Source organism: Pan paniscus, chromosome 8 (assembly GCF_029289425.2).
Source record: "Pan paniscus chromosome 8, NHGRI_mPanPan1-v2.0_pri, whole genome shotgun sequence".
Taxonomy (NCBI): domain Eukaryota; kingdom Metazoa; phylum Chordata; class Mammalia; order Primates; family Hominidae; genus Pan; species Pan paniscus.
Genome location: NC_073257.2, coordinates 73,692,787 through 73,764,875, shown reverse-complemented (window position 1 = coordinate 73,764,875; position 72,089 = coordinate 73,692,787). Strand labels below are relative to the sequence as shown.

The window sequence follows — 72,089 nt, the reverse complement described above, 5'->3', positions numbered from 1 at the left end:
TGATTTGTTAATCATCTATTTCAGGAGTCCTCAACCCCAGGCCGTGGACCAGTATGGGTTGGTTTGTGACCTGTTAGGAACCAGGCCACACAGCAGGAGGTGAGTGGTGGGCTAGTGAACATTACCACCTGAGCTCAGCCTTCTGTCAGATCAGTGAAGACATTAGATTCTCATAGGACCGCAAACCCTATTGCGAACTACACATGCAAGCAATCCAAGTTGCACACTCCTTATGAGAATCTAATGCCTGATGATCTGAGGTGAAGGAGTTTCATCCTGAAACCATCTGGCATCACCAAGTCTGTGGAAAAACTGTCTTCCGCAAAACTGGTTCCTGGTGCCAAAAAGACTGGGGGCCACTGATCTATATCTTCCTTTAAAAAAGATATTCTCCCATGCATTGTTTTCTCTACTGTTAATTTTTCTGGAATTTTAGTTCCAGTTTGTTTTTGATGTATTTTTATTTATGCTGTTCTTTGTTTGTTAGACAACAATACATTTTTAAAAGGGATTTGATGAAATTTATTGTCCAGATCTCTTCAATTATCCTCCTGAAATTAACCCTGTTTTTGTTTTAATATCTTGTCTAAGGAGGAATTTGAAGGTGGGAACTTGGCAAACTTTGTGATATCTTATAAGTCTGAGAATATTTTTTTCTCATCAGATTTAAATGACATATTGGCAAATATAAAATTCTACAATCACAGATATGTTCCTTCTACAGATTAGAAATAATACTGTATTGCCTTCTTGCTTCTTTCAAATGTAATTCTTGTTTTTTTTTCTCCAATATGTCTACTTTTTCATTTTGGAAGCTTTCAGAATTTTATCTTGTTTTTTATGTTATTACATTTTACTACAATATGCCTAGGGGTGAGGTTTTTTGTCTAGTGTTTTTTGCTCTGTATGGACCACTTTCAGCTTTCTTTAAATTGGGCGATTTTATTTTCCTTATTTTATCAAATATTTCTTCATTACTATTTTTAAAAATCTCCATCTATTCTTCTATTCTCTATATGTTTTCATTTTGATTTCTAATCTCCACAAATCTTATTTTCTTTTAGAAGTCTCATCATTATCTTTTCCTGCTGCATTTTGGGAAATTTCCTCAGTCTTGTATTCCAGCTCACTAATTTGTTTTACTAACTAGTGTTCTTTATTCACCTATCATGCTTTTCACATCTCACATTTGACCTTGTTCTTTTTCTTTCTTCTTAGCACTACTAACAGTAGTAATGTCTTCCATTCCCTGCTTGAGAATATTTATTATGCTTATTTGGATTACTTATGCCAACAGTTCTTCTTCATAGGGTTATTGTTGTTGATTTATTTTTAGAGTTGTAGCCCTCAGCTGTCTGTAAACTTGTATTTCACTAGGGATAACAAGGGATTTCAGACTTTATTGACTTTATTCTACAGTCAGAAATACATTTTACCTCTTGACTCACTTAATATATATTGATAAAATAATACTTTAAAATATATTTGATATATTTTACAAAATATTTGTCATCATGTTGAGCAATGCACTCTATTATTTCCTGGTCGGTTTGATTTTATTGAAAAATACCAGTGCTCTGTACTAAAGTGATTTAATCACTTGTTAATGGGTAAATACCTACAGTTTGAAAACTCTATGAGAATATATGTTAGGGAAGGGCTGAAGGTCAGCCATAGTTAAGAAGGAGGGGTTAAAGTGTTATGCCCTAGAGCCCAAGACATCACAGAATCCCTCAGATGAATCCAGTTTCCTTTATTTCATTAGGGAATAACTCTGTTTAGGCATTCATATGTAAATTCTTAGACAGGAACAGACTGTGAGATGTCAGTCTCTTTAGGTAATAAATTACCAGCTTTGTAATTTTTTTGAAGAAGGGGTTGAATTGATGACTATCCATGGGAGACTGGTCAGCTTACACCCACATCAGCTCCTCTCCCCCAAAGGCTGCTGTAAGAATATCCACAACCATGGAAATCAGTTACTGCTGATTCTGAAGCCAAGGAACAAGCAATGATTATTGCAAGGAAATACAGGCTGAGATAACAGCAGAATTTAAAAATATTTGCCCCAATCTATATTTACTGCTGCTGCCTGGCTGCTCTTGACCCTAGAGGAACACCCTGTCACTCCCAGAACAATTCACATGGCCTTTCATCTCTCCGGAGTTCCTTACAGCTTTTATGTTATTTTTTCAGATCAATGCTTCTTTTCCTTCCAGTTTTTCCAGAGGGCATCTAGTTTGGGAAAATCCAGTGGATTATGTTTAGGAAAAGACCTATGTTAAATCTTTTAGGAGCTCTTTAAAATTTGCAGGCTCAAAATCATACTTTTTCATGGTCAAGGAAGGACTCAGTGATCAATCTGAGATGAATCTATCTCAGAATAGAAATCAGGTTGATAGAAAGAACACATAGGTTTACTTATTTTTTCTTTAAGACTACTTTTGCATTTTATCTTCTTCTATGTTGCCCAGGTAGCCTTCATTCTTACAATTTCCAGGCTGTGTTTAAGTGATGCATTTTGGCCATATCTGCATAACCAAAACTACACAGGGGACTTCAGTCACAAATGCACTGGGAATGCAGTGAATCTGAATAGCTCAGGGAAAACACTCTTTGCATTTGTCTGATTTTTGTGGCTCATTTAAGATAATCCAGGTCACTGCTTTTGTGGGGGGTACATTATATCCCATATGTGGGAATAAGTATACACTGGGGTGATCCAAGAAGCAAAGGGATAGGCCTCTAACTCTATCACATGATATGAAGAGCTCCAAAAAGCACCTCTCCCCTAAAAATCACCTCCATACCTACTCTAACCTTTTCTTCAGGTTGGCCTTAAATTATCTATCCTTATTTGCAATTTCTGTTATTCGTAATTCCTTTGAGTTAAACAATAAGGACCACAGAACTGTTTCTAAATCTCACTGACAAAAGTCCTTCAGTATGCATTATAGTACAAGTGTTGATTAGTGATCACCCTCCATTCTAGTTAAGCAGGTAATCTCTTCCACCTGACCTCACCATCTTCCTTCACAAAGATGCCTTCTCCTCTTATGTTCTCCAGATCTGTGTCTGCCACTGCCATCCATGCAGTTGCACATAGTGATCCTCAGCTCTTTCCTCACTCTCGCTACCCCACAATCTACTGTTAGTTTTAACTTCTAAGTTTCTCTAGAATCCAGGCATTTCTGTTCATCCCTGCTGCCACCATCCTAGGCATTTCTCACTGGCTGTCTCTCATAGCTTCTTGACTATCTCCATATCTTCAGTCTTGTCTTCCTCTAATCCATTCTCAGCCAAATGTTTTGACCATGTCAGCACTTTGCTAAAATTCTTCAATGTCTCCCAATTGCCTTTAGAGCAGTTTGTGAATGTTCTTCACCACTAAAACATACCCAAGAAATATAATGCCCTTCCTTTAGTATCTGCAACAAAGGCCGTTGATCTCATAATTGCAGCGCATGCCAGAGTATATAGGGGGAGATATAGAGGGACATATCTGAAACTCCAGAATGAGAAGGACATTTCTGGAACATTGTAGATATTCAGTAAACCTTCCTTTAGTAAACGAATGATGAATGAGACATAGGAAAAACCACCATGTTTTTTATACAATGAGATGAAAATAGAAAAATGGAAGTGCTGATATTAGCAATAATACATTTGAGGTATAATTGGAAGTTATCAGATAAGCTAGAAGTGTTGCATGTGTTTTGCTTTTTAAAATAAATTTTGTTGTGTATATTTAAGGTATGCAACATGATGTTACAGAATATATATATATATATATATATATATATACAGTAAAATGGCTACTATAGTGGGACAAATTAACACACCTATCATCTTACATAGCTACCCGCTATCCCTCCCACCAAGAGCAGCTATACTCTACTCATTTAGCAAAAATCCTGAATACAATACACTATTATTAACTGTAATCTTTGTGTCATAAATTAGATTTTTTGACTTGTTTAACCTCCGTATTTGCTATTTTGTATTATTTTACCTGTATCTCCCCATTTTCTGTCCCCATCTCAACCTTGGCAACCACTGATTTATTCTCTCTCTCTCTCTCTATGATCATTTTAAAAATAAGATTCCATATATAAATGAGATCATGCAATATTTTTCTTTCCGTGTTTGACTTATTTCAGTTAGCATAATGTCCGCCAGGTCCATCAATGTTGTGACAAATGGCAGGATCTCCTCTTTTTTAAAGATTGAATAATACTTCATCATGTGTATACACACACACACGCACACACACACAGAGTTTCTTTATCCACTTGTCCATTGATGAACACCTAGATTGTTTCTACATCTCGGCTATTGTGAATAATGCAATAACGCTTTAATGAACATGGGAGTGTTTTTATGAGGTGGTGATTTCTTTCCCTTTGGGTATACACCCAGAAGATCAATTTCTGGGTCATATGGCACTCATATTTTTAATTTCTTCAGGAAAACCACCATATTTTTTTTAATGGCTGCACCGTCTACATTCCCATAGACATTGTACAAGTGGTCTCTTTTCCTACCCCCATGCTAATACCTGTTATCTCTTGTCTTTTAGACAACAGCCATCCTAACAGGTGTGAGGTGGTATGTCACAGTGGTTTCCATTTCTATTTCCCTGATGATTAGTGATGTTGAGTACCTTTTCATATATCTGCTGCCCATTTTTATGTCAACTTTGGAGAAATGTCTACTCAAGTATTTTGCCTATTTTAAAGTCAGGTTATATGTTTTCTTGCTGTTGAGTTTAATAAGTTTTTTTATAAATCTTGGATATTAGCCACCTGTCTGACATATGGCTTGCCCTACTTTTTTCCTATCGGTGGGTTGCCTTTCGATTTTGTTGATTGTTTTCTGTGTATAAGCTTTTTAGCTTGATGTATTCCTATTTATTTATTCCTGCTTTTTAAAACAAAGCTTTTGGTGTGATAGCCAAGAAATCATTGCTAAGACCAATGTCAAGGGGATTTTCCCCTATGTTTTCTTCTAGAATTTTTGTGGTTTCAGGTTTTACATTTAGGTCTTTTATCCATTTTAAGCTGATTTTTGTGCATAATGTAAGATAGGGTCAAATTTCATTATTTTGCATGTGGAAATCCAATTTTCCCAGCACCATTTATTGAAAAGACTATCCTTTCCCCATTGTGTCTTTTTGGTGCCCTTGTTGAAAATCAGTTGACCCTATATGATATGGTTAGGCTTTGTGTCCCCACCCAAATCTCATCTTGAATTGTAATCCCCATAATCTCTATAATCCCCACGTGTCAAGCGGGAGACCAGGTGGAGGTAATTGAATCATGGGGGCAGTTTCTCCCATAGTGTTCTCGTGATAGTGAGTGAGTTCTCATGAGATCTGATTTCATAAAGGGCTCTTCCCCCTTTGCTCAGCACTTCTCTGTTCTGCTGCCTTGTGAAGAAGGTGCCTGTTTCTCCTTTCCCTTCTGCCATGATTGTATGTTTCCTGAGGCCTCCCCAGCCATACAGAACTGTGAGTCAATTAAAACTCTTTCCTTTATAAATTACCCAGTCTTGGGTATTTCTTCACAGCAGTGTGAGAATGGACTAATACAGTATATGTTTGAATTTGGTTCTGGGCTCACTATTTTGTTCCACTTGCATCTTTATTTTCTATAGCATGTTTATTGGGCTTAAGAATGTCAACTGTCTGTTGTTGAGTTAATGTAATAAAATTAAAGGTAATACACTACATCATTGAATCATATTATATAACAAGTTGTTTTCTTCCTTCTCTACAAAAGAAAGGGTATAGTGGAGAAATAGAGAAAACAAAGAAATCTTTAAAATTGTAGGTTGGGTATGAAAAATGTTTTCACTTTCATCTTTTTCATTTGGCTTATTAAACCAAGACTTTAATTTTATATCACATTAATTTCCAAATGGATCACAGATACAAGTGGATAAATGTGGGGAACAAGAAAAAGAAAGAGAACTACGCCAAACTATAAGTACCAGGAGAAAACACGAGTGAATTTCTCTATATGAAATTTGGGAAAATGTTCCTAAATTTGACTCAATATCTGGAAGTGATAAAAGAAAAGCACAACAAATTTGATTCAACAAAACTAAAAAAGCTTACATGGCTAATTAAACACAGTAAAAAAAAAGTGGGAAAATATTTCCACTTTCTCATAGACAAGAGTTAACAATACCTAAAATATGAAAAGGGAGAAAAATTCCCTATAGGAAAATATGCTAGTGGTATGAAAAGACAGTTGACAGAAGTAGAAATTCAAATGGCTCTAAACCAAATGAAAAGATGCTTAACCTCATTTGCCACAAAAGTAATGCAAATTGAAAATACTGTAGGATGGCCTGGCGCAGTGGCTCACGCCTGTAATTCCAGCACTTTGGGAGTCTGAGGCAGCAGGATCACCTGAGGTCAGGAGTACGAGACCAGCCTGGCCAACATGGTGAACCCCTGTCTCTACTAAAAATACAAAAATAAGCTGGGCATGGTGGTGCCCACCTGAAGTCCCAGCTACCTGGAAGACTGAGGCAGGAGAATCATTTAAACCTGGGAGACAGAGATTGCAGTGAGCCGGGATCACGCAACTGCACTGCAGCCTGTGCAACAGAGCAAGAGTCTGTTTCAAAAAAAAAAAAAAAAAAGAAGAAGAAGAAGAAAAAGTACTGTAGGAAACATTTCTCCCCATCAAATGGGCAAAGCTCTAAAGCCTCACAGCATACTTCTTTGGAAAGGCTATGGGTAAGTAGACACTTATATATACTGCTGCTGATAATTAAAAAATACAACCTTTTCAGAGAGGGATTTTCCCATATCTAGCAAAATTGCATAGGTATTTACCTTTGGATCCAGCAATTACATTTGCAGAAATATATCATGAAGAAACACTGGCAAACATTTGAAAAGATGCACGAGACTATTATAGTATTAGGGATAATAGAAAAGACTAGGATCAATCCAAATATCCATCAACAGGTGATAAGTTGAATGGAGAATGTTGAATAAACTATTGTACATCTACACAATGGAGTACTGTAAAACAGTATAAGAAATCTCTCTGTATACTCTTATGGAACAATCTCCAGGATATATTGACAAGGGAAAAAACAAGGCAATAAAAGATGGCTAAAGTTCATCGAAACAAGTGGGGACATGGGATATGGATATGAATATTTACTAACAAAACCGTGAAAGACTACCATAAAATAAAAGCAAAAAACAAAAAGTTAAAAAGCTTACCTATAGAAGAAGAGAGGGACAGTGTGATAGAGACAGCTACACCTTTTCAAATATACCATGTTTTGAAGATTTGACTTTGAGGCCTTAAGTTTTTTTTTACATCATTATAAAATAAAATTAAGTAAAAAGCAATATCTTAAAACCAAAAACAAATAAACCTAACCCTATATCCAGTTGACCTAATCTCATAGCAAGAACTGTTTTAAATTACTTTAAAACTCAGTAATTTGATTATGTATTACTACTAGGATATACTCAAAGAAAAGAACTGTAAAAAGTGTAAACTATTTTTAATAATCACATTGTTGGTGGTGGTGCTGTAACTACTCTGAGAGGGCTTTACGTGTGGTGTGGGATAAAGCAAATGAGTGATTAGGTTGGTATCATTGAAAACCAAGCTTTTTCTTCTTTTGTTTTTTATTTTTTTATTTTACTGTAAGTTCTGGGATACATGTGCAGAACGTGCAGATTTGTTACATAGCTATATGTGTGCCCTGTGGTTTACTGCACCTGTTGACCCATCCTCTACATTCCTTCTCCTCACCCCCCACCTGTTTATGTGATGGATTACATTTATTGATTTGCATATGCTGAACCAGGCTTGCATCCCAGAGATAAAGCTGACTTGATCATGGTAGATAAGTTTTTTGATGTGCTGCCGGATTGGGTTTGCCAGTATTTTACTGAGGATTTTTGCATCTATGTTCATCAGGATATTGGCCTGAAGTTTTCTTTTTTGTTGTGTCTCTGCCAGGTTTTGGTATCAGGATGATCTTGGCTTCATAAAATGAGTTAGGAAGGTGCCCCTCCTTTTCAATTGTTTGGAATAGTTTCAGAAGGAATGGTACCAGCTCCTCTTTGTACCTCTGGTAGAATTCGGCTCTGAATCCTTCTGGTCCTGGGCTTTTTTTCGTTGGTCAGCTATTAATTACTACCTCAATTTCAGAACTTGTTATTGGTCTACTCAGGGATTCGACTTCTTCCTGGTTTAGTCTTGGGAGGGTGTATGTGTCCAGGAATTTATCCATTTCTTCTAGATTTTCTAGTTTATTTGCATAGAGGTGTTTATAGTATTCTCTGATAGTAGTTTGTATTTCTGTGGGGTCAGTGGTGATATCCCCTTTATCATTTTTTTATTGTGTCTATTGGATTCTTCTCTCTTTTCTTCTTTATTAGTCTAGCTAGTGGTCTATTTTGTTAATTTTTTTAAAAAACCAACTCCTGGATTCATTGATGTTTTGGAGGGTTTTTTGTGTCTCTATCTCCTTCAATTCTGCTCTGATGTTAGTTATTTCTTATCTTCTGCTAGCTTTTGGATTAGTTTGCTCTTGCTTCTCTAGCTTTTTTAACTCGATGTTAGAGTGTCAATTTGAGATCTCTCTAGCTTTCTGATGTGGAGATGTAGTGCTATAAATTTCCCTCTTAACACTGCTCTAGCTGTGTCCCAGAAATTCTGGTATGTCGTCTCTTTGTTCTCATTGGTTTCAAAGTACTTGTTGATTCCTGCCTTAATTTCATTATTTACCCAGGAGTCACTCAGGAGCAGGTTGTTCAATTTCCATGTAATTGTGCAGTTTTGATTGAGTTTCTTAATCCTGAGTTCTAATTTGATTGCACTGTGGTCTGAGAGACTGTTTGTTGTTATTTCAGATCTTTTGCATTTGCTGAGGAGGGTTTTACTTCCCATTATGTGGTCGATTTTAGAATAAGTGCCATGTGGCACTGAGAAGAATGTATATTCTGTTGATTTGGGGTAGACAGTTCTGTAGATGTCTATCAGGTCCACTTGGTCCAGAGCTGAGTTCAAATCCTGAATATCCTTGTTAATTTTCTATCTCATTGATCTGTCTAATATTGACAATGGGGTGTTGAAGTCTCTTACTATTATTGTGTGGGAGTCCAAGTCTCTTTGTAGGTCTCTAAGAACTTGCTTTATGAATTTGGGTGCTCCTGTATTGGGTGCATATATATTTAGGACAGTTAGTATTTCTTGCTGCATTGATCCCTTTATCATTATGTAATTCCTTCTTTGTCTGTTTTGATCTTTGTTGGTTTAAAGTCTGTTTTGTCAGAGACTAGGATTGCAACCCCTGCTTTTTTTTTTCTTTCTGCTTGGTTGATAAATTTTCCTCCACCCCTTTATTTTGAGCCTATGTATATCTTTGCACATGAGATGGGTCTCCTGAATACAGCACATCGATGGGTCTTGACTCTTTATTGAATTTGCCAGTCTGTATCTTTTAATTAGGGCATTTAGTCCATTTACATTTAAAGTTAGTATTGCTATGTGTGAATTTGATCCTGTCATGATGATGCTATCTGGTTATTTTGCATACTAGTTGATGCAGTTTCTTCATAAGGTCGTTGGTTTTTATATTTTGGTATGTTTTTGCAGTGGCTAGTACCAGTTTTTCCTTTCCATATTTAGTGCTTCCTTCAGGAGCTCTTGCAAGGCAGGCCTGGTAGTGATGAAATCCCTCAGCATTTGGAAAACCAAGCTTTTCACCATGAGGGAAAGGAGATACAGATGTAAACCTGCAGTCCTGAATTTGAACTGGAATATCAATTTGACCCATCAAAATATCTTTTAATAAAATAGATATTTCTTTGATTGGTTCACTCTGTAAAAATCAAGAAACAATGGTCAACTCAGCTGAGCCCCACTGACACCCAGATAGAGGTATTGAAATATTTTCTGCTAAAAGAAACTAGGACTTTTAGGGAAATGAATGAATTCTGGATCTGGTTTAGGAAATGTGGAACTACCCTCCGCCCCCCTCCACACACACACAAGAATCTGAATCTTATCGATGTATTATATTTCATCAAGGAGAGGCAATCAACAAAATTCAGACTGTGGAGAAATTCCATATGGCAGTAGAACCAATTTCTTCAACAACATCAACAACAAAAAATGCAAAGACAAAAACCCAGCATATTGAAGGAAAACCTATAAAGAGAAAAAAAATGTAACAGTGAACCACAATGTATTTACTTACTTGAATCACAAGTCAATCTAGGCAATGTTTTAAAAAGAGTGGAAAGAAGATAATTGGGATCTGTGAACACTGATGAATATTTTAGTGAAAATTTTAAGAAAATTTTTAGGTGAGGATGGTTTTGTGTTTTACGGTAAACACCAAATCCTATCCAGGAGTTTAAAAATTGTTGAAGATGGGTGGTGAGTATATCAGGCTTATTATTTTAGTCTCTCTACTTCTGTTTGTGCTTAAAATTTTCTGCAAGAATATGTTAAAAATGTTTCCATTAATTCAAATTTACATAGTTACTAATAGCAACAGTGAAAACTCTTTTATCAAGAGAAGATTTTTGATGTTCAACATTTCTTATTAATATTTCAAGGAAGTTAATAAGATACTATTTAAGTCAGAAACTCAATTACCTGTTCAAGCTTAACACTGGCAAATTTTCTTCCCAATCAGGTTCCTCTGCTTCATAAAAGTCATTTCAAGTAAACTGAGAGAACTAGAAACTAGAACTGAGTGATAACAAATAACTATGAAAATTTATTTTATGATTTAATTTCATTCTAATCTAGGCTTTTAGTAATTGTATATACATTGCCAAACTCTCAAAGTTTTAGAAAAACTAGATTATGTATCATATTTAGAGATATTTCTACTATTGTTAGCTTTCTATAAGGTATACTCCCCTTTTACTCAATCTTCTATTACTCCATTGAGTAGAACAAGTTTTATATAACAAAGTTGGAAAATCATGTCAGTGAACCAAAAACTGATTATATGTTTAGCATGTTGTTATTGGCTAACCATTTGGGGAAAGATTCACATCGTATCCTTATTTGATACTTTATACCAAAATTAACTCTATAATATATTAAATATTTAAAATTAAATAATAAAAGTAACATAATACGAATTATTGATAAATGCTTATATAACCTATGTTGAAGAGTAAATTTCTTTTGTGATATCGAGGCAAATGCTACATAAAAAGATTAATAGATTTGAGCACACAAAAACCTTAACCAAAATATCACAAAGTACTCCTCCCGGTTAGTGACCCACAGGTAAATGTTTAAAACATATGTAATTAAGGGTTAATATTAACATATTGAAGGTGTTTCACTTATGAATTCATGAGGAAAAGATAATCTCTAAGAAAAAATGGACTAAGGCCATGAATAAATGATGCAGAAATAAATAGAAATCACTCATACACATGTGAAAAAATGTTCATATATGCTTGCTAGTAAAAAATAAATGCAAACTAATATGAAGATGACAATTTCTCATCTACCAAAGTGGCAAAGACAAGGCGCCTGATTGGGCGGGTGTGTGATATTAGGGACTCAAGTACTGCACTGCTGGGAGAAGTAGCAATCAACACAAGTCTCTCTCGAGGCAATTTGGCAGTATTAAGACTCATAACATTTACATAACCTTTAACATGGAACTTTTTTTTCTGTAGAAATTTTTTCTTAAAAAAAAAAAACCAGAATGAGTGTGGAAACATTTAGCATAAATGTTTATGGCAGCATTATTTATAATAGTAAAATACTGTAAGCAACCTGAAATCCAATGATGAAAGATTTATACAAACCCTTGGTAGATATACACAGATGCTAAAGAGGTGCTTTATTAACAGAGAAAGATGTTATAGCTGTTGTTAAGTAGGAAAAGAAAGGTTCAAAGATATTTATATTGTGTTATTCCATATTATTATTTACGTATAGTCTATCTGCATTTTATATGAGAAACCTGTAATTTTGTGATAAATTTTAAAAAGATGCCTTATTTCCTATTTATATTTGAAAAGATTCTGATAAGAACCTATGTTGTAAAATGTAACTATAGGAAAGATCATTCAAGATATTGTAATGCTTGTTCTTTTTCTAATTTTTTTAATTTTTAATTTTTATGAGCTAATTGTAGTTGTACATATAATGGGGTACATGTGATATTTTGACACAAGCATACAATGTGTAATGATCACATCTGGGATATTCATAGCAACTAGGATATCCATGACCTCAAATATTTATCATTTCTTTGCGGTGGGAACATTCCAAATCTACTGCACCCACATATGAGTAAGAACATGTGACATTTTTCTTTCTGTGCCTGGCTTATTTCACTTAACATACGGTCCTCAAGTTCCATCCCTGTTGTTGCAAATACCAGGCTATCATTCTTTTTTATGGCAGAATAATATTCCATTATGTATATATGCCACATTTTCTTTATCAATTCGTCCATTGATGGGCACCTAGGATAATACCATATTTTGCCTATTGTTAATAGTGCTGCAAAAAAACATGGGAGTGCAGACATATCTTTGATATACTGATTTTCTTTCTTTTGGTTACTTACCCAGCAAGGGGATGCTGGATCATATCATCATTCCACTACGGAGAACCATATAGACATTCCTCAAAAATCTAAAAATAGAACTACTATAAACAACAATGCTCGTTCTTTTTGAGGCAGAGTACTGAAGAACTCCAGAGGAAAAGCCCAGAATGGTCAGGAACCTGCGTGATGTATACTCATATTGTGATCAAACCAAACTGAGTCCAATTGCCCATAAGCAACAGAAAACTAAACACCAAATCTCCGGGTTTTGCAGCGAGAAAGGTTTTTGTGAGTGGACTGACAAGGAGACGGGAGGAAACGCTCAAGTTGGTCTCCCCTTGCTGTCCTTGTCAACATAAATTTTAGGGAGACATTTTGAGGGTGGGGCTTTGGGTCTGGAAAGAAACGGCATTTGGAAAGTGACTTGGGCATGTGCTGTTGACCCTACATGCTTCTTTATGCCTTGCATGTTCAAAAAATGGCAGCCTTAGCATGATCTGGAGGTTGAGTTTTCAGCCCTCTGGTGTCAAAAGGTCCCTCATGGGGTGAGTAAATCTACTCTGTGCAGACTGTAGTCAGCCATGTTGGTTCCAACCGGTCTCAGCCTGCCAGCCAACTTTGTTGCAAATCCCGGGGATTTTAACAATCTGTTTTCTTCTCTGCTTGTTGTCTTCACTGTGTTGCAAAACAAGCTCGAGAAATTTTGCTAGTTAACAAATTCTCTAACCCTGGGGCATGTTTCAGTGCCCCCTGTCTTTTAATCATTCCTCAATCTTGTGATGATGACCATTCTAGGTACTTTCTGCTGACCAGGAGCATTGACCTTAGAGAAATGAAATTGTTTAGCACTTTGCTGTGGGAGTTCCCTGGTATTAAGCTTACATTTCAGAAGTTTCAACCCGGTTCTGGGAAAGAGACATTTTCAGCACCAGAGAGTTAAGAAATTGAACATTATTCTCATAACACACAGGAGGAAATGAATAATCAGGAAAAGTTGCAATACAGGTCAGAAGAAGGATCCAATATCTTGGGGAAGCCAACTGAAAAGATTATGAAGTAGAAGAACCTTGGTTCTTTGTTAGATACTTGGTTAAGGCAGGTGGCTTCTTGTCCGATTTTCTCCAAATGTATCTCAACTTCTGCAGCGGTATTAATGTAAACGCAACATGATGTGTTAACTACTACACAAACAACTCCTTACTCGGCCAGTATACAATCAAGAGCCACTCCATGATCTATACTATTTTAACCAAAGAATCTATACCCTCTGTTTTGCCACTGTGGGTAAGGTGGTCTCATTGGTAAGCCTTGCCAGGGTGTTGGAAAGATTTCTAATCATGTGTTCATGAACTGCACACCCCACCTAGTTAACAGAGTTCACCTGAAGAAATATCATGCCCCATGCGATAAGCTGCCTGGCAAATATTTACTGGGTAGGGTATCTAACATAAATCTTGGCTCTTGCATATAGTTTTATGGTACTAGTCCAATGCTTGGCATCGCTAACATTATTGATAAAGAAAGGAGTGACTAGGTGCCCTAGTAAACAGAAACCTCCTATATGACAGCTGTCAAGGTATTCATAGGTCCAAGACTGGCCATTTGTTCTGCAAGTAAAGATATATCCTGAAGGGGGCACACACAATACTAGACATGTTGTTAAAATTCAAGTTCTCATTTTTGGAAATTTCATCTAGGACTTGATCAAGCCAGGAGTCAGTTTATAGTGGTGTCCAGGAGGAGTCATCTGTCGTACAAACTGGTAGGGAAGTGGGTGGTCCTTGAAGGTATACTCAGTTCCTTCTTGACATAATGGTGTAGACCTATATTTTGACATAATGGTTTAGACATTCTCCACATAATGATGTAGACATGTACTTTAATATAATGGTGTAGACCTGTACTTTAATATAATGGTGTAGACATTCTTGAAATAATGGTGTAGACCTGTACTTTGAGGATGCATTGGTTCATCTCTTCTGGACTACAGGGTAGGATACAGTAAGCAAAAAGTAAGTGTTGTTATGTAAATGGATGATTTCAGTCCTTCCATTAGGCAATATCTGCTGTATGTGGGCATAGGCCTCTTTGTGCTTGCATTGTTTTTCAGCTCTTAGCATAGGTGTGTCTTTGTGGGAATTGTTAGTGGAAAACAGGGAACTGACAATTCTCCATCAGCCAATCTGACTCCATAGGTTATACCTATTTTGTTTTTGTTTTTGTTTTGTTTTTTTATCATAGGTCACCATGAAATTTGGCATGCTAGAGAAATTAGTCACAGGGATAATTAGGAGATCAGCATGATTAGGTACAGAGGAGGTTCCTGGATCACATATGCAACACTAAGTAAAATCCCCAAAGTGGCAAGAGATTGGGAAACCTGTATTAAGGAAAAATTCCCATGCTATGATTAAAGCAAGTGAATGGATATCGTTAAGAAGAAGGTGGCGGGGCGGTGGGGGAGCGGAAAATTTTAACAGAGGGAGTGAAGAACCTTAATGATCATGAAGAAATGATTTAATTTTTCAAGTAACACACACACAAATCACAAATTAATAGAAATTTAGGACAAAGCAAGCAACAAGTAAATCAAGAATCTAAGAAGCATCCATATCTTCTCTTGTGGCTTTCTTTTGAAAAGCAGCTAAGAGCAGCCAAAGCCTCACAAAAATAGGAGGCTGAGAGAAGTCTGTGTCAGGGGTATGCTTCCAATCGATGTTGGGGTGGCCTTAGCCCTTATGGAAATCCTCAGCACAGTTCCCATTCTAATGGCACGGCTGTGGGGAGAGGGTCAATCTGCTGAACTGGAACCATCTTGACATGAGAGTGGTGAATCCAAGGCGTGACTCCCTATAATTTAACAGAGAAATGAGTTACCAGGCGTACTTCATATGGCCCCACATACCTGGGATGCAATTGATCCTCAGAATGTTTGTTCTTCCAAGATTTAAGCAACACCCAGTCTCCTAGAGTCAAATGATGAAGCAGCACATCTATAAGAGACCTTAACCTGCGGGAGGCAAACTTATGAATAGCAGTTAAAGTGGCACCTGGGGATTGGACATATTTAATGAGGTCTAGTTCTCTTACCCTCCATCTCTCCGAGGCCCTAGATCAAGCTCATTTTGAAGGAAGGGTCTCTCATAAAGTATTTCATAAGGGCTCAGTTGGAGCTTACTTTGCGGGGGCTACCCTCACTCTAAGCAGTGCAACCAACAGTGGCTTATCCCAGGTCAAATTAGTTTCTTGACAAATTTTAGCCAGAGTTTTTTTTTCAGAGTGTATTTCATCTTTTCTATCTTTCTTGTGGAGTGGGGTCTCCTTGAAGAATGGTGTTTCCATTGTACTTTCAGAGCTCCAGAGATTTCCTGTGTCATTCTAGCAATGAAGACTGCTCCACTGTCACTTTGCATTGAGGATGGCAGTCCAAATCTAGAAATGATTTATTTTAATAAGGTTTTGACTACTTCAGAAGCTTTTTCTGTCCTAGTAGGAAGGACTTCTACCTATCTTGCGAAAGTATCCACACATAGTAGCAGATACCTCAAGTTTCTGGCAACCTTCAGCATCATGGTGACATCTGTTTGCCAGTCCTCACTGGTGGCTTTTTTTTTTTTTAACTTTTCTCTCTTCTCTTCCTTCTTCCTCCTTTTCTTCTTCTTCCTCCTCTTCCTCTCCTCCTCCTCCTTCCTCTCCTCCTCCTCCTTCCTCTCCTCCTCCTCCTTCTTCTTCTTCTTCTTGTTCTTCTTCCTTGTCCTCCTCCTCCTTCTCCTCTTCCTTCCCCTCCTCCTCCTCCTCTTCCTTCTCCTCCTCCTCCTCCTCCTCCTCCCCTTCCTCTTCTTCATCTGCTTCTGCTTCCTGATTTTCAGAGATGGGGTCTTGCTATGTTGCCCAGGCTGGTATTGAACTCCTGGGATCAAAAGATCCTCCTGCTTCAGCCACCCACAGTGTTGGGATTATAGGCTTGAGCCTCGGCCCCTGACCCCTCACCTGGTCTTAACCTCCTGGCTTGAACTCCTTTTATGACTGAGATGGACCAGTCTTTATGTTATGGAGTAACCCATTTTTCTAAAAGATGATTTAATTTGTTTCCCTGGTTCCCTACTTCCTACTTAGCCCTTTAGAAAAGCAAATATAGCCTTTTACCCTCTCCTTCATCAGACCCCCCCCCCCCCACAGGGCAAGTTCATCTGTCTCCTGGAGAGTTAATAATCAATTTACAGACCAAAGCATCCCCACTAAGGAACTCCCTCCATCAGGAGGTGGCCTCAAGAGATAAGAGTCTGTCCATGAAGGTGCCAGCAGTCACCAGCTTGACTGCCTACTGGATAAGGCACCAGAGCTTACGTGGACCCCTCACTTTGATTATTTCCTCCTTGCCTTTTAAAAGTGCCTGCTTTCTGCCCCAAAAGTGAAGCAGTATGGCAGGATGCCTGTGCCTCTTCCCCAAGCTAGCTTTGGAATAAACCACTTTCTTTATACCAGATCTCACTCTTGTTAATTGGACTCTGCATGTGGTGAATAAGTAACCTGATGTTCAGTTACATTTGGTTTATTCTTTGTACAGATCACACATTGGTGTATTACCTTTTGGATTGTTCTCCACAAGTTGGGTCCAATGATATATTTTTGTATCCATTGTAGTGTAGCATCCCTACCATAGTGAGTGCTCTTGTGGACATGACTAATTACTTCTTCCATTAAGTGCTGAAGAATCAGTACCTTTTCTTGTCTATTGCATATCCCTCTTTCCTTAGTATACTTTTATGTGGTGTCCTGAGAACACATCAGTCCCCAGCTAAATCCCCATTGATTGAATCTTTCCAAGTCCTTGGGGGAGTAGATGGGCTTACTTTTTGATGAGGGTGTATTTAGTTTGAGCTGGACATGTCCTGATGAGTGTCACTACAGCATTTTCAGCCATCCATATCCCTTGATTCATGAAACTACTTCCATCAGTGAATCAGATTTGGATCTTTTAGGGGTTGATTTACTGAGTTGAGCTGGCTAGAATAAACTTGACCGATAATTTGAATACAATAATGAATAGTTTCTTCCATGTTACTCAGGAGTAAGGTGGTGAGATTCAAGATGGAGACTACTTTTAGTTTCACATTCGAGTTGCCCAGCAGTAATGTTTGGTATTTTTCTAGCCTCCCAGGTATAAGCCAGTGTTCTCCTTTTTGCTCTAAAAGAGATAACGTGTAATGTGGGGTGTGAATTGTAGTAGGCTGTCCTGTGGTAAACTTGTCAGCCTCTAAGAAGAGCAAGTCACAAATGATTGCTACTGCCTGAAGTCAAACTGGCCATCTTTGTATGACAACATCTGGTTCTGAAAAATAAGCCACAGGTTTCTTATGGGCCCTAAATTCTGAGTTAACACCCCAGGGCTTACTTGCTGTCTTTCATGACAAAAAGGTCAGAAGATTTTCTTAGACCTGGAAGGCCTAGGGAAGGAGCAATCATCAATTTTTCTTTTATGTCCTGGAAAACTCTGTGACATTCTCCAGTCCATTTTAGGGGTTCCTTGTCCTCATCTTTCATGGCTTCCTAAAGGGGCTTAGCCATGAACTCAAAGTTGGGAATCCAAATTCAGAAAAATCCTACCATTCCCAAAAAAACCCTAGGGGAGTAGTGATCTGTCTGTCTGTCTATCTATCTATCTATCTATCTATCTATCTATCTATCTATCTATCTGTTGGTTTTCAGCCACAGTTCCATGCTCGCCACTCCCATAGCCTTACTTATAGTCTTTTGTTATAATGTTGAATGTGTCAGGTCTCAGGAAACAGAATCTCTCTGACAGTTTATCATGCCCACCTCTCACCTGCTCCGAGGCAGGACTCTAATCTTCCCCTGGCTTTCTGACTGTGGGTCATAAGACCTTCATTCCAGAGAGGGTCTCATTCCATACCCTGGGGGAAGGAATGCTGACATCCTGAAGCTTCCATAAAAACCCAAGAGGACAGGGTTCAGGGAGCATGTGGATAGCTGGACGTGTGGAGGCTCCTGGAGAGTGGCATGCCCAGGGAGAGCATGGAAGCTCTGCACCCCTTCCCCCATACCCTACCCTACACACCTCTTTATCCGTATTTATCCTTCCTTTCTAATATCCCTTATAATAAACTTGTAAACATAAGTTAGTGTTTCCTTGAGCTCTGTGAGCAGCTTGAGCAGCTCCTGCAAATTAACTGACCCTAAAGAGGGGATCTTGGGACCCCAGTCTTGAGGCTGGTAGGTCATAATTTCCAGAGGTCCAGAATTGCAACTGGTGTCTGGGGTTGAGGGGGCAGTCTTGTGGGATTGAGATCTCAATGTGTGGGGTCTAATGCTCCCTCTAGACAGATAGTGTTGGAATTGAATTGGAGGAAACCCAGCTGTTTGTCTGCTGCAGAATTGATTGCTTGCTTGCTGGTGGGGAGAAAGTCCCACATTATCTGGGGGTCAAAGGAGTCTTGTTAGTTGATTGCTGTTGTTGGTATTAGAACAGAGGAAAAACATGGCTTGAGGGTTTAATAACAATTGGTGTCAGATAAATAAGGTTTTCTAGAAAGGCCCTTACTCACAGAAATATGTGGTTTGGGAATAGAAAGGATGGAAATGTGGGGAATAAGGAACCTTTCCTTCCCTGAGTGACCACATGGTCACCCATGGCATTGGAGCTGCAGCTGTGCTGCACCCAGTTACTAAAGGCAAAAGTTATCAGTGGAATTTAGAGATGGGTCAAATTAACTCCTGCAGAGTTGGTTTACTGGCTGCACAAGGAAATGCAAACTAATAAGAAAAAAAAGGGAAATACTCAATACCTTGGTTATTGTTATCTATAATAGCTAAGATGGAAGTAAAAGAGAATGCTAGGCTGGGCCTTGAGCTGGACCAAGCTCAGATGTGGATGTGTCTGGGTTCAGGCACTAACCACAAAGTCATCCACAAAGGGGAAAGTTCTGTTCCTTGGGGACAGCAGAAAGTACCTCTGAGACCTGTGATTACCAAGAAGGTAGTTAATGTGGCGGAAGGGCAAAACCAAGTAACTTGAAACCAGAGGGTATCCTGTGTGACAGCACTGTCTCATTTTGAAGATTAGCATTATCAGCTTCTTGAGGAACTTTTACTAAAATGGATTATGAGATAAATTAATTTAGGGGCAGTATCTTTGGTTTTAAATGCTGCAGAGTGGAAGACCATGTTTGGGTTGATGCAGGACCCACAGGTCACTATTGAACAATTGCAGATACGTATATATGAACTAGAAACACAGGAGGTTATTCCTGAAGAAACAGCCCACCTGCCCACAAGCCACTGTAAGGTCTGTTTACCCTGAAAATGGGACCTGTCCAACTCCATCTATAAATACCGAGTGGAGCACCAGATGAAGTAGCTGATATGCTTCCTCCCAATAGTTCCTTGCTCAGGGCTTCAACCAGCAAGGTGGCCTGGTGTTTCATTTTGCACTGCTCATTATTTTCTTGGACCTCATCTCAGCCACCAAAAACCTTGAAAGCAATCTGAAACCACTGAGACATGGTCATTCCTAAAGCCCCTTCCACTATTTGTAATTTATTCTGAATGTTGGGGGCAGCTTGCCCAGTAAAGGTCATATTTCTCATTTTTAGATTTTTCAGTGCTTCCAGATCTATTTCTGTGTATTGTCAGTAAGCCCCCAAAATTCTAAGTATTCTGAGGGGTCTTTGTTAGGCTTTTGTTTGACCTACTGGGTGTAATTTAAACTCCTTTGTTTCAAAACTCCTTTCTTTAGCCCTTTAAGTATGCAATCTCTGTAATGTTCAAACTTATTTCTATGTTCCATGTCGCAAGGATTCCATCAAGGGTTCATGTTGGGATGGTCAAGTCAGTGCAGCCCTTAGCAAGTTATTAGGGGCTTCTTCATATATCTTAACCGCCTTGATACAGGCTCTTTTAAAGGAAAATTCTATGTTCTTCTGAAGTAAGGAGGGTTTTTAAGAGAGTTTGGATATCTGCCCGAGGATTGTGGGTGGCAAAAAGAGAAGCATTCTTTTCTTTCTTTGTTGCAGACAGAAGGGATTGTAACAAACTGTTTTCTTCTCCACTGTCCTGCGAAAGAAGCTCAAGAAATTTTGCTAGTTAACAAATTATTTACCACTGGGGCACAGTTACAGTATCTGATTTTGACATGTCATAAATTAAAGAAATGTAATACTTTGGGATTTTTGAGGCTTTAAAGGGTTAGAACATGGATAGATTTTTACCTCCAAGATATACACACACATACACATAAACACAGACATAAATATACAAGCTTGGGCAGTATGATGAGGAAAGACTACTAATGCAGTCATCCTGATAAATACTAAGAACTGATAAATAAGGGATTTAAACTCGATGATACATCAAGTCCTGTGCTACAGTTAGTTGTTACGATCAGATGTCTGTAAAATATTTAATATTTGAAAATGTTCCAAAAGAATGCCAGGGCTTAAATAAGCAGATTCACTCATTCAACAAATATTTATTAAGCACATGTTATGTGCCAGGAATCATTTTAGCCTCTGAGACTACTGCAGTAACCAAACAAATCTCTACCCTCATGTAGCTTTCAGTTGAGAAGTTAAATTTTTGTAGAACAAGTAATGGATAAATTTTTTTAAAAAAATCAAGCTCAGTCATCCACATTCACTAATTGTAGAATCACAGATCGTGTACACCATTTTTAAAAAGCTCTGATTTTAGTCCTCTTACAGTTAACTGAACTCTGACCTTAGGGGTTCTGAACACAGAGGAGTGGACTCTACTTATTTTGCAAGGGCAAAAAAGGAGACATACGCAGGTTCCCAGATAATTTCCATTTTATTCATCCACCCTCACCCCCACTCAATATCAAAAATCATAACTAGAATCTGTTAATTTTATTTTTAAATATTTCTTTAACATCGCTCATGTCTCTCCATGTACATTATCACCACGCACCACAAGTAACCATCATGTCTTGCTTGGGCCGTGACAATCTCTTCCTAACTGGTCTCACCACATTCACCTTTATTCTGCTCCAATTCATTCTCTACACATGGGCTGTCAGGTGTGCCTTTCTACCACTAGCCGCAGGGGCTATTGAGCAACACACAGCTAGTCTACATTGAAATGAGCTGTAAGTATAAAACACACACCTGATTTCAAGCACTTAGCATGAAAAAAGGATGTAAAACATCTCGTTTATAATGATAATAATTATTATTATTTTGAGACGAAGTTTCGTTCTTGTTGCCTAGGCTGGAGTGCAGTGGCGCAATCTTGGCTTACTGCAACCTCCGCCTCCCAGGTTCAAGCAATTCTCCTGTCTCAGCCTCCTGAGTAGCTGGGACTGCCACCATGCCCGGCTAATTTTTGTATTTTTGGTAGAGACACGGTTTCACAATGTTGGCCAGGCTGGTCCTGAACTCCTGACCTCAGGTGATCCACCCTCCTCGGCCTCCCAAAGTGCTGGGATTACAAGCGTGAGCCACTGCACCTGGCGTCGTTTATAATTTTTATATTGATTCCATGTTGAAATGATCCATCGAGTTAAGTAGAATATATTAAAATTAATTCCATCTGTTTCTTTTTACCTTTTTAAAAGCTATGGATGCTAGAATATTTATTATTCGATATGTAGCTTGCATTATATTTTTGTTGGACAGTACTGCTGTGTACTGTAAACAAATCTAGTTATGCCAGTCCTTGCTCACAATCTTTCAGGGTCTTTTTGTTACTCTTTAGATAAAGACCAAAATCTTTAACGTGGCCTCTAGGTCTGTGAAAGATCTCCCACCTGCCTCACTATTTCCATCACTTTTCAACCTTCCATCTTGATTTCTGAGCTCCAGTCAGCCACCTCTTTTTAGGTACTTCAGCACAGTGATTTTTTCTAACTACAGATTGAGACTTAATAATGAGACATGAAATAAATTCTGTGAATCGAGACCAGCGTTAAAATAATAGAAGAGAAAAGAAGGGAAGGGAAGGGAAAATAAAATAGGGTACATCACAAACAAAAGGGTAAATACTTCATGTAAATGCTTGTTATGTTTTGTGTTAGTTTACTGGATTATGTTGTAAAATATATTTTGTATTGAAAGGAAAATGTTTGAGAAGCAATACTTTAACCCAGGGTTTCTCAACCTTGGCACTATTGACATTTTGGTTGGATCACCCTTTGCTGTCGAGGGGCTGTCCTGTTCTGTGTAGGATGTTGAGCAGTGTCCCTAGCCTCTACCCACTAAATGTCAGTAGCACACCCTCTTCCATCACGACAACTAAAAATACTTCCAGATTTTGCCAGATGTCCCTGAGTAAGAACCCTTTCTCTAACCCATCAGGCTTGATCTCACGACACAGCTTTTTTCCTTAACTGAAAGACACATCTCACCTCTCAACTCCTGGGTAACTCTTACTCACTCTTTAGTTGTCAGTTTAATTGTACTGTCCTTGGGAAAGTCTGTCCTAACTCCTCCAGGAAGATCTTTTCCTTTTGTTACACATTCTCCTAAAATCAAGCTCTCTCTTTCAAGCACTTATCAGTTTTTAATTTTCCATTTATTTCTGTGATTATTAGGTGAATATCTACCTTTCTCACTAGATAAAAGCGGGGATCATTTTTGTTTTACTCACAATACAACATTAAATATATATTTATTCAGTGTCTACTATGCATTGCCTCCATTCTAGGTGGTAGATATACACCGCATACCTGAACAAGTAAAATTCCTGCCCTTGAGTAGCTGACAGCTTTGTTGGGGAGACATAAAATACAGAAACAGACCAATACTTAAGTACAAATTAAAAATGGAAATGGTGCTAAAATAAAGATGTGTTTGGGGGTTGGAAGACCTATTTAGACAGAGTTGTCAGGAGAAGAACTCACACAAGGAGTGAACTTTAAGTAAAATTTGAAGTATTAGAAAGATACTCCCATATACAGACAGGGAAAGAATATTCAAGGAGCAAGTACTATCTAACTCAAAGGCCTTATAACATGTTTCTACTAGGTTTTTAAAAGATCATCTGCTGTTAAGAAAATGCATCAAGGAGACTGAAAGTAAAGAAGGTGAAGCCACTTAGGAAGTCATTCAGTCAAGGCAAGAGGTCATTAGTGTCTTGGACTAGGGGATGTCATAGTGGTAATGACAAGAAGTGTATGAAATACAAAAATTTACTAGATAAATAATATGTCAATTCTGACAACTGACATACTAGGTACTTACTAAATATTTGCTAATTTAATATCAATGTGAATAATAAAATAATTTAAAAATGTGAATTCGTTCAACATTTGCTAACACAATGAGATCAAAGCTTTAAGAAATTAAGACAAATTTGGAGTAAGTTTGAGTATTTGCTTTTTATTTTTGTCATGATATCTGCCTCTTAAAGCTTAGTTTAAATTCTATATTGTCTAAGGAAAAATCTGTCTCCGTAGCTATATTCTCATGGCAAGTTTGCTCTAGCTCCATTGTAGCATTTATCATTGTCTACCTTAGACATTTATGTGTTCATCTGCCCAACTATATTATGGCTGGTAGTGAAAGCTGATTTTAAAAAAATCATTTGAATTCTGATACAATAAACTGTATATTGAAGACATTAAATAATGTTAAACAAAATGTTATATATTTCTCACAGAATATTACTTGGAAAAATTCAGTCTCTTAAGACTTTTATTTGATGACTCAGTCAGAAATAATCTTCCAATGGACAGGAAATTAATTGTTTACAGTTTTTATTTCAAGTTAAAGTTTATTTTAAAAAGTAGTGTTTTAAAACATGTTTCAATGCCAGACATAGCAAAGACTATTTCACTAATACAAACAGTTTTCGATGATGCATTTCATTATGGGAGCTGAGGGTATATATATTTCATTTCTATGTGATGAATCCTGAGGAGTAGAATTGCTGCATCATAGGGTAAGTGTGTATTTAACTCTATAAGAAACTACCTAATCTTTTTCCAAAGAGATTAACCATTTTATACGCAGCCACATATGAAAGTTCTTATTTTGCCACATCCTTATCAACTTTTGTTATGCCAGTCATTTTCATTTCAGCCATTTTAGTTGGTGTGAAATGATATGTCATGGAAGTTTTAATTTGAAGTTTCCTGATGACTAATGATGTTGAGCACTTCATCATATCTTTATTAGCCATTCATTTGTCTTTCATTTTGAAATGTCTCTTTTAGTCCTTTGCCCAATATTTAAAATTTGCTGCATTTTTGTTATTGAATTGTAGGTGTTCTTTACATATGGTGGATATATGTATTTTTCAGATGTATCTATTATGACTACTTTCCCCCAATGTGTGATTTGCCTGTTCATTTTCCTAATAGTGATATTTAAGGAACAGAAGTTTTTAATTTCAATGAAGTAATTTCTCATTTTTTAAAATGTTTTGTGGTTAATGTTTTCTACGGCCTAAGAAATCTTTGTTGGCTACAACTCATGGAGATATTATTCTATGTTTTCTTTTAAAAGCATTATAATTATAGCTTTTGAGTTTAAGTTTATGATCTTTTATTTTCTGTGTGTGATGTGTTGCAAGGATGGTAGTTTATTATTTTCCTTATGGATATCTAGGTTTCTTGGAACCATTTGCTGAGAAGACTTTTCTTTCCCTATTAAATTGCTGCTGTATTTTTGTAAAATTTTAATTGGCTGTATATATAAGTGAGTCAACTTCTGGATTCCAGATTGTTGTTGTTGTTGTTTTGATCTATTTTTTTCTATCCTTAAGTCAATATCACATTGACTTGATTGGTGTAACATAAGTGTTACAATCAAGTGTATGTAATTCCTTCAACTTGGATGTTCTTTTTCAGAATTGTTTTTGGCTATCCTAGGTTTTTATAAATTTCATATACATTTTAGCACTTGCTTGACAATATCTAAAAAAAACTGCTAGGATTTTGTATGGGATGATGTTGAAACTCTATATCAACTTCAGGAGAATTAACATCTTAATGGTAATTATGTCTTTTAATCCATGAACATGGAATATGTTACCATTTATTTAAGTCTCCTTTAATTTTTATTAACAATGTTATATAGTTTTTGCTGTGGAAGTCTTGCACAGCCATTGATATATTGTTAAATTTATGATTAAGCATTTTAATGCTTTGTTCAGAACATTTTCTATGATCTTATTTTTATCTCTGGGATATGTAGTGATGTCCCTTTTTCATTTCTGATATTGCTAATTTTTGTTCTCATTTTCTGTTTCTCTCCCCTGAGCATTTTAAAAGCCAATCAATTCTATTAATCTTTGCAGAATCAACTTTTGTGCAGAATCAACTTTCGATTATTGTTTATTATTTTAAATTTCATGTATCTGCTATTATCTGACTTACTTCCACTCTTTGGCTTACTTTGGGTTTAATTTTGAAAACGTCCAATTAAAAATTTTTACCAACCGTCTTCCATTAGGTAAGAAGCCCTTTGATAGCAAAGACAATATCTAATGCCGTGTATATAAAGCTTCAAAAATATTGGTTAAATCAATTGCCAGAGACAGAAATGGGAAAGTTCTAGTTGTCCAGCATGTAATTTGGTAAGCATTTGCATTAGTTATCTATTGATGAATAATATATTAACCCAAAGGTCCTTGCCTGATCGGGAAGGGGAAGAAATATAAGAAAATGACTAAAAATAAAAATCCCTTTAAAATGCAGAGGAGTGTAATAATATAGAAAGAGCAGAGATATGGAACAGAATGGGTCAAATTCCAGTCTCTAGATGTGGAATTTGGGGTAAATACTTCTCTGAACTTTAATTTCCTCATGAAAATTTGGTTATCACTAAATTGCCAGCCTCAGGTTTATGAACATATCAGTTGCTGAACTATTGATAATAAGTCTGATATTTTGGGTATCCTTTTTTCTGTAGTCAGTGTTTTGCTTCACCTTGCAAATCACATGCTCAAAGAAGGGCCCACTAAAAATATAGTGAACAGATGTCCTAGTCCCATTAGATCATCAAGGCTTACATTCATGATATAATTGATCCCATTATCAAGTGATTACCATAGTATTAAACTTTCTACTAAGCATCTCTGTTTTATGGTGCTTTGCCAAACACCAGTCCTATTTCTGTTTATTCCTGCTTTATGGTAGCTCACATAATACGGAGATAGAGTTTCATGCTATAGTCTAAATGAAATAAATGTTTAAATCACTGGTAATGAAAGGAGATATCAGAAATCCTTTTCTAAAATTTTTAATTTTTATGGGTACATAGTAAGTGTATGTATTTATGGGGTATGTTGTATATTTTCATAGAGTATTATCACATCAGGGTAAATGGAGTATCCATCACCTTAAGCATTTATCCTTTGTGTTACAACGCAATTATACACTTTTATTTTAAAATGCACTGTTAAATTATTGACTATAGTCACCCTATTTGCTACCAACTACTAGATATTATTTATTCTTTCTAACTATTCTTTGTACCCTTTAACCATCCCCACTCTCCTACTCCCTACACTTCCCAGCTTCTGGTAACTATCCTTCTACTCTCTATCTCCATGAGTTTAATTGTTTTGGTTTTTAGATCCCACAAATAAGTGAGAACATGCAATGTTTATCTTTCTGTGCCTGGCTTATTTTACTTAATGATTTCCAGTTACATCTATGTTATTGCAAATGACAGGATCTCATTCTTTTTTATGGCTGAATGGTACTCCATTGTGTATATGTACCATATTTTCTTTATCCATTCATCTATTGATGGACACTTACGTTGCTTCCAAATCTTGGCTATTGTGAATAGTGCTGCAATAAACATGGAAGTGGAGATATCTCTTTGATATAATGATTTCTTTTCCTTTGGGTATATGCCTAGCAGTGGGATTGCCAGATCATATGGCAGCTCTACTTTTAGTTTTTTGAGGAACCTCCAAACTATACTCCATAGTGGTTGTACTAATTTCCACTCCCACCAACAGTGTATGAGGGTTCCCTTTTCTCAACATCTTGCCAGCATTTGTTATTGCCTGTCTTTTGGATAAAAGCCATTTTAGCTGGGGTGAGTTGATATCTCATTATAGTTTTCCTTTGCATTTCTCTGATGATCAATGATGTTGAACATATTTTCATATACCTGTTTACCATTTGTGTGTCTTCTTTTGAGAAATGTCTATCTAGATATTTCACTCATTTTTTAGTCAGATTATTAGATTTTTACCTATAGAGTAGTTTGAGCTCCTTGTGTATTCTGGTTATTAATCTATTGTTAAATGGATAGTTTACGAATATTTTCTCCCATTCTGTGAGTTGTCTCTTCACTTTATTGATGTATCCTTTGCTGTGCAGAAGCTTTTTAACTTGATGTGATCCCATTTGTCCATTTTTGCCTGGTCTTGGGGGGTTATTACTCAAAAAAGTTTTGCCCAATCCAATGTCCTGGAGAGTTTCTGCAGTGTTTTCTTGTAGTAGTTTCATAGTTTGAGATCTTAGATTTAAATCTTTAATCCATTATTATTTGATTTTTGTATGTGGTGAGACATAGGGTCTAGTTTGATTCTGCATATGGATGTCCAGTTTTCCCAGCACCATTTATTGAAGAGACTGTGCTTTCCCTATTGTATGTTCTTGGCATCTTTGTCAAAAATGAGTTTATTGTAGATGTATAGATTTGCTTCTGGGTTCTCCATTTTGTTCCATTGGTTTATGTATCTGTTTTTATGACAGTAGCTTGCTGTTTTGGTTACTGTAGCTCTGTAGTATACTTTGAAGTCAGGTAATGTGATTCCTCCAGTTTTGTTCCTTTTGCTAAGGATATCTTTGGCTGTTCTGGGTCTTCTGTAGTTCCATGTAAATTTTAGAATTGTTTTTCTATTTCTGCGAAGAATGTCATTGGTATTTTGATAGGCATTGCATTGGATCTGTAGATTGCTTTGGGTGGTATGGACATTTTAACAATATTCATTCTTCAAATCCTTAAACATGGAATAATTTTCCATTTTTTGTGTTCTCTCCAATTTCTCTCATCAATGTTTTATAGTTTTCATCGTAGAAATCTTTCACTTCTTTGGTTAATTCCCGGGGATTCAATTTTATTTGTAGCTATTGTAAATGACATTACTTTCTTGATTTCTTTTTCAGATTGTTTACTGTTGGCATATAGAAATGCTACTGATTTTTGTATGTTGATTTCTTATCCTGCAACTTTGGTGAATTTGTTTATCAGTTCTAAGAATTTCTGTTAATTTAGATATTTTGAAATAGATTTACCCTGAAAATTTTAATGAGAAGTGCATAAGAAAGAATTGTAATGAAATTTGCTTATCAGAAAGTTGTGTCAAAAAATTTGCATTAAAAGATGTCCTGTTAAATTCATAGAGAGTAAAAGGAATGAACAATTTTAGGCATTCTTTTCTTAATAGTCATAAGCCAAGATTAAATAAAGAGACGAAATATGAGTTTGCAAAGGCAAACAGACCTGATGCCTAATGTGATCTTTCTGTTTTTTTTGGCTCTGAGTTCAACATTGTAGCTGACTTGCACTGTGGGTGATAAAGTTAAAACTGAATAAAAAACTTGAATCTTACTTATCTGGCTTTCACTTTCTTCTAATGTTGCACCAAATCAAAACTCTGCCATAATCTCTGCATAATAAATCAAGCAGATGTTTCTGTTTATTTAATGAATATTATTTTTTCCATATATGACCATTGCTGTGTCTTCAGCAAGTATAAGGGTAAATTAATGAAGCAAGTCACTAAAAATTGCATGTTCTATTAACTAATTAGATGACCACAAAGAGAAGAAAATTCAATAGCTAAGGTTGGTATGATATTATTTTAACCATTTGTCTGAAATGATCAATTTCTAATCAAGGTGATCCCATTGTCTAACAATGGGATTGAATTTTTTTTTCTGATTTTGTTATGAAAAATTTCAAACATGCAGAGTACTTGAACAAAATAAATATCTACCATCAATATTCAGCAATAGGTAATGACCATATTTACATTTGCTCATTTTATCTCTAGCATTTTTAAATCTAGAGTAGTCTTCCCAGCTTTTGGTGTATTTAACATATTTTTAAAATTATTTTAAAATTAAACTTATTTTGAGAGAATTATAGATTTACATACAGTTGTAAAAAATAATGCAGATAGGGCCTATGTATCTTTTATCCATTTACCCCCAATGATAGCATTTTGCAAAATGGTAGCATTAAAATATCACAATTAGGATATTGACATTGATACAATCAAAATACAGAAGACTTCCATCACCACAAGGATCCCTTGTATTCCCCTTTTATAGCCACAACGGCTTCCTCCTGTTTCCACCCTGTCCAATGCCCCTGGCAACTACTAATCTGTTCTCCATTATTATAATTTTTTATATTGACTTTTTAAAAAGACCAAATCCATTTTCTCACTGATTGTCCCACATCGTAAATGTATCTGATAGTTTCCTCTTGATGTTTATCTTTTTTCTTTATCCCCTATTTCTGGAAAACTGAAAGGTTGATCTAAAGACTTGACTAGATATACAGTAAACATTTTGGACAATATTTAATAAGTAATGCTTTGTATTTCATTTTACATCATATCAAGAGGTACACATGTTGGCATACCCCAATGTTAGTGAGGCTAAGTTTGATCACTATGTTGATGTGATGACCAGCAAACCTCTCCACTTAAAGGTATGTTTTCCTTTGGCAACTGTGTATATCTTATACTCTAGCAACATTTTACCTAATTGTTTTAATCTTTACAAATAATTTTGCCTGAATTACTTATTTCAATGTGGGGGGGTCAGAAAAACATGATTTTAAAATATTATTACTCTTTCTATGTTTATTAACTATCATTCTTTTGTAGAAAAAGTGTTTCTCCTCCAAAAATTTGCTCAGCTCCTTTCTTTTAATTACCAGCTGTCAGAGTAAGAAACTGGTATTATAATAATAAGATGACTAGCTATTCCAGTTTATCCATGACAGTCCTGGTTATATCTCTTTCCACAGAAAGTTATTGTGTTTCCATTCACAATAAAAATTTAACAATTGACAATAAGTTATAACATTATTCCATGTATCAGTCACCTCCAATTTCTCTCTCCCCCGGCTTTCACTTGCAGAATCACTACAGACTACTAAGTGTTTATTTATTCAATGTTTCACAATTAATTTTGCCTTTTGATAGGCAAATCTTTTATACTTGAACAATTAAAATAATTATCCCTATTGGTGCTCAAATTTCAATACTCAAATACTCAGAGCTCAAAATTGGCTAATGTAAATCCCTTAAAAATGCTTTTGTGGGAATGAGATCATGTCCTTTGCAGAGACATGGAAGGAGCTGGAAGCCATTATCCTCAGCAAATTAACGCAGGAACAGAAAACCAAACACCGCATGTTCTCTCTCGTAAGTGGGAGCTGAACAATGAGAACACATGGACACAGGGAGGGGAACAACACCCACTGGGGCCTGTCACAGGGTGGGATATGTGAAAAGAGCATCAGAAAAAATAGCTAATGCATGCCGGGCTTAATACTTAAGTGATGGGTTGATAGGTGCAGCAAACCATCATGGCACACGTTTACCTATGTAACAAACCTACACATCCTGCACATGTACTGCGAACTTACAAAATAAAGTAAAAAATCGCTTTGTGTATTTTTGACACAAATTTTTGCTTCAGTGGTCTTTGACTAAATTTTTGTTTTATGAGCTATTAAGATATTACAGTCTTACCCTGTGTTTTCTTTTTTCTTTTTCTTTTTTTTTTGAGAAAGGGTCTCACTCTGTCACCCAGGCTGCAATGCAGTGGTGCAATCATTGGTCACTGTAATCTTGAACACCTGGACTCAAGTGATCCTCTGACCTCAGCCACCAGAGTAGCTAAGACTATAGGCATGTGCCACAATATCTGGCTAATGTTTTATTTTTTGTAGAGACAGGGTCTCACTATGTTGCCCGGGTTCGTCTTACCTTGTATTTCCTATGCTCCAGATCAGAATTTAAACATTTCTTCAAAGATCTCTGAATTCATTTTTTAAACATTTATTTGTATAAATTTAAGGTATACAGTGCAATTTTGGTACATGGATATACTACTTAGTGGTGAAGTCTGGGATTTTAGTGTATCCACCACCTGAATAATGTTACATTGTACCCATTGAGTAATTTCTCATCATCCAACCCCCAACCTGCACCCTCCTGAGTCTCCAGTGTCTCCAATTCCACACTCTATGTCCATGTGTACACATTATTTAGCTCCCACTTATAAGTGAGAAGATGTGGTGTTTGTCTTTCTGCATCTCACTTCTATCCATGTTGCTGCAAAAGACATGATCTCATTCTGTTTTATGGATGAATACTATTCTATTGTGTATTTATATCACATTTTCTTTATCCAGTCATCTGATGATAGACACTTAGGTTGCTTCCATATCATTGCTAATATGAGTAGTGTTAGGATAAACGTAAGAGTGAAGGTATCTTTTTGATATAATATCTTCTTTTCCTTTGGGTAGATACCCAAACAAGGATGCTTACTTTGACCACTCCTATTCAGCATAGCACTGGAAGTCTTAGCCAGAGCAATCAGGCAAGACAAAGAAATAAAAGACGTCCAAATTGGAAAAGATAAAGTTAAATTATACCTGTTCATTAGTGATATGCTCTTACATGTACAAAACCCTAAAGACTCCACAAAAAATCTTTGAGTCATAAATGAATTCAATAGTTTCAAGATACAAAATTAATGTAAAAAATAGTACCGTGTGTATATTTTAGCTATCTAGCAGAGAACCAAGTCAAGAAGGTAATTCCATTTACAACAGCCACAAAAAAACAAAAAAACATAAAACCTAGGAAAACTTTTAACCAAGGAGGTGAAAGGTGTCTACAATGAAAACTACAAAACACTGATGAAATAAATTGTGGATGACACAAACAAGTGGGAAAATCATCCTATACTAATTGACTGGAAGAACTAATGCCATTAAAATGACCACAATGTTCAAAGTAAACTACAGATTTAATACAATCTTTATTGAAATACCAATGTCATTTGTTTTACAGAATTTGAAAAAACAATCCTAAAATTTGTATGAAATAAAAATAAGCCTGAATAGCCAAAGGAATTTTAAGCAAAAAGGAACAAAGCTGGAGGCATCAGATTACCTAACTTTATTTATTATTATTATTATTATTATTATTATTAGTAGTAGTAGTAGTAGTAGTTGTAGTATTTGAGACAGAATCTTGCTCTGTAGCCAGGCTGGAGTGCACTGGCAAGATCTTGGCTCACTGCAACCTCTGCCTCCCAGGTTCAAGCGATTCGCATGCCTTAGCCTCCCAAGTAGCTAGGATTACAGACATGTGCCACCACGCCCAGCTAATTTTTGTATTTTTATAGAGTTGGGTTTCTCCATGTTGGCCAGGCTGGTCTCAAACTCCTGGCCTCAAGTGATCTGCCCACCTTGGCTTCCCAAAGTGCTGGGATTACAGGCGTGAGCCACTGCACCCAGCCCACATTATCTAACTTTAATCATAGTACAAAGGTATAGTAACCATAACAGTATGATTCTGGTATAATAGACATATAGATCAACGGGAACAGAATAGACAACTCAGGAATAAAGCCATACACTGACAGCCAATTGATCATTGACAGTTGACAAAAACACACTGGGGAAAGGCCACCCCTTTAATAAATGGTTCTGGGAAAATTGGGTTCTCATTATGCTAAAGAATGAAATTAGACCTCTATCTCTCACTATATTAAAAAAATCAACTCGAGATGAATTAATGACTTAAAAGTAAACCTGAAACTATGAAAATACTAGAAGAAAACATAGGGAAAACTCTTCTGGATATTGTCCAGGCAAATAATTCATGACCTCAAAAGCAAAAATAACAAAAACAAAATGGTACTTAATTAAACTAAGAATCATATCTGATTTTTTTGGGGGGGAACTGATAATTAGAAACTAAAATATGAGTATCAGGAGTATTCATTTTCATTGGGGTGGTGTGGTTCCCAGACATTTCAATGGATAAAGCTAGGATATATATAAATATAAGTATATTTAAATATAGAGTATATGTTGTTTATTTCCAATTCAAATTTAACATTATAGTGCTTTTCTGATTTTTTTGATTTTGTATTGATAACCTATGTTTTATATTGAAAACCCTGGTTACTAATTAGCACATTTACTTTATTCTTTATTCTAGGACATGTATAGAATGACTACAATGTAAAAATTTCAATATGCTTACCAACTCTCAATAAGGTTTATAATTTTCTTTCGGATTTTTTTCCCTTTAGAATATGTTCTATTAAGGAAGTTCAGTCAGAATACTAGGCTAAAAGTCATTTGAACATTTGCCTGCAAAAATACCACAAGCAAAATAAAGATACACAATAATCTAAAAAAATAGCTTCCAGTTTTTAATCACAGGTGAAAGATTAATATTCCGAGCATAAAAGAGCTAAAAGAAACAGAATATATAAAATAGAACAAAAATGTAATAGAGATATAAATAGTTCATTGAAAAAAGAAATACAAATGACTTTTAACCTATGCAAAAAGGCTTAACTTGATCACAGTAAGTTACATGTAAAACTCTATTAATGTACAAATTTTGACCTATCACACTGACAAAAATCCAAAAGTCTTACAACATATTCTCTTGGCAAGGCTTCAGGGGTAGAGACAATGACATATTGCTGGTGACAATGCAAAATGTTATAATTCTTTATGGAAAGGAATAGACAATATCTAGCAAAATTTGTACATTGTTTTAGTCTTTGACACAGATAATACAAAATCTTTCCATCCCCAAATCATTAATTTAATAACATCTGAAAAATCCCTTTTGCCAGGTAAGGTAATATATTTTTAGGTTCTGTGGATTAGGACATGGATATCTTGGGGGGCTTTTTTTTTTTTTCTACCACAGAGAGTCACAGAAGACATAGATGAATTTACTAATAAATTTAAGAGGAGTGTAGTTGTGTAGAGTATTTTCCCTTATAATAAGAGAATTAAGTAAAAAAGTCATTGAGAGATAACAGCAATTTAGAAAGCAATCAACACACTTCCAAATTACCCTCAGATCAAAAAAGAAATCAGAAGGGAAATTAGAAAATATTTGAAATTAAATGTAAAGAAACCACCTATATTTCAAAATTTGTGGGATACAATTAAAGCAATGTAGACAGAGACATTTATTTATTTATTTATTTTTGAGACAGAGTCTCACCCTGCTGCCTAGGCTAAAGTGTGATGGCAATCTTGGCTCACTGCAACCTTCACCTCCTAGGTTCATGTGATTCTCCTGCCTCAGCCTCCTGAGTAGCTGGGATTACAGGAGCCCACCACCAAGCTTAGCTAATTTTTATATTTTTAATAGAGACAGGTTTCACCATTTTGGCCAGGCTGGTCTTGAACTCCTGACCTTAGGTGATCTGTCTGCCTCGACCTCCCAGACTGCTGGGATTACAGGCGTGGGCCACCACAGCCAATACAGACATTTATATCTTTTAATGCTTATATTAGTAAAGTGAAAGGGCATACAATCAACGAACTAAGCTTCAGTATAGAAAGCTAAAAAAGGAGAGTTAATAAAACCCAAGTAAGTGAAAGCAAGTAAATAAAGATGAGAGCCAACACAGTAAAAGAGAAAACAGACCCCCAAAATAGAGATGAATAAAATTCAAAGTTTGTTCTTTGGAAAGATAAAAAAATGATTGAATGTCTAGTAAATGAATTAAGAAAAAAGAGAAGGCACAAATTGTCATTATCAGAAGTGAAATAAGTGATGTCTCTACTGATCGAACAGTCATTGAAAAGATTATAAAAGAATATTATGAACAACTTTATTCCAATAAAATTGAGAACTAAAATGAATTGGGCAAATTGTTTGAAAGGTCTTAATTACAAAACTGACTTATTGAGAAATAGACACCTGAATAATTCTGTATCTATCAAATAAATTAATTACTTAAAGCCTTTCCCAAAAGAAACTGTAGGCACAGATGACTTCATAAAAGAATTGTATTGCATATGTAGGAAAATACAATACCAAGCCTAACAAACTCTGTAAGAAAGTAAAAGGAGACAACATTTTTCAGACCATGTTATGAGTCTAGCATTAGCTGAACACCATATCCAAATAAAGACTTCAAAAGAAAACAAAGCTAAAGAGCAATATCTCTTATAAAACAGGATGCAAGAATCCTGAACCAAATATTTAAAGATTAAATCAAGCAATATAAAACACAGATAGCCTGTAATCCCAGCTACTTGGGAGGCTGAGGCAGGAGAATTATTTGAACCGGGAGGCAGAGGTTGCAGTGAGCCAAGATCACACCACTGCACTACAGCCTGAGTGACAGAGTGAGAGTCCATCTCTAAAAACAATTTTATTTTATTATTATTTTAAGATGGAGTCTTGCTCTGTCACTTGGCTGGAGTGCAGTGGCAAGATCTTGGCTCACTGCCTCCCGGGTTCAAGCAATTCTCCTGCCTCACCCTCCCAAGTAGCTAGGACTGCAGGCACGTGCCACCACACCAGGCTAATTTTTGTGTTTTTAGTAGAGACAGGGTTTCACCATGTTAGCCACAATGGTCTCGATCTCCTGACCGTGTGATCTGCCTGCCTTGGCCTCCCAGTGTGAGGATTACAGGCATGAGCCACCACATTCAGCTGGTTTATCATTTTTAACTCAATTAATGTAATTCCCCATGTAGAAAATAATGAAGACAGCTATGCCACTGCTGCTGTCCTGAGTGCACTCTGCCCGTGAATGCCCTGTCATGCTAGCATTGCCAGCACAAGCACATGCATGGAGGCCAAAAGTCCCACCTCCTGCCCTGCACCGCTATTGCTCCTCTGGCATGAATACATACAGAGAAATTGCCAGCCCCACATCTACCAGCACCCTGCCCCTGCACAGACACCACTGTATCCACAGACGCCAGTAGCCCCAACACCTGCCCCCCGTATGCTGCCACTGCAAACACCTGCATGGACAAAGTCAGTCCTGCACTGGCCAGCATCCCTCACTAGCCAATGAGTGGAGACTCTGCTGCTATGCTGCTGTTGCTGCTACTGACAGGTATGAAAAAGCACAGATCCACAGATTCTGCTGTCACCTCCCAGTGAAGTGCTTTGGCTGGCACAACCCATCATAGTGTTGTGGCCAGCAGTCCAGGAATACCTCAACTCCCCAGTGCAGCAGGTTCCTAACCTGAAGGGGCCGGGGCCTGCTATCAGCCCCTGTGATTTAGAGCATACAGCCCAGGAGTGCTGAGTTGAGGCTTGGCCTCCTAAAATCTTCCCAAAATGAAGCCAGTCAACTGAACCTACCTTATACCATAAGTAAACCCCCAAGGACATCAAATAGGACAAAAGCCAAAACAACAACAACAACAAAATGATCCAAAGGACAGCATCTTCAAAGATTGAAGGAACATCAGCCCACAAAGATGAGAAATAACCAGCCCTGGAACTCTGCCAACTCAAAAGCCAGAGTGTCTTACCTCCAAATGATCACTGCCACAGGAACAGAAAATGAAATGCCACATGTTCTCACTCACAAATGGAAGCTAATCATTCAGTACATATGGACACAAAGAAGAGAACAAGAGACACTGGGGCCTACTTGAGGGTGGAGAGTGGGAGGAGGGTGAGGATCAAAAAAATGACTTATCAGGTACTATCCTTGTTACCTGGGTGACAAAATAATATGGATACCAAAGCCCTGTGACATGCAATTTACCTATGTAACAAATCTGCACATATACCCCGAACCGAAAATAAAAGTTTTTAAAAATTCAGAAAAAGATGAAGAAAAACATATCATCTCAATACATGTAATTAAAAACATTTTGCAAAATGCATCATCCACACATTGTAAAAGTTCTGAGCAACATGTAAATATTAGAGTAAGAGTAGAAAACCTTACTTAAGGTAGCATCATACTTATAGTGAAGGATCAAATAATTGTCCTCTAAGATTGGGAAAATTGAAAGAATATGTACTCCCACTTATATTCAACATTGTCTTTGAAGTCCTAGCCTGTGAAATAGAGCAAGAAAAAAGAAATAAAAAAATAGGTTTGGATTCAATTGTATCTCTTCTAAATAGTTATCCATATATATGTGTATGGATATGTGTGTATTACACTGTTGAGATGATATGTTTTTCTTCATCTTTTTTTGAATTTTTGTAAACTTTTATTTTAGGATCAGGTGTACATGTGCAGGTTTGTTATATAGGTAAACTGCATGTTACAGGACTTTGGTGTACATATTATTTTGTCACCCAGGTAATAATATATACACACACCTTCCATACACACACACACACACACACATTCATATAGATAGATTAGATAGATAGAGAGATAGATAGATGTCTTATTTGTTTTTAATCTGTGTGTGTATATATATATATATGTATATATATGAAAGGAAGCTATAAAACTTAAAACTTTTTTGGGTATTGCCATCCTGTACATAGAAATTCCTAAGATCTTTACAACTGAAGCTACTTTAATCAGTATGTAAATATAACATCAAATGAGACAAAACTAGTAGACCAAAGTCAATGATTTTCTCAATTCTAACAATGAACAAATATAATGGCATTAACAACCATAAAGTGCATAGAGATAATTTTAACAATACATTGAAAAATATAAAAAAATTGTTGAATGCAATTAAAGAAAACAAATAATTTGGGAGACACAAGGTTCATGAATTGGAAGATTGAAAACGGTTATGATATTGATTATTTCCAAATGTATTTATTTAACACAATTTCAATTAAAATCCAGGCAGAAGTTTTTATAGAAATTGTCAAACTGATCCTGAAGTTTATGTAAGTACACAAAGAATACAGAATGTTGAAAAAGAATAGAATGTATTCAGAAAACTTATATTCCCTGAGTTGAAGACACTGTCAATGTGTAATGCTTGTATTGGCATAAATATAGACATCTAGATCCAAGAAACAGAATTGAGAGTTCAGAAATAGATGTATGATTATATGGTCAATTTTAAAAAATTGTCAAGATAATTCAGTGAGGAAAGAATTTGTCTTTTAAATAAATGGTCCTGAAAGATATGATCCGGCTGGATATCTGTATGGAAAACAGGATCTTAGGCACTTTTCTCATACCATACACAAAATTTGATTCAAAATGGATCATAGACCCCAATAAGAGTTAAAACCCCACAACCTCTAGAAGAAAACATGTACGAAAAATCTTTGTGGTCTTGGGTAAGGCAAAGTTTGCAAAGACAGGATGCAAAATATATGACTCACCAAAGAAAAATATTTTATAGTTAAAATAAACCAAAATAAAAAGCTTTGGCTTGTCAGAAAACACCATTAATTAAGAAAACTAAAAGATAAGCCACAGATGGGGAAAAATACTTGCAAAACATACATGTTACAAAAGACTTGGATTCAGAACATATAATGAAATCTTACAACTCAATAACAAGACAATCCAGTACGAAATGGGCAAGTTATTTGTAAATGACCAGCAAGCCCAGGAAAAGTTGTTGAACATCATTGGTCACTACGTAAATGCAAATTAAAACCACAGTGATGTACTATTACACACCTGTCAGAATAACTACAATTAAAAACAAGTCCCGGCAAAGATGTGGAGCAACTGAAATCCTCATGAACCACCTGTGGAAGTGCTAAATGACTGTCAGGAGAATAGCAGTGTTACAGAAATGGACTATTCTATCAGCCTAGATTCTGGAGTAATGAGGATTCTGGAGTAATGAAACAAAGCAATAGCCAACACAAAATTTCAATAAGCCAGGAGAGAAATCAACATTTGCTGTTGCTGTTCATGGAGATGTGGGGATTATTACACAGCATACCTTATAAAAGCTGATGAATAGAGTTGTATTTTTACTGGTATATGGTGTTATATTTTGTTTCTTCCTTTTTGTCTTGCCACACAAAAGATTTTTTGTATTCAGGTTTATTGATTTTTTTTTATTGCTTCAAAATTTGAATCATAATGGGAAAGGCTTTCCAACTTTCATGTTGGAAATTAAAATAATTAAAATAAAGTAAATTAAAATAATTTACTTATTTTTCTTCCAGTATAGGTAACATTCTCTTTTTTATATTTATATTCCTGATCCATATGGATTTTTTGTTGATGTATAATAAGTGAGAGGTCTGGATTCAATTGTATCTTTTTCTAGTTATCCAATTGTTCTATGATCATTTACTTATAAGTGCATCATTTTCCCAGTAACTTGAGATGCCATGTTTACCATATATCAAATATCCATATATACTTGCCCTAATTTTGTACTTTCTATTCACTTTCGCTGTCTATTTTTTCTTGCACTAATACCACAATGTTTAATTATAGTGGCCTTATTATACAATTTAAGGTAGTTTTTATTGATTTTTTCCTACATTTTCTTGGCTATTTGCATTTTGAGAATCAAGTCTGTAGCTTAGAAAATAACTTCACATTTTTATTGGAATTACATATTGTAATTTTTATATTAACTTGAATAATATTAACCCTTTATGAGTCAAATCAGCAAATTCAAGAATATAGGGTGACTTGCTGTCTAAGTTTATTTTGCTTGTATCTTCTAATAGTGTTTATTATCTTCTATATATAGATTTTGCACCACATTTATTATTCATTGTATTTCTTGTTTTGCTCACTTTTTTGTTTTTGTTGGGGCATCTTTCCTTCTATTATATTTTCTAATTATTTTTGCATATGTGAAATAATTTTTGCATGCTAATTTTAGATCTTGATTCCTCATGGAACTATATTTTTGTTTGTAATTATATTTTCATTGATTCTTTTCAAGTACACTATCGTAATTCATACATATAGATATATTTTTAATCTTTTCCTTTATAATCATTTTACTCCTAATTATTGTGCTTATTATAACATTGGGTAATTGTATTAGTCCGTTCTCACATTGCTATAAAGAAATACCTGAGACCAGGTAATTTATGAAGAAAAGAGGTTTAATTGGCTCACAGTTCTGCAGGCGGTATAGGAAACGTGATGCTGGCATCTATTTAGCTTCTTGGGAGACCTCAGGAAACTTACAATCATGGCGGTAGATAAAGGGGGAGCACAAACATCCTGTGGCTGGAGTAGGAGCAAGAGAGAGAGAAGGGGATGTGTCACACACTTTTAAACAACCAGATCTCACGAGAACTCACTCACTATCATGAGGACAGTACCAAAGGGGATGGTGCTGAACCATTCATGATGAACCACTGTCATGATCCAATCACCTCCCACCAGGCCCCATCTCCAACACTGGGGATTACAATTCACCATGAGATTTAGGTGGGGACAAGAATCCAAACCATATTAGTAATGTCTCCAAAACAAGACGATATGTTAGTGGAAATGATAGGCATCCTTGCCTTATCCCTGCCTTAGGGAAAATTTATGTTGTGTTTACTACATAATGTTACCATTTGTGTTGAGGACTGGATATACATAGATACACAGACACACCGACACACATGTAATAATTTTAAGGATGAATGCATTGAATTCTATTTCACAAAGTCTTTTTTTTTAAGTTAGAAAATGATGTTGAATTTTCAAATGCCTCTTAAGCATCTAGGAAGATGTATGATTTTGTTTCCTTAAATTTATTCATGTGTTGAATTACATTAAAGGCTTTTTAAAAATTGTTGAACCGTTCTTGCATTATTGTGATGAATTCCACTTAGTCAGGATATATTATTTTTTAATGTGCTGTTTGATTTTGCTTGATCATATTTTATTTGAGATTTTTGCATTGATATTCACAAATGAAACTATCTGTAGTTTTAATCACTTAGGGTTCCAGCTTTCTAGTTTCAATATTATGCTCTAATCATAAAAATCCTTGAATATTTTTCTTCTCTTAGTATTCTCTTTGGTGGTGATATTATTTGTTATTTGCTCACATCATTGATTTGTATAGTTTTTGGGAGAATATATAGAGAAATTAGAATTTGCTGATGGTCATTACATAATATGAACCTGGAATTTTTGTCTTATAATACCAAGGCATGCTTCTTGAAAAAACTTTAGTAATTACAAATGAGCAAAAAGAAAAATACAATAAAGTAATAATGTTAATAAAAGCAACAATCCTTTAGTGTTTTGAATAATTTTTTACAAGATGATTTAAAAACATAGTAAGTGATCAGCATCAGAAAAATAAATGTACCTTAAATACTTCTGTCAGTAGAACATTAGTCTTAAAAGCCTTGCTTTTGGTTTACTAATATATTTTTGTTTCCTTTATAATAAAAACATTTAAAAATATTTTGATATACATAGCTCTTCTATAAACTAATGATTCTATACTGTTGGAAGAGTAAAAGATAGTCTTTTAGAAAATAAGAAATAGCTCATTTTAGTTATACCAGATGGGACCACAATATATTAGTTATATAAACAACTAAAAATTGACTAAAATGAAGGCTATCATTCTTCAGGCATAAAACAAATTTTTGAGAGCTTACTTTAACCTTCCTCTCTAAAAATGTCATTTGTATACTTTCTGAATTCATACCTTAGGTAACAATGTTTTAGATTCTTCTTTATGATTGGATCTTAGTGTCGAATTCAGATACTCTTACATGGATACCTGAGATATATATTTTTTAAGACAGCAAAAAGTATAAAATAAAATATCCATTTTCTGTTTTTTGTTCCTCTGTTTCGCCTTTCTTACATTCCTGTGGGTTATTTACATATTTTATAAAATTTCATCCTGTTTTTTATTTATGGTATTTTTAGTTTCAGTAGGGGTGGTCCAGGTTATAACAATCTGCATATTAGTCTGATGTTATTAACATTTTGCCACTTTGAGTGAAATTTAGAAAGCTTACTCCCACTGGGGTCCCTTTACCCCACTCAATTACTCAATTTAAGAATATAATTGTCTTATGTATTTCTTCTGCATACATTAAGTACCACATTAGAGGGTGTTAGAAATTTTATTTTAATCATCAAACATGATATAAGAACTTTACAAGAAGATTGTCTATTATGTTTATTCCTATTTTTACCCATTCCAATGTTATTTCCTTCCAAAGTTTCAAGCCTTCTATTAATATTTCCTTCCCATTTATAGAACTTCCTTTAGTAATTCTTTTACAGTGGATTTTCTAACAATAAATTTTCTTAGTTTTACTTCTTCTGAGAATGTCTTTATTTTCCCATCATTTTTAAAGGCTATTTTCATCAGACATAAAATTTATATTGAGTTCTTTTCTTCCAATACTTAAAAAATGTCACTTTTTTCTGTCCTCCCTGGTTTTAGGTATGAAACTGGTATGTTCTTATAAGCAATGTATTATTTATTTATGGCCATTTTAAAGATTTTTTCTTTGTCTTTAATTTTCAGAATTTTATTTATGATGTTTGTACCTTGGCATGGATTTCTCTGGGTATTCTATTTGCAGTTTGCTCAGCTTCTTGAGTTTTCAGGTTTATGTCTTTTTCCAAAAGTGGAAAGTTTTTAGTCATTATTTCTTTTCTTTTCTGAGAAGGAGTCTTGCTCTGTCATTCAGGCTGGAGTGCAATGGTGTGATCGCGGCTCACTGCAACCTCTGCCTCCCGGGTTCAAGTGATTCTCTTGCCTCAGCCTCCTGAGTATCTGGGATTACAGGTGTGTGCCACCGCGCCCAGCTAATTTTTTTTTTTTATTTTTTATTTTTAGTAGAGACAGAGTTTCATCATGTTGGCCAGGCTGGTCTCGAACTCCTGACCTCGTGATCCGCCCGCCTCGGCCTCCCAAAGTGCTGGGATTACAGGCATGAGCCACCACGCCCGGCCTGCCATTATTTCTTTGAATACTTTTTCAGTTCTACTCTTTTTCCTCTCCTTCTAAGTCTCCAATGATACTAATGTTTGTTCTTTTGTTTTTGTCCCAAAGGTCCTTGAGACTTTATTTTTATTTTCAATCTATTTTCTTGCAGCTGTTTAGACTGAGAAGATTTTATTGATCTAACTTCAAGTTCACTGATTCTATCCTCTGCCGATCCCATTCTACTATTGAGCACATTCAGTGCGTTTTAAAAATAAATTGGCTGTTGTGTTTTCTAGTTCTATAATTTCCATTTGATTCTTTTTGAATGACTTCTATTTCCTTGCTGAGATTTTCCTATTTGTTCACTCCTTTCAAGAGAATTTGTGATTGTGCATTGAGGCATTTTTATGATGGTTACCTTAAAATCCTTGTCAAATCGCTGTAACATCTGATTTGTCTTGGTGCTGGCTTCTGTTGGTTGCTTTTCTAATTCTTGTTGTGATTTTCCTGGTTTTTGATATGAAAAATAATTTTTTATTGTGTCCTAGACATTTTGGATATTATATTATGAGACTCTGTTTCCTATTTCATAATCTTTTCTGTGCGGGCCATGCCTCTGTTAAGGGGCACCTCAAGGTCTGGGTGGTTGTATGTGTTCAGCTTCTTGCAGGGTCTCATCTATCACACCCTGGCAAAAGTGGGTACTGACTCACACTGCGTGGTTGCTGCAGGGTGTCGATTAAGTTTGGTTCCATACTGAGCCTGAAACCAGAAGAAGAACTGGAGTTGCAATTATTCCTGCCTCCCACTACCTCTTCTGCCTGTTCTGTGCCAGACACGGTGCAGGTTTAGCGTCTCACTGGTCCTGCTGACACCGAGGTAGATGAACAATGGGACAACTATCCCACTGTCAACTACCCTGCCTTCTACTACTTCATTCCATCTCCTTGATGCTATGTGGGTGTGGAGGTTCAGTTCCCCACCAAGTCTTGCTGACACCTGGGGTGGAGGTCAACTGCAGCACAGATTAGCCACAACTGGCACCTCTTTATTTAATCTTGTTGATTGCAGGTGGGAGTGGAGGTTCAGCTCCCCAACCCAGGCTCCACTGCCATAACTCTCCTGGGGAAATTGGAGCACTGCCCATCTTCATCGGGCAGGGGATGGAATACCATCTCCCTGCTTAGCCCCATGGACATCAATCAGATGTGGGGAATCAGAATGCTGCCTATTTTCACCAGGCAGGGGATTGGTTTGGAAGATCAACTTCCCACTGCGTGGCTGTAACCAGAGGAATACAAGATATGATTTTTTCCCCTTCATGTTTGGCTAGAGTTTGGCGGTGTTGCCAAGAAAGTTTTCTAATGTTGGGCCATGTTTCCTGGTCTCTTGGCTTGGGCGGAGCAGGTTTTTCTTGGAGCATTTTGGTTTGTGGCTGTTGACACTTCTGGGTTGGAAGCTTCTGCCTGGCACTGTCTGGGATATGTGGGAGGCAATAAGGAGACGCAGTAAACTCATCACCATGTAGTTCCTCAAGTCTCAAGGTCCCTTTGCAGCCAGCTTTCTTCTTTCCTCCATTTCTGAGACTTCCTATGCTTGTTGTGTTATATCCAGGGCTTTTTTTTTTTTTTTTTAATTTTAAGTGGGGCATTGGAGAGAAATGAAACTACTCCATCTTGGCAGAACCAGAACTCCCTATCATATATTAAGATTTAAAATTTGTAAAAAACACATTAGCCTTTATTTTTTACTTGCACACTGACCTGATCAAAGATTCATTCAGCTGTCTGATCCTCCTTGTCAAATCAGACCCTAGCAGATCAAGAGCAGATCAGGTTTAAGTCATCATCAATCTGTTAAAAGATGGTGAAGGCAGAAACATTTTCCCTAAGTAACTAAGGCAGAATTTTTTAATATGTCTTTTGATGATAAATGATAAGTGAGAATATTTGATTCAGTGACATGTGCAATATTTCCTCTGGATTTATATCTACCGTTTAGCACCACCATGTTTAGTTCATGAACACATTTAATGATAAATATCCCTTTTAGGTTATTTTTTCTATATCTAAAATAGTGGCCCAGTGGGAAGAGGTGGCCAATCTATTCCCCAATGGCTGCAGGTGGAGAAATACTGAGTTCATCATCAATCTTACCCTTCAGTCCTCCAGGGAAGATTATCTTTGCAGAACACTGTAAAGCTAAATAAATTAAAAAGATTATCAGAGAGAGAGATAATAAATCTAAGCATAAGTTCATGATTCTGGGCACTTATTAGAATCACCTGGGGAGTTAGAAAAAAATAACGTTAATGGGTTTTCATTGCCCCAGATCAATTACATAAGAATTTTTTGGGTAGGGCCTGGGCATTGGTATTTTTTAAAGCTCTCAAGGTGAATCTAATGTGCAGCCAAGATTGAAAATAACTCGTATAGGTGGATGTCGTTTTCCATGACAAGGAAATTCATTGCATCTACCATATCACATAAAAACTCAGACTGAATAGAAGGTGTTCTGGTTTTATGAGAGAGACAGCTCAAAGATGGACCCTTTAAGGTTGCTTCTCTCAGCCGGGAGTGGTGGCTCATGCCTGTAATCCCAGGACTTTGGGAGGCCGAGGTGGGCAGATCACGAGGTCAAGAGATCGAAACCATCCTGGCCAACATGGTGAAACCCCATCTCTACTAAAAATCCAAAAATTAGCTGGGTGTGGTGGCACGTGCCTGTAGTCCCAGCTGCTCGGGAGGCTGAGGCAGGAGAATCGCTTGAACCCGGGAGGGGAGGCAGAGGTTGCAGTGAGCCGAGATTGTGCCACTGCACTCCAGCCTGGTGACAGAGCAAAACTCCATCTCAAAAGGAAAAAAAAAAAAAGAGATTCCTCCTCTCAACTTCACTAGTTACTTGTTTGGCTGCCAGAATGTCCTCTAAAACCAGGAGAAAGAGTAGACAATACTCCAAAAATATTTACCCCAACAGATAAAGAAATGCCATGAATCCAGAGAGATCGATGGTCTAAAATGTTAGTCTCTTGTACAGAAATTATGTTACTAACCATCAAGTTCCTTAACTGTGGGATTTACAACTTCTTGACATAACAGAAACCGTACCTTTCAAGCAATACCTGCCAATGAGTCTGTCAGAAGCAAAGCACTGAAACTGCTGTATTCCTATGTAGGGAGCACTGAACCCTGCTCCTGGTGGAGAGCTCATCTTGAACCTGGCAAACCTATCTTATTTTGTCTATGAAGAACATTTCTAAGCAGGAATTTTCATTTTTGAAACTTCAGGACTTCTGGTTTGGTTACTTACATTGGTGAGTTAGCTACACCTGGAAAATGATGAAGGACTTTTTCCCAGGGGAGTGGTGTTGAGCTGAGACAACACTCTTGAGATGGCAAGAATATTCAGTGTCTCCATCTGTAGGGCTAGCAGAGGGTGCCAGTCCTGAAGCAGGGTACAGGCTCACAGGTTATATAATAATATATCAGGGCTTTTGTAGGAAAAGCAAACCTCTTTGTCAGTGGAATCTTGCAAGGAGACATGATAGAAGTTTCTAGATATGATGAGTATTGTTATTAGGGCAAAAGCATCAAAAGTTGTTTAAATCACCTTTCAGGGAATGCAACATGTATTTATTGGTCATGAACTTAATCAGCCTTGGGATATGGAAAAAGGATTGCAAAACACCAGTCACAGCCATGTTCTTTTTCTATGAAAGGTAAGCCTGTTGACTGGAATAAAATAGATCTCTCCTCCTTAAGTTTTCTTAGCCCATGTTTTCCTGGCCATCATGGGCTCTGATAAATTAAAAGAGCCTCCACAACTGATCTCATTTACAAAATTCTATGAAGATTTCACTCTGTCCAAGTTTTCATGAATTCTTATTGATACTGCAGAGGCATTCACAGCAATTGGCCCTAGTGTCCATGTATTTTTAAGAATGTTTCTCTTGATTTAGGGTTTAAGATTCAGAGTTAACATCAGTTTAAGATTTGGAAATTTGTGTTTAAATAGGAGATTTTTCTTGGCTCAACACAAAGAGGAGGCAGAAGGGTTGCACAAGAATTAGCCAGCCCGGCTTCTAGAAATCTTACAGGCAAATTTAGCAACAAGTTAGCATCCACATAAGTAACCCAAGTGGTCAAACTGAGGTGTGTACGTAGGGCAAACAGAAGATTCCTTGGAAGCCATGCCATCCCTAAAATTCAGGAATGGACTAGTAGGTGATTTAACATTCTAGAGAATGTTTAACAAAAAATTGTTGAATACCATTACCTGCTAATATGTACAGAAATTGATAAAATGTGGTCTCTGTCCTTTAGAACTTTACAGATGACCACAGTCTTTCTATTTTCATCCATATTTGGCCCTGAGACATGCCCCTAGTTTCAGACAGTGTTCAAAGAAAGTTTAATTTCTGCTTTATAGTTCACCAGTGATTACATAACTAAGGCCCTTAATTCTAGCCTTGAATATAATTACTGCTGGTTGACTTACTCATCTCTCATTTTACATATTTATTATTAAAGCTTTTCTATATAAAGAACTCTACAAGCATTCAAATTGTATGAAGATGGCTCACCAGACCAAGTACATAAATTATAGTTGGTGGCTCTTTAAAATCTTAGCAGGCAGCCACCAACATTTGCAATATTTGTCAGCCATCTCTTACATGTCTGTGTCCAAAAGGAGTTCGAGCCTCATTGTCTACATCTATGAAGAGTTATAGCCCACATGTAGTATATAGAGCTTGTTGCATGATGAATTAGGTCTCCAAATAAATTGAGTGAGAGTAAAATGAAAATAAAAGTCCATGATGGGTATGCTTAATGCTTGAAAATATTTAATTCATTTGCACTTAATGATAGTTGCAAGATTTCTCTAAAATTAAGACAATTACCTCAGTGTATATTAGATGTTAAAGCTGACATTGAAGAGAAAAAAATTCCATTTGGACCTTCCTAAGCAAATGGCTGGTGAAGAGACATCAGCTGCATTACATTACTTCTTTCCACATTGGCTAACTAAATTATGTGCTCATTAGTTTATTGGGTTAATAAATGGGAGGCTAAAAAATGTACATGCTCTTACAAGTGAAATACTTTAGAGCCAAAGCAAGCCTGACTAATTTGAGTTAAATTTGAATCCTCTGTCTTTTGTAATGATTCATACCGTGAGACAATGAAAGAGTCATCAGCTTCTAATTCTGATGTGGTCAGTGACCCACCAAGAGAAAACTTGGAAAATCCTCTTCACCAAAGGACCACATCTTCATATCTGTAAAAGGATAAGACTAAACTGATGCTTAGGGCTCTACCCCATCAGATAAAGATCGTAAGGGGTTTTATATTTATGTTTATAACTTTGTCTTGCATATAATAAAATTGATCTGTTGTTACTAAAGCATATTCTCTCAGAGTCAAGTTCACTTAAGGTCTGAGGTACATCCTAGGCTGAGAAACACTCCAGGGCCAAGACCCATGATGTAGCTGCAGCAGTGAAATTGCTGAGCTCTCAAAGGAGAATGGGCTGATGATATATCATCAGGAGATATGATAATGTAAGTGAAAATGCTTTACAAACTATTTCGGGCAATATAAACATCAGGTGTTAGGCATCGTTATTACCTTCTCCATTTACTGAGAGAGATCAACTTACAGACATGACTTCAGCAAGGCCATATAATAAGTCAAGAACAACCTGAAAAAAAGGCAGTTTTTCATTCTGACATTCCTTCCAATATTTATGGATTGCCTTCTACTTGCAAAGTAGCAGTGGGGGAATTAAAATTGTGTCTAAGACACTATCATAATTCGCAAAGAGTTTGCAATCTAATAAGTATGTATAGAACAGCATTGTCTACTTTTCTTTAATGGCTCTATGAGTAAAGAATCATTTTCCCTGACTAGGTTTTAAGTTCTTTGAAGGCCCAAAGTAGACTTTTATTTCTTTTGAATTTCTTGACAATGTTCAATAGACTATTGGACATATTGTCCTAAAAAATGTGGATAGGGAAATAAAAAATAAGCTCTGGAATAGTGTTTAGATTCTCTAAAGTGTTATACAAATGTAAGTTATCATCATTATCTGTGTTTGAAACTTTCTCTAGCGCAACTTGAGAAGACATCTAGACACAGATTTCATTGCTGTAAAATGATTCTGGACCAATAACAACCCAAAGTAATAATACAAAAATATCAACTTTTTTTGAAGATTAATAATATGCTCAGCATTATGTTATATGTTTATATGCAGTATCTTATTTATTACCCACAACAATCCTATTAACTTGAAACTTATTATCTCCATTTTATAAATGAACAGACTAAAGTTTAGTGTGAAACCAAAATCACAGGGTGAGTAGCAGAATGGGAAACTGAATTAAGCATTTTAGTTGCCAACACTTGAAAGGTGGTATTACTGGGATCTGAATCTACCTGATTTACCACATAAATAATATCTAGAATTTTAGATCAATTGAGATTAGTGGTTCTCAATGGAGGATGACTTTGCCACCCAGGGGATTTTTGACAATGTTTGGAGACATTTGAGGACATCACAACTGCAGGAGTCCTGTGGAGCTTAGGGCATAGAAGCTAGGGATGCTGCCCATCATCCTTCCCCACAAAGAGCTGTCCCCCTCCACAAAGAATGATCTGGCCCTGAATGTCCATGGAGAATCCCTGATCTAGACCTCTTTTTCCATGCCTGGATAGTTCTGTTGTAAATTAGTGACTTCCTTCTTATGGCTTAGGCAGTCAAGAAAACGCATGACCTAAAGCCAGCATAAGAGAGTCAAGAATGAGGGTACATTTGTGATCTCAAAGCTTCTGTGGAAGGCAATGCTATGTAGTGTATTTTTTTCCCAGAAGGTAAGAAGAACATCCTCCTTTGATATTTATTACTTTTTGGTTGAATTTGGAATTTGTAAAGGTTAGGTTTATAGGTCGTCTTCCCCCAACAACCACCCCTACTCTTCATCCTAATTTAGACTTATGTCCTATAATTTTCTAAAATATAAAATATAGCTGAAGTCTTTCCTATACTTGAGACTCTTTCCTTTTAATAGTTATATGACTTTATCTATGAGTGGCTAAGATAAATAGCTATAGCAATTTCATGGTACTTAAAGTCACATTTCTTGATAATCTCTGGATTTTCAGGGACCATTAGCGATCCCTGTGTGAATCTTAGAATAATGAAAAGTACATTCTAGAAAAGACTTTAGGTACCCTGCTATTACTGCATTGATTTAGAAACACATTTTTAAATCAATTTTTTTTGCAATTTTAACTTGTAATAAAATGAGTCTTAACCAAAGTGCCCTTTGCAATCTAAATGCTTAGGTTTGAGAACAGCAGGCCAAATTGAGAATTAATTAACATTTTGAAGTCAGAGTGCTATGTTGTTTAATCCTAAATTATACTTCAAATAGGGATTGATTTCTACACTGCAGAAAAACAAGTGTTGCTTCTTCCTGTGCCCCTTTTAATAAAAAATATGGATACAGTGTATTTTGAGAATAAGATTAAATAATTCAATCATTAAATGTTTTTGATGAAGCCATAATAATATTCTATTACAGAATCCATGTTCTCCAAGTCATCTTTATAACTTTGAGAAAACAATTATTACAGAATAAGACAGAAAACCAACCAATATTGAACACATTAGTATAATTTATGTATTCATAAAACTGATAATAGACATTTATTTCTAAAAATTCTTAAAGTACAGGTAATAATGGAACCAGTCAGCAATTTACCACTTGCAATTAATCACTCTCTTCATATTCACAACATTCAATTTTTCTTGCTATTTGAGAGTAATGATTAATTGATAAAAGTTTAACAAGTGCACTAATAGCAGGTGCTCCTAATTGCAAAGTCTTCAGAATGATTCTCCCCAAACCTACCTTATGCTAATTTGTACAGCATTAGTCATAACACTTTATGATTTTACTTTTAAAATGACTTTTCTTTTAGTCACCCTAATTTAATTAAGAATTTTAACTAGTTACATGTATCAAGAACACCAATGAATTTTAAATTTGTGAGTTTGATTACCATAAGAGATTAACAGGAAGACTCATAAAAATGCACGGCTGCCAATTAGAAGCATCAACACTGTGTAAATTAGAATTTGTTAATTGGTTTAGCAAATGTAAATTCAATTTTTTGAAATTTTATGAACTGAAAAATTGATTATATTTTTTGTGAGCCTCCAGAAATATATTAGTGATGATATTTGTTTCAGTAGTTGCTGAGATTATACTTGTGTTTTAGCTACAAATGTTTCTACTTCATTTATTTCAAAAATATCGACTTTAACATTCATTTTTCATCCACACGTTTGCCCCTCACTATCCACACTATTAAGTGCATACTTAAGTACACATTTTTCTTTCATCTGTCCTTCCTTTCACCAAGACAGATAAAATATGCATTCTTGGTAAGGTTTGTTATTTTGTACTTTCAATATTAAAGTGCATGTAATTAATTTAGCTTCCTTAACACTATGTGTTTATGACAAAACCTACAGATGCTTTTACAAAAAATACATATTGAGAAAGCATTTCAGGTATGCAGATTAATACTGTTTGCCTCTAGGAAATAGACCCCGCCATCTTGCATTTTATAATTATAAGAAGAACAGAGCTATAGGTTAGTATACATTGTGGAATGGGGAGGTCTCTTAGCAATGGAAGATCAAAATCTATTCTCAGAGAAATATGGACCCAGTCTGAGTGTTAACCTTCAGTCAGTTAACTCCCATGCTGAGTTGCAGTCAAGAAACTGAGGGTAGAAATTAGGACAGGCCTTAAGTATACTTATGGCTGAGTCTATATACTATAAGTGAGAAAGTGGGGAAGAATAGCGCATTGGGTAACTCTGTAAATTTAGCACTCTGAATTTTCCAGATAATTTGACTGATTTGACTTGTGAACACCCTCACTTTGCCTCCTAACTTCTCCAGCCCCTCCCAGAGGTGTATTTGAAATTACAGTTCTAGATAATCTTTCCTAAAGGTTCCAAATTCAGCAGATAATTATTTGGACACTCAAAACCTCTTGCATCAATACACTATCCTAGGCCGGGCACGAGGTCTCACACCTGTCATCCCAGCACTTTGGGAGGCCAAGGCGGGCGGATCACCTGAGGTCAGGAGTTCCAGACCAGCCTGGCCAACATAGTGAAACCCCGTCTCTACTGAAAATACAAAAATTAGCTGGGCATGGTGGTGCATGCCTGTAATCCAGCTACTTGGGAGGCTGAGGCAGGAGAATCACTTGAACCCGGGAGGCGGAGGTTGCAGTGAGCCATGATCAAGCCACTGCCCTCCAGCCTGGGTGACAGAGTGAGACTCATTCTCAAAAACAAAACAAAACAAAAACCCACTATCCTAAATTATAGTATGTAGTACTCTACCCCAATTATCTCCAAAGGACTAAGACACAGAATGAAACCGAAGGGTACAGGAAGAACAAATTTAGCACCTTCCCCTTTGAACAATAGGAGTAGGAAGGGACTTAACATTAATAGAGGATATGCTTCATGCACTTAGTTCTGTACCTCATTGTCTTTAAGCAGGAACTGGAGCCTAGACAGCTAGACATGCCAACCAAGTAAACGCAAGAAGGCCTCTGACAGGGGCCAACTGCTGCAGGAACCCAGGTTTAAGAGATCTTGTCACTAGGAATCAGTTGGGTTGTAGGAAGCAGAGTAGCCCCTGATTACCAAGAAAGAGGTTGGGTTTATTTCTCTAACCCTGATCCCTTCCTTCTTTCTACTCTGCCCTCCCTGTCATAGTCCTCATGTTATGCTATTTTAAAGGAAAAAAGTGGAAACAACCTCAATTTCCAAAAACAATATACTGTTTAAATAAATGTGGATATTAGTGAAATATTATGCAGCTATTAAGATAATAATGAAGACATATATATGTATTGACATGGAAATCTGTGCATGATTAATTCACTGATTCACTAATATTGCCTCATGCCTCTTCTGAGGAAGGCGCTGAACTAGGTACTTCAGTGGAAAAGAAAACAGGCCTGCACTCAAGAAATTTATGTTCTAGTGGTAGATTCAGTTGATGAAAAACTAAACAAACAAACATATAATGTAATTTCAGGAGTTATAATTACCATGAAAAAACATAAAGCAGACTAAGGGGTCACAGGAGGTGGGAACAGCATTTGATTAGATGCATATTTGAGAGATTTGGGGCCTAAACAATTCTTTAGGTCAAAAGGGTATGAGATATAAGGATAAGAACTTTCCCAGCAGACGGAGATGTCAGGATGAAAGCTCTGAATTGGGAGTAAAAAGGCCAGATACAAGGTGGAAAGACTTGGGCTGGAAAGGAAGCAAAATAGGAGGTAGGACAAAGAACAGAGAGAAAAACCACAACAATGGCAGTAGGTTGGGGATACTCTAGTACTCTCACTCAACTTTTTGTTTTGAGAATGGTAGAAAGAAAGGAGCATTATATGCTCTGAGCTGGTGGTGATTCTGGGTGTACAAGGCATCTCTCAGTAGTATAGTCTATACATATTAACAACCACCAGTGTCAAATGCATTGTCTCATATGCAGTGGGGCATGGGCAAGTGTGGCTGCACCCTATTTATGTTCATTAAAAATAAAAACACTATGTGGGCCAGTCAGATATATCTGTGAGTTCCTATGTGGGCCTTTTGGCTGGATTTTTTTTTTTACCCTCATCTCAAACCTGTTTAGTGACCATTCCAGAACTGAGTGTTCTGGAGGAATCAGAAAATCATGTGTTGCAGTCAAAGGAAACTCTTTGAGTAGGAGATTTTCTCTGGGAGTGCAGCAACTTTCCTTTCCAATTTGTCAACCTTTTTTTTCTCTTTCTTGGATGTACCCTAGGACTTTTTCTATAGTAATCAATGCTGTCTGTCAATTTCACTGTTTTAAGACCTCTCTCATAATGTGGTATTGAACATTTATGGTATGTATATAGAGGGATTCTAATTCTCTAATCTCCACTTGGGGTTTTTTGGGGGAATCCTGGGCAAAACTGTTCCACTTGAAGCCACAATTTTATGGGTTATAAATGAGAAGAATAATATTTATCTTTCCCTTGAGATGGCGCAATAGTTGATTAATAAATGCTTAAAGGGTGTTCTGAAGATTACAAGTGTCAGCTACTATTGTGATTATTATTAGCTGATCCTACAATCTGGAAGTACAATGAGCACCAGGTTATGGCTGACTCTTTCATCTTCTGTACATACGTTCTATACACTGGAAGAATTAAATGTAAGCCCAGAGTAATTAATTAATGTTTATGAAGCATGTTGTGAGTCTCAATTTCTCTAAGTGCCAAGTGCAGTTATGAGAAATACCATAGCTTTTATTTCAACCTTGTAGTAATATTAGATTCTGATTGGCTTCATTTTCATTATAGATCATGTACTCAGAGTCTCATTTCTATATTCTGTGCAGTGTCTGCTAGCCTGCTGGTATAAGTGTCCAATAAGGGCAGTAATAAAGTTGTAATCTGTTTTCTTTTTCTTTTGATTCACCTTCATATATATATATATATTTAAATGGACTACACGGGAAGAAAGAGCTCTTTCATTTTTGGCAAAAGATAATTCTAAATCTCTGCTGATGGGAATATGGAATCTTCTTTCTCCTGATTACCAATCAGGAAAATGAAAACTATTTACTCTGAAAAGTCTAGTTGTATCACTTCTAAATCATTTATAGTCCACTAAGTGCTTTGAATAATGGAGGAGCTAGGAGAGCCCCTGATTTAATTTTGTCTCTGTGTTTCTTCAGTATCTTTGTGCTTTCTTGCATTTAGAGGAATAGCACAGAACAGAGAGTTTAGGTGATTTTTTTAAAGAAAGCTATTAAAAGCTTTTACAAGGGACTTCAGCTTTAATAAAACCTCTCTGTATGCCGAAAGGCCAAATCTCCAGGGATCTGGAAAAAAGCAACCTCAAAGTTAAACATTTGCAAAGCAAACTAAATTCATGAGTTTAACATCATTTTTTCCATCTCCCACCCTTATCTTTCTTATAATAAATACAACATTGGTTCAGTATATTCTTTAACCCAATGTCTCTAATAGATAGCAATATCAAATTATAAGAGCACATATTTGCCTGACATTTTAGTTTATAAAATGCTATATTACATATGTATTAGTTTTCTATTGCTGCCCTAACAAAACTACCATAAATTTAGTGGCTTAAAACAATCACTATTCCGTGCCACTGCACTCCAGCCTGGGTGACGGAGCAAGACTCCATCTTAAAAAAAAAAAAAATCACTATTCATTATTTCTCAGTTTTGTAGGTTAAAAGCCCAGGTTCAGGTTGACACAGCCAGCTGTCTGCTCCAAGTTTCAGAAGGCTGAAATCAAGGTGTCTGAATGGCTCTCTTCCTTTCTGGAGGCTCTGGGAGGGTCTTCACTTCCCATCTTATTCACTTTGTTGGCAGAATTCAGTTCCATACAGTTAGAGGACTATGGTCTCCATTTCCTTGCTGGGTGTTGGCTGGGGTGATTTTCAACTGTTACAGGCAGCCTGCATTCCTTCATTAATGGCCTCATAGTGGATCAAGTCCTTTTCAAGCTTTGAATCTGTCTAATATTCCCTTTTGCCTCATCTCTCCTCTGTTCTCTGCCTGGAAAAAAAAAAAAAACTATTTTAAGAGCTCATGTGCTTTGCCTGAACCCTGCCTGATAATACAGAATAATCTCACCATATCAAGATCTGTAAATTTCACTAAGTCTGCAAGCCCCTTCTGCCATGTAACACAACATATTAGCAGGTTCCAGAGATTAAGGTGTAGACATCTTTGAGGGGAGACTGTTTTTCTGCCTGTAATTCCATAGAATTATCATACCAGGCAAGGTGGACAATATTATCCTAATTTTATAGATGAAGAAATACGGTATTTCAGTAGCATAAATTATTTGGCCCTGGTCAAAGAGCAAATAAATGGCAGAGCCCAAGAGTAATGACTAAAATTCTTTTGTCATTTTTAGTTATTTTTGCTTTTAATAAACATTTAAAGGGCTCATGGTAAGTGTCGGATTTCTATATCAAATATGAGAATACAGGGATGAAAGATGTCTCTGAATTTAACAGGTTCATAATCTTACAGGCAACACTGAGAAATGTCCAAGAAATTTAATATAGTTTGTAAAGGCTTGATGAAGAACACAGGAGTATAATCTCAGGGAGTAAAATAATTGGGCATTAAGAAAACCTTTACAAAGAAGGTGATCTTTGAAAAGTCTCCTTCAAACCACATAGGAGTTCATCAGTTAGATAGCCAAGGTATAGTGGGAACAGCATATGTAAATGCTTGGTGTCAAGAAATGCTAGGGCTTCTTCAAGACCCTGCAAATGAGGTGAATGGCACCAGTAGAGAGGAACTGACAGATAAGCCTGTGAAGGTGGGTATAGCTATACTGTGAAGAACGTTTTAAACAGCACTGTACACCTCCATGGTAAGGAAGAGTTGAAGCATTTAAGCCAGGGTTGACATATTCCAATATGCATATCAGAAAGGTATAAAATAGGGGACTCAATAAAATGAGCTGAGATGGTGAACAATGGTGATCATTAAATTTAAGGCACTTGCTAGGTATTTTGAAGATTACAAAAAATATAAATGATACATAGGTCCCCACAGAGTTTTTCGTCTTATGTCAAAACCCTTGGTTGCAAGGAACAGAAACCCGATTCAAACTAACATTAGCTAGAAAAGCAGAATATGTTGTTGATTCACATTACTGAAAATCATGGGGCAGATGACTTCAGGCAGAGCTGGATCCAGAGGCTCATTTGATGTCATCAAGGGTCTATCTCTCTCCATCTCTGACTTCTGTCCTCCTCTTTTCTGGAATCACTTCAGAGAACTTTCCTTTATGTTGCAGCAAAGATGGCCACAGCAATTTTTGGATTTGCATTATCCATACAGCTAATAATCCCAGAGAGAGGAGCAGTTCCTTTCTCCCACCACCCATATTATTCTGAAAAAATGGACTCTGATTTGTCTTGCTTACACATGCCCAGCAATGGACAAATTACTCTGTTTACAGGGATAGCATACTCTAAATAGCTTAACTTAGTTATACACCCACTTCTGTATCAGGGAAAATGCAACCAACCTTATGTGTTGGAGTCAGAGCATTTCCTGAAATAGACAAATGACAGATTTCCTGAAGCAGAGAACGACAGTTAGGCAAATATAATAGGTCTCCAACACACAAGCGTACAAATCACCAGAGAGTGTTATTAAAATGCAGCCTGTGGGCCGGGTGCGGTGGCTCACGCCTGTAATCCCAGCACTTTGGGAGGCCGAGGCGGGCGGATCACGAGGTCAGGAGATGGAGACCATCCTGGCTAACACGGTGAAACCTCGTCTCTACTAAAAATACAAAAAATTAGCCGGGCGTGGTGGTGGGTGCCTGTAGTCCCAGCTACTGGAGAGGCTGAGGCAGGAGAATGACGTGAACCCAGGAGGCGGAGCTTGTGGTGAGCAGAGATCGCGCCAATGTACTCCAGCCTGGGCGACAGAGCGAGACTCCATCTCAACAACAACAACAACAACAACAACAACAACAACAACAACAAATGCAGTTTGTGATTCAGTAGTACTGGAAGAAGGCCTGAATTTCTGCATTTTTTTCAAAGCTCCTAGGTGATGCTGATGCTATTGGTCCACGGCCCATATTTTGGGTAACAAGGCACTATACTATCTATTGGGGTAGCCAAGCCGAGCATGTAAAAAGATAACCATAATAATAAAAAATGCAAGTTGTGATTCAAGGTGATGACAGAAGAGAGGTAAAAAGGGGGATTATCAAACAAATTTCAACGACAATGGGTACCCCACAGTAACACAAAGAAGGATATCCCTCTAGGATACATTAAAAGCGTCAAACTGTGGTCTGCAGTTAACCTGATAGGTTTTCAAGGGGTCCATGAGGCCAAAACTGTTTTCATAATAATATTAAGATGTTATTTTATTCTTTTTCCCACGCTGACATGTAGTGATGATTGTACAAAAGCGATGGTAAGTCAAACTGCTGGCACCTTGAACAGTAGTGATAGTTTCATCACCGACATGCCCTCACCTTATTAAAAAAAGGAAGAAAACAAGAAATGTCACTTTTGTTAAAAAATGTACCCAATGAAGCAGACAACATTGTTAATTCATTAAATCCCAATCCTGAATTTTATTAGATATTTTTAACATTCTGTGTATTGAAATGGGAATTATGTATAAAACATTCTGCTGTATGATGGTCTTCAAGAGGAAAAACACTTGTGAGATTTGAGTTACAAGCTCAAGTAGCCACTTTTTCATTGAACACATTTATTACGTGTGAGAGTGACTGACAGATTATGGCTATTTTGACTTTGGTATTTGGATGTTTTCTTAAAAATGAATGAATGAGTCTCCTACTTCAAAAAATGATAGCTTTCATTCTTAATAATAACATTAGAGCTTTCCAGCAAACATTAGAACTTTGAAAAATATGTCCCCATGATCTTGATGGCATCTTAGTTCTGAAAAGCTTAGGCGTTAAGACTGATGGTATATTAATAAACACAATTTTAAAGTTGCTGTGTAATCATTTGGTTGATTTACATCATTCAGTGAGTCAAATTTTCCAAATGGCCAATGCACCATGTTGCAAAGTTATTTGTACGTGAAAAATCCATTGGAAGTGCAAGACAGACACATAGACATCGCTACAATATGTACCAAAAATTCATTGATGTGGTTCCAGATTCCATATTGCAACTAAACTTTAAGAAACTATCTCTTTCCAAGTTTAGTTCCAAAGAAGGGTATCCACAATTATCTTACAAAATGAGTAAAGTACTCTTCTCTTTCCAAAATACATATCTGTGAGGGCCAGATTGTCTTCACATACTTCAACCTAAACATATATTGCAACAGATTGAATGCAGTAGCTGATATGAGAATTCAACTTCTCTGAAATCAGGCATTAGGGAATTAGCAAAAATGTGAAACAATGCCATTCTTGTCAAAAATGATTTCTTTTTGGGCCTTGGAAAACATAGTCATTTTGTCATAAAACTATTTCATTTATTTTAGCATGCATTTGGTTTAATGTTATTTTTAATAGCATTAAAGTAGAAATATTTAAAATTTTTCCTCAGTCAAAAATTTTCTAATTAGGTAAATGTTTATTGGTATAATCTACATAAATAAAAGCTCTTTGGGATTCTTAATAGCTTTTAAGACTATAAAGTGGTCCTGAGACCAAAATGTGTGTGAACTACTGGGCAAGGCTAATCAGAAAAACCTGAGATTGCCAGGTTTTTACTACCTTTTAATTATGGAGTATATTATAATAGCACAAAACCATGGGTCCTTATTCCTTGAATAAGCTTCCATCATCTAGTTGGGTGTTGTTAATCTTTTGGATAAGGTATTTGGAATAGGCCCTGTGCTTTAAAAATATTTCAGACAAAAAAAAAAAAAACCACAGAAGTAAAAAACAATACCCATAAATAAATATAATTAGTCTCATTTAAATGCCACAGAGTATAATACAGCATTAAATGTTTGTACTTTTACTTAAAATGTGATTCTTCAAAATAAAATTTAGAGATCAAGTCTCTCACATTTCTGAAATAAATACTATGTGGCAGGGCTTCTGTTTGTCCCAGTTTTCTTTCTCTTTCTAGCTCCTTCCTTCCTTCCTTCCTTCCTTCCTTCCTTCTTTCCCTCCTTCCTTCCTTCCTTCTTTCCCTCCTTCCTTCCTTTCTTCCTTTCTTTCCCTCCCTTCCTTCCTCCCTCCCTCTTCCCTCTCTCCCCCTCCCTCCCTCTTCCTCCCTCCCTCCCTTCCTGCCTCTCTCCCTTTCTTCCTTCCTTTCCCTTCTTTCTTTTTTCTTTCTTTCTTTTCTTTCTTTCTTTTTTCTCTCTCTTTCTTTCTCTTTCTCTCCCTTCCTTCTTTTCCTTCCTTCCTTCCTTATCTCTTTCTTTCTTCCTTCCTCTTCTTTCTTTCTTGCTTCTTCCCTTCCTCCCTCCCTGCCTCCCTCTCCCTCCCTGCCCTCTTTCTTTCTTTCTTTCTTTCTCTTTCTTTTCTTTCTTTCCCTTCCTTCCTTCCTCCCTTCCCTTCTCCTTCCTTCCTCCCTTCCCTTCTCCTTCCTTCCTCCCTTCCCTTCTCCTTCCTTCCTTCCCTCCCTCCCTTCCTCCCCCTCTCTCTTTTCTTTTCTTTTCCCTTTCTTTCTTTTTTCTTTCTTTCTTCCTTCCTTCCTTCCTTCCTCCTTCCTTCCTTCTTTTTTTCTTTTCTTTCTTTCTTTCTCTTTGCTTTGCTACTGCTTTTTGAGATGTCAAAACACGCTTAAATAGTTGTTGAGAGTTGGTCCTCATTTTTCAGTACTTTCCTTTCCCTTTAATGCTAAACTAAAGGTTGGGTCACTAGAGGGTTGGTTGATAGATATATTTTACCCGAGATTACCACCTCAGGATGAGGTCATAAAGCTTATTATGTGAATGGTCATATTTCTTCCACCTGAAAACAAAGCTTTAGAAAAAAAACTTTAGCATTCCCCATAGGAAGATTTGTACCACTTGCTATTTATCACATATTATTCCAGATGCCTTACAAATGTTGACACATTTAAACCTCTTAACAATATTATGAAGAACCTATGAAGACATTGGAGCCCATGGAGGTTAAGTTACTCATTCAAGATCATACAGCTATTGAGTGATAGAGAGCCCAGGCAATCTGACTCCAGACATGTGTCCATAACCGAAGACATTATGCTGAATTAGTGTGTTGGAGATCATTTAAAAAACAATATTTCAAATGAAGAGTTGCTTAATTTTGGTGGGAATAATCTTAATTAGGATTTACTTCTTCATTGGACACATACCCTTGTGCTTGTAAGGCTTCCAAGAAGAGATTCAGGAGAGGTTTAGGTCACGGGAGATACAACTTAAAATAATTTAGAGTTTGTGGAAATCTAGTAATGCTCCTCAAACGTTGCCAGCAAAATACCCACCAAAAGTATGCAAAAGTGTGCAAACCTGGATTCTCTGTTACAAATGACAAAATGTCTCTGAAATTTCATACTTTATCTTGTTTTCGAATTTTGCATATGATAATACTTTAATATGAAAATCATGTTTTAAGTTACTCCTCAATGAATAAAAATAATCATCCAAGAGATCAGCTGCCACAATCTTTTGTAGCTTGGAGTGGCTCCTGGCACATTGTACCAATCTTACCTGGAGAAACCTAGCTCCATAGAATACTTTTGGAAGACCATGGAGTATTTGTTTTTCTGTGTCTCCTCTTTGTGCACTACTGCTCAGGCACTCCATACCAGCCAGAATTTGGTTGCCCAGTTCTAAATAAAATGTTAAGAAGAGGGCTCCATGTGAGAAACTGTGTACACTAAGTAGGTTTAGTGAAGTCACCCAACGGTCCTTCTTTAACTTATGCCAGTAGTTGCAGTATCAAAAGTCTAAAGAGATTAACCAGGTAACTTGAATGAATGAAATAGGTCAGGTATGCATATTATAGGAAATGTTGGAGACTCAGATAAATGGAAGGCATATGCACTATTTAATGTGAGATAAAGTACACACCTCCAGCCCACTAAGAATGGGGATCAGGTCGCCACATGTTTTGATCTTTAAAAAATTAGAGAAACAATTTAAATTATTATCTGAAATTTTTTGATTTTGGTAAAAAATACAGTTTTATAAAATATGTGGACAACAAACGAGTTTCACACCTATATGTTTTATCAACTTTCAGTAAAGGTAACACCATTTACGTTGCACAATTATGTATGTCATTGATTGTTAAGTAGGCACTCTCTGGCTGCATGTGTGTCAGAGAAAGGGTGAGAAGAGAAACTTTTGCCCTCTGATCATCTTAAAGTTTTTGTTTCTGTCTACTTACAAGTCCCAAGAGGAGAATTAGGATGTCTCTTTCTGAATAGGATAAAGAATGACCTCTTTTAACACATTGATGGTATCATCCTCTAAGGAACATACATTTCTTTTATTCTCTCTCTAATGGAAAAGTGGAACAACTTTTTCCCATCCTCTGAAAAGTTCTCTGTATGTTGAAATAGTTACTAAGGCTCTCCTTGTTCACATTTTTGCTTTCGTCAGACAAAATAACCACAAATCCTAAAGTATTTCTTTAAAGATTTCTTTTCTTCTTTCTTTTTAATTATTTTCACTGCAGAACTATGGACCCTTTTCAAGTTTCCCATAGCTTTCTTACAACATGGTTGCTCTGGAATAGCTTGTCCTCATAACAGTTTAGCCAAAGCTAAATATGAAGAGAACATTATTTGCAGTTACATTTTATGTCTTTATGTTATTTTCAAACAGCATTGCATTTCTGACTGATATGTAACTTATAATCTGCTGCAATCCCTACATCATTTCCACTATATTTATGCATAGCCAGTTCTTTTTTTGTCCCATAATTTGTAACTTTAACTGCCTTATAATTCATCTTATATACTTCCCTTTCTGTTTATTTTTTTTCTCCATTCTGTGTCCAGAATGTTGGAGCTTTAATGGCTATACCTACATGGTGCCCAATACATAATAGGTGCTTAAGACAGGTTTAATGAATGAAATAACTAAACCAAGATTAGGCAATATATTCCACAATAATTTTTATTGGCTCTAACGCAATATAGATTTATTGAATCTAGTAAAATCTAGTAGAACCTTTTTCCATACTTGACCAAACGTTTGGACTTTATCTAGAGAAAGATCTTTGGTTAAGCCTTGGCTCTTGCTTCTTATTAGCTATTTAGTTTGGAAAAATCATTCAAATTCTCTAAGCCTTTGTTTTCTCCTCCAGAAAGTGTGTATAATAATAGCTACCTTTGAAGTTATTGTGACGTTTATATGAGATATTGCATGTAAAATGCTTTAAAGTGTTCTTGATACATAGCAAATTCCCCCAAAATGCTAACTCATAAGAAAATGTAACACCCAAACCACTATATGTGGATTAGCTAAACAGAGGGATGTTTTTCTCAGCTCATGTTTTCCCTTCTGAAAGGATTTATGCTGGAAATTATTTTTGGACTCTTAAGAATTATTCTTCAAGGTATTCTCTCTTGATACCTAACTTTCTCATCTTTCTTCTCAAATTGAATGCATAGCACACATGTTTAGTCCCAGAAAATACTCACTACAAAATGTTAAGACTTCAAAATCAGCAGTAGCATCAGTTTCATCTTTTCCTATTATCTTGAGATAATAGAAAAAGAGATAAGAATCTAAATGGAAAGAATAGTCCACTGATGCAATAAAATAAATGTATAACTGACATTGAAATACTTCAGAGAAGAATAAAATTTTTGAGAATTCAGTGAAGAGGGATGGTACCTTTGGAAAAAAGGAATCAGGTCTTATACAGAGTGTGTGCTCAAGGAGATATAGGGTAAATGTCTCTTGGGTGATGATGGCAGAGATGGGGGTGATGATGGCAGAGCTGGTAGTGATGATGATATGGGTGAGTTACCATAACACGGAAAAGAGGGCTTGACCCCTACAGGAACAACAGAGTATTCGATATTCCAGTGAGTATCCGAGTATGGCAAAGCTTTAGGAATGTAAAAGTAAGAGGAAATGACAGTTCAGAAGTGACTCACAGCAACATGAAAATAACAAACCGACAGACTTCATGGATGCTAAAATTCACAATTTAAAAATGGCCACCTGACACGCATGCCTCAGCAGATGTTGTAGTTTAAAGTGAAGATTTACAGTTTCTTTGGCAGGAAGTGAGTTGCTCAGGAAAAGGATTTTTATAAGGCTTCTTAATTGTCATCAGATGATAGGATTTAGGGATGGCATTTGTTAGCACAAGTTGCTATAAGGTGGTAACTTACACAAAGTTTACATTAAGCTTAGGATTCATAATGACGATTTTCAAAATCCAGATAACCTTGCAAGGCAATTTTCATTTTCAGTCACTGTAGAACATTATTTCCTACTCAGAACAACTTCAAAATTATATGTCCCATGGACACACTGAATTTCATTTTTACACCTTTCTAGTTTTACCTACACTGGGAAAATGGTCATTGACCTGAGACAAATAAAAATCAGAAGATCCTAGAGTTATTACTCTTATTGTTAGGCTTATTCTTGGATTACATTTTTTTTCATATTGAGAAATACAACACCCTTAAAATTATAATGTGCCAGTGGCCCTAATATTTGGAGAGTCAAATTGTATATGGATCCACTTGGGATAATTGCATATGCAAGTGTCTGGAAAAATAGTGAAACTGAAACTAGTTTAAGAATCAAATTGCAAAATTTTGTTTTGGTTCTACCATTCATTATCTGTGTGTCATTTGTTAGGCAAATACTTTGACCCTTACTTCTCCCTTTAGTTAAATGGAGATGATTTCACAATGGCTTCACAGTGCTGTTTGATAGGACAAAGGAAATAATGTAAGGTCATTGAAAAACCACAAGGGTTGAGGAAACATACATAAGGCACTACTATTACTAGCTACTAATACTGCTTCTACTACTGTTATTACTGCTATTATAACTGCTGTCACCATCACTAACAGTATTACTTTCGTCTTGGGTTTGATTTGAGTAGCTATTTCTTATCCAGGGTTCGAAGGTGAGTAATATATAGATATACAACATATATACTATATTCCTCTGATACCTATATAATTAAAACAGTGGAAGATTAGGTAAAACATAGTAATATGCTTTTACATATTTACTTTTAACAAAATACATACCAATTGTAAAAATGGGTTAAAAATAATACAAAATTATGATGTAAAAAGTGAAGTATTTGAATAAATAAACAGAGGGCTCTCCTCTGTTATCCTTTCCCAGTTCCATTCCCTAGAGGTTATTCAGTCTATGCTTTTTCAGTGTACTTCTCTCAAGGCTGGTTGTTTCGGGAATGAAATAAGTACATCTTGGGTGTAAACACTGTTCCAGCTATGCAAGTGCCTACACAAGTAAGCAAGTCAGCAAGTTAGTCTTCAAATACTTTGCCTTCTAGTGGGAAGACAAACTATCTTAAAACATCATCATTAGCAAATAGATTTTGAGTGCCTGTTACCTACAGGGTGGAGTACTGCTTACACTGAGAAGTACGGATTCTCAGCTTTCCTTTTTCTTAACCTTCATACAGGCTGTTGTTCTCTTCTATCTATATTCAGCATATAGCATCACTCCTTTTATTTTAAATAGATTTTCAGCTTATCTCACAGCTCTAAGTTTATAATTTATTTGTTCTGGAATGTGTTCCTTATGACGTATAGAGAGTCGCTGATTTCAGTGATCCCATATACCTGAGTTCTTTTGCAGGTTGCCTAAAGAGAGTGAATAGCATTTGTTTTAAATGGAGTGGCTGGAGATCTGAGTGAAAGACAGGATCTGGTAGGCAGGTATGTAAATGGGCCTGCCACAGATTGCCTAAGTTTGGCTAGATTGGGCTAAAATCTGGTTTCTGATATTGGTATGACTAAGGTTATGTATGGCTGGCACAGGTGAGGGCATAGAGGGATGCTGGGCCAAGAAGACGTTAAAAACATGCTTTAACTTAAAATTAGAGCTTAAGCATGTCTCCATGTACATTTAAATGACTTCACAAGAGTCAAGAATATGCTATAATTGCCCTAACCATTTACCATTCTGCATTATATTATTTCCAGCATTCTGTTATGAATAATGGCTGTAAGGAATGCCTTTGGGCATACATATCTCTTCACATTTATACTAATTTCTTTATAATAGAGTCCCTAAGGTAGAAGTTCAAGTCAAAGGTTATAAAAATGGTAATGACATAGTTACAATTTTTATATCACCTAACTACCAGACCACAACAATTTAACTCACAATCATTAATGCTCGAGATGGCCTGTCTCACGGGTTCCTCCTCCTCACCCTACCCCCTGCAGATCCTTCTTTAGTTAATCTCTGCTAATTTGATAGGACAAAAAAGGGATTGTGTTCCCATTTTCTTGATTGCCATATCTATTAAATATTACTATTTCTTCCTTTGTGAATTGCTGATTGGTATGGAAATCCTCATACAAACCTTAACAATTTGCATGAGCTTTTTATATAGAAGTGATCTCAATCCATTGTGATACTTATTGTAATATTTTTTCCAGTTTATTTTTGCCTTTTAATTTGAATTATATTTCATTTATAGAATAACAATTATTTTATGAGAATATAAACAAAAAATAAAATTCTAAGCCCTGCCAACCCCTCTTTTTGGCCAAGGGCATTCCAAAGTTAACCTGAAAAACTAGTTCAGGCCATGATGGAAAGTGGAGGTCAGACATGCCTCATTATACTCTCCTCCCATTAGAATTCAGGCACCATGACCTACCAGCATCGACATTAAAAAAGAAATCTTAAGACCGACAAAACAGACTTTTTGTAGCAATGATACCAAATTCCAACCTGACTAGCATAGCATCACATGACAGATAACAGGCCCTGAAAAGAATCAAAGCATTTTACCCCAAAATATATTTCTTTGACATATTTTCAAATGGCCCTTCGTTTAATAAGAAGTAATTTACCATTTACGTCTCTGAAGCCAAATAGCTGGAGGTTTCATCTACATAATAAGAACCTTGGCTTCCACAAACCCCCTTATCTTAACTCCAGGAATTTCTTTCTGCTGATTTCAACTCTTCAGGCAAAACAACTCTTTCAAAGATTTGCCAGTCAGTAAATCTTTGAATCCATCTATGAACTGGAACACCCCCCTCCCTCCCACCCCTGCTTTGAGATGTCCTGCCCCTCCAGGCTGAACCAATATACACCAACATGTATTGATTGATACTTGTCTGTAACTTCTGCCCACCTAAAATGTATAAAATCAAGCTGTGACCCAACCTTCTCAGGACCTTCTGAAGCTGTTCATGGGCCCGTCCTTAAACTTGGCAAAACAAACTTCTAAACTGATTGAGAGAGAGGAGTCTCAGATACTTTTTGCTTTATAAAATCAAATAAGTGATCTTTTAAATTATGTCATTTCTATTAAACAATGTAATAAATTAAAGATGATAATGCAAGATCACTTAATAACTCTAAACTACTACTACTAGTATTATTATTAGTATCGCTACTAGTACTAATATTACTAATGCCACCACCACCACTATCATCACCATTTTCATTTGGACTATACAGAATAAAATGTGAAAGTCTGTCTTCATCTCCCCCCCTCACCCAAACCCAAATCAGAGATAACTACTAGCAGTTTGATGTATATCCTTTAGAACTTTTCTTTTATATGAATTTGCAATCTTCTTTACACTTACCCTTCTCATCCCATCAGTCATTGAATCCAGTGGATGCAACTTTCAAACTGCATCTTTAATTTCCCGTGTATTTTTGTTTCAAAGCCGCTTTTATAGTCCAAGTCATCATCATCTCTTACAATAGCCTAAAAGTGGCTTCCAACTTCAATTCTGTCTTCTCAACAATGCATTATCTTCACAGTGGTCCACAATGATCATTTAAAAATGCACTTTCCTTTCAAGCCATGGAGTAGTTTTCCATTACAATTAGATTAAAACACACATCCTTAACCAGTTTATAAGGCCCTGCAGGGACTGGCTCCTGCCTGTTCCTCCAGTTTCCTGCATTACCTCTTTTCTGCTTACCAACAGTATTTTTATTTTTTATTTCCTTGAAGCTGTTTTCCTACTCAAGCCACATACTATTTCCTCTCCTCGGGATGCTCTTTCCTCCCTATTCTCTTTGCCTAACTAACTCCTACTCATTCTTCGCATTAAAGATTACTTCTTCAGATTTGTCTTTTCTCAGTTTCACCAAACTAATTACATTTCTCTTTTCATACTTTGAGTTTTCCATTGTAATAGTAATATCAATTATTAATAAAAAATCATTTGTGTAATTGTTTACTTAACTAAACAATTTGCATTCCTCAGTAGGTCATAAGTTCCATGAAAGCTAGGACACGGTCTCTGTCTTATTCACTTATTTGTAGGGGGTAGGGAAGGTTACTATCCAGGATAGGGCACCAGGAAAACTTCTGAAGTGCTGAAAATGTTTTAGATCTTCATTTGAGTTGTAGGGACAGAAAGGGTGTGATAACTTTCCTCAACCATCATAAGGGTCACAGCTGATACTCCTATAACAAAAGACAAGTTTACAAGAGAAAAACATCAATTTATTTAATCAAAGTTTTTTTTGTGACATGGAAGCCTTCAAAAATGAAGACTCAAAGACTCAAGGGGAAACTGTCTGTTTTTGTCCTTAAACTGGGGACAGCCATGTAGAAATGTGATTGGACAAAGAGGTATCATCTAATTAATGGTGATACACTCAGGTGAGGAAGCCAGTAAGGCCTATCCATGCAGACTCTTCTTGGCTTCTCTGTGTAGCATCCTTTCCTCATGGGTATGGGGCTGGTCCCCTCTGGAATGAGGGTATTCAAAAGAGAAGGGAGAGAGTAATTTTTGTAGGTTTTAGGACTTGCTGTGGGGGAGAGGGCTTCCAGTTTCTATGACTTACCTTGGGAAGGGAAATTCTGGTTGCTTTGACTCACTTCTGTGGAGAAAGGAGTGGGAGACAGGAGAGCAAGAGAAGGTCAGAGAGAACTTGCTTTTGAGGCCCTTCCAGTGTTCTTCAGTTCACAGTACTCAGCATGTCAAAGTGCCATACTTATAGGGTATCATTTTCTGAGCCCCACAGAGTGATGGTTACAGAAATGATGACATTTATTTTTACATGTATATAAATATATAAATTTTTAAAAACTCTTAAGGTTTGTGAAATTTATTATATATACATATATTATTAATATTATATATATTCATCAAGTAATCAAAGACATACACATTTCAAATTTTCATAGTGAGTGGCAGATTGTGCTTCGGAAGCTATAACAATTTATATTCCACCAACAGATATGAAGATACTCTTTTCCAACAATATGACAAGCAAAAGGTAGTGTCTCATTGATTCCCAAATTTTCTTCTTTGATTATTAGTAAAATTGAACTATGATAATATTTTCAATCCATTTGGGACTTATTTCAGTATATAATATAAGGAATAAATTTATTTTTTCATCCTGTTGTCCCAGAATTATTTATTGAATAATCTTTCCCTTCCTCTTTGATTTGTTATGCCATTAATCTTTATCATATTTTATGATGTCAATGGCCTTGATAATATAATACATTCTTGTATATTGTAGGATCTGTTTCTAAGATATCTATTCTCATCTATTCATTTGTCTCTTCATTATTGTACTAGTGACATGCTGATTAAATTAATAGAATGTTAAAAAAGTCATCCTCATTAATCTTCTTTTTCAAATTTAAAAAGAATCCTGATGCTTTAAATTATGTCTAAAATGGTTTTGTTAAGTTAAAAAGTACCCACTGAGATTTTAATTTGCAATTCATCTTAGGTTGGTTCCTCCTCAGGGAAACAGATGCTGAGATGGAGATTTGCATGCAGGAAGTTTATTTGGGAATCTCATGGGAATAACACCTGTAAGAGAAGAGAGAATGCAAAGGGAGAAGTTAAACTGTGATGGAGTTGCAACAGAGGCTTCAGCTGATTCCATAGGGAGCTCTGAGGCTAGAATTGTTCTTCTGAATTGACTGGAATTAAACAAAAGAGCTACAGCAACCAGTTAATGGACAAGCTACCGCCAAGAAAAAGGTGTAGCGGGCAAGGCCAAGGGCAGTTTCTGGAGAAAGACTCAGCTACAAGCTGTCAGTAACCAATACTCTCAGTCTCTGGGAATGAATGCCTTGATCTTGAATAGGAATATGGGCAGTGCACCACAGCATCCATGTCACAATTTTTACAATCTTGCTTACTTTTCCAGGAAAATGATTAGCTTTCCCTTTTATTCAGTATTTTATATTTTAAATAACTTCCTTAGACTAAAAATACAAAAGAAAACCATCAGAAAAATTCAGTAACTTTTCTGTGCAATGAGTAATAGATAAACAGAAGCTCAGTAGATGGGAATCATGCATTCAAATCAATAAGATACTGTAGCAGAAACAAATAACAATCTTTTACTCGATATTAGTGGAAAGTATAATGTGGTTCTTAGAAAGATACATAATCTATTCCTTTGTTTCCCTTTGGTTTTTCCAATCCCTTTCATCCTCCTTGAGCTATGAGTAAACTTTAAGAGCTTCCTCTCATTCTTCTTCCTCCTTAAACTCTGCATCTTTTGACAAAGCTGACCATCAAACCCAACATTTGTATGTCCAGATGTCTCCTGAGCATCTCTTTCATCTTGATAGACTCATTATTTTCCCCCCTCAAACCTGTTTCTCCCATATGTTCTCTTCAGGGCCATCTCCAGCTCTTTCTCATAGTCTACTTTTAGTTTATGGTCAGGACCTGCCACGCCTACCTATGAGATGGGTTTGAAACTCCTTCTCATTTTATTCTTGATGCTATAAGCAAAAATAACATCGATATTATTTCTCATATGGGGCAATAATGTAAACTCCTAACTGATTTCCATGTCTCTAATTGTTTCCATCTGTAACCAGTTATGTCATTGACAATACCATCATCAACACCAAAGTTCAAATATTTTGATGACTACTGCTCACAGAAAAAAAAATCTAAGTGTGCTCACATGGAATTCAAAGCTCTGCATATTCCGGACCTCACCTAGCATCTTGGTCTGTAGCCCAGATTTACCATACTGCTTGCCCTCTCATGCCTCTTGTTTATATTGCTTCCATGTGTCTCTTTTCTTTGTTATAAATGTAATTTTCCCTTTGTCCCTCCCCAAAGACATTCTATTCATTTTCAAGATGAAGCTCAAATGCTACCTCAGTGAAGAGTTCTTAGATTCCCATAGTAGAAATCAATTGTGCATCCTCTTATTTCCAAATGTGCTTTGTTTATGCCACTCTTGCAACATGTATCCCGTGTATGAATATACTTGCATGTATGACTCCCTGAATACACTTGAGTTTTGGAAGGCAGGAGCTGTTTATTTTATTCATCTTTGTATTCTTCACAGAGTCTGGCCTAGCCTAATTCTTTATTGTGCAAACTATATGGTTGTGGAATATAATTCTGATGTCTAAGGCAAGGGTGTAATTGTTTCATTCATTCTATACTCACTGAAATGCATCTAGAGCTGTGCTGTCCAATATGGTAGCCACTAGCCACATGTGGCCATTTAAATTTAAATTAATTAAAATGAAAGGAAAGATTCAGTTCCTCAATCATACTAGCCACATTTCATGTGTTCTAGCAACCACAAGGGGCTCATGGCTACCTCCCATGATGACCACTGCAGATATGGAACATTTCCATTGTCACAGAAAGTTCTACTGAACAGTGCTGCTCTATCGGATTTGCATTAGAATGCTTTCAGCTGCAAGTAATAGAATTCTCAACTCATATTGAGTTGGGCTCCTCAAAAGCAGACCCTGAGACAAGGTTTTGGGCTTATGTAATTTATTTAGGAGGTGACCCCAAGGTCAAGTAGAGCACATTTTTAGGAAAAATAAAAGTAAGAAAAGGAAGCTAAAAGAGCCAGTAAATGGCATATTAATATGAAGTTTCTACCGTAGGCAACTGGGACTCCTTTGGAATCCTCTGAGAAAACTCACTTCAGAAATGAGTGAGTTTCTGAACTCACTCC

The 72,089-nt window shown here is 36.3% G+C and overlaps 1 long non-coding RNA gene across 2 annotated transcripts; it reads right to left on the bottom strand.

The window, feature by feature from the left end:
- Positions 1-51,000: 51,000 nt before the first annotated feature.
- LOC103783615 (uncharacterized) lies at positions 51,001-71,734 on the bottom strand. 2 transcript variants are annotated; one of them, XR_010113189.1, is made up of 7 exons: positions 71,564-71,734; positions 69,839-69,949; positions 68,964-68,999; positions 67,745-68,580; positions 61,665-61,786; positions 57,556-58,524; positions 51,001-56,060 (listed from the first exon to the last, which is right to left on the bottom strand). It is a non-coding gene; the product is annotated as an uncharacterized LOC103783615 (long non-coding RNA). The 2 variants fall into 2 exon arrangements; XR_010113190.1 differs by lacking the exon at positions 61,665-61,786.
- Positions 71,735-72,089: the final 355 nt, after the last annotated feature.